This window comes from Triticum urartu, chromosome 5A (assembly GCF_056163025.1).
Source record: "Triticum urartu cultivar PI428250 chromosome 5A, HENAU_Tu73, whole genome shotgun sequence".
In the NCBI taxonomy this organism is placed as follows: domain Eukaryota; kingdom Viridiplantae; phylum Streptophyta; class Magnoliopsida; order Poales; family Poaceae; genus Triticum; species Triticum urartu.
In genome coordinates, this window is record NC_141877.1 from 112132767 (window position 1) to 112204855 (window position 72089).

At 51.0% G+C, this 72089-nt stretch overlaps 2 protein-coding genes across 2 annotated transcripts; both read right to left on the reverse strand.

The window, feature by feature from the left end:
• Positions 1-1202: 1202 nt before the first annotated feature.
• Positions 1203-45853, reverse strand: LOC147970497 (uncharacterized). The gene is made up of 4 exons (XM_087523464.1): positions 45390-45853; positions 45141-45225; positions 44680-44989; positions 1203-1281 (listed from the first exon to the last, which is right to left on the reverse strand). The coding sequence occupies exons 1-4, from the start codon at positions 45636-45638 to the stop codon at positions 1203-1205; spliced, it is 723 nt and encodes a 240-aa protein (XP_087379590.1). The 5' UTR covers positions 45639-45853.
• Positions 45854-61293: 15440 nt separating this feature from the next.
• Positions 61294-62454, reverse strand: LOC147970498 (uncharacterized). The gene is given in 2 exon segments (XM_087523465.1): positions 61294-62292; positions 62422-62454. Coding segments are annotated over 2 exon segments (1032 nt in total).
• Positions 62455-72089: the final 9635 nt, after the last annotated feature.

Genomic DNA, 72089 nt, shown 5'->3' on the forward strand with positions numbered 1-72089 from the left:
CATCGCCATCCTCTGGGATGCCAATGCTCTGGACATCCGCATGCATGCCATATGCGCGTACTCCATCACCGCAAAAGTAGTCCTCTCCTCTGGCGACCGCTCCTCATCGTTTTGGCTCACCATGGTCTATGGACCCATAGACGATGCAAGGCGGGAAGATTTCCTGTCTGAGCTAACCAAAGTAGCCCCTCCAATGGCTGAACCATGGATCATCAACGGCGATTTCAACACAATTTACGAGGCGAGAGACAAAAACAACCTAAACCTCAACAGACAAATCATGGACAGGTTTAGAGTAGCAATTGACAGGGCAGGGCTACGTGAGATAAAGTGCAAGAACAGGAAGTACAGATGGACAAACGAGCGCCAAAACCCGACAATGGTCAGTATCGACAAGGTTTTCTGCAACTGTCGGTTCTATATCCGACGTATCTCGTAGCAGGGGTCCTCAGCTAGGCGTCTTGGAGCGATGGAACATGGACACATGATTTTACCCAGGTTCAGGCTCTCAATGCTGGACTGCATTCGAGGTATCCTTTGTAGCCAAGCACCAACTCCGGACTATATCCGAGCTCCAACGCCGGACTATATCCGAGCTCCAACACCGGAGAGTATCCGAGCTCCAACGCCGGGCTATATCCGAGGTGTCATAGATCACCTTGGCTCAAAAAAGTCAAAGGAGTTTAGCCGAGCTTAATGCCAGAAATGCTCTGGCGCCCGAGCTTTATGCCGGACTACATAAAGGTGGTGCACCACCCCGACTACGGGCCGATTTTTTCTCAATATTTTCGATTGGTGCCATTTATTCTCTATCGGGATATATAGCTAGTAGCCCTCAAGGTGCGTATCGGTCTAAAACCCGAGATGCACCTAAAAGATGACATAAGACCGCTAATCCCAGTAGCCCCTGAGACTTAGGTTGATTCGCAAAATCGGCCCGAGGATCAACTCCTAGCTCGGCAGAATACTTCGGGACACAAAAAGCGGTGTGAAAAGTCCTCGAGACTCAGGTTGGGTGCGGCCAACCAACCTGATGATCATAATCTCCCCGAAAACTATATTGCACTTTAAATTTTCTGCATTGGATTGTCAGTGCAGTAGCCCCTGAAAATTAGGTTGGGCAAAATAGCCGACCCTAGGATCGTACCTCCTCGGGAACAAGGTCAACTGTCATGTATGTTTTGACAATACCAAGGTGGAGTTCAGCAGGAAAGATGTCGAACTGTAGTTTTAGAAAAGAGTTTCACGCCGAACACCTCAACCAAGAGAATGTCCCGCTTCCTGAAAAATAGGTGAAAGATGTTATCAGCTCAAAAAAGGCCAACAAACATGCGTAAAAAACTTTACATCTAGATTGAATCAAGCTGTTTTGGTGCCAATATGAAATTGGTCTACAAATTGTACTTCTATCGTGCTTTGACATGACACATCTGATCTCTAGACTTCAAGTGGGGTCAGCCTTTGTCTTCAACCTCCCTATCCCGAAGGCGGAGTGTTTCTCAGGCCAGTTTAGCGAACTAAACACGAGCGGCTTTAGAGAGAAACCAAGCTACCCGGCTATTGATCATACACCTGAGTCGATAAAGGAGTGGTAGAAAAAGACTACGTAGCGACTAAGAAGAAAACATCTATTATAAAACGGCTCATACTAATTTAAGAGCCCCCAAGCGACTTGGGTAAAAAAATATGTATAATGATTGTATGTACCAAAGTACTTATATCATATGTGTGTTCACCCAAACTTTAAACGCGTCTTAACCGACTGTTGGCTTCTCCCTCTTCGGTCAAGGGCCGAAAAGTGTTATGCGCTCCACCTGTTGAGAATATTGACGGTGTTTCCGATAACCAGGCAATCAGGCCATTAGGCAGTAACAGACAAAGCGCGCTCAGGGAACTTATGCTACATTACTGACGAAGTGTAAGAAGCATCTTCGAAGAAAATAGTACCCCCACCGATACCTTTCTTCGGTTTCTCATTGTTACTATGGGACTTGCGCAATAGATTTTTCGTACTCATGAGTCTCTACAAAAAAATACACTTCCGTGATGATATGTGTTTGTCACAATAGGTCACGTTTTTTTATGGATGTACATCCATGACGATTTTATGACGGAATCAAGATAGTCATACATGTGCTGTCGTAGAAGTGTTCCATGACATTACCAAAATTATCATCACGGAAGTGTCCACTTCCATGACGATAAATCATGCGTCACAGAAGTGCTTTCGTCAAGGGTGACCGACATGTGGCATCCACCGTAACGGAACGCCGTTAAGCTATCGGGTTCGGTTTTGGATCCGATAACCCATTAACAGCCCCGACCAATGGGGATTTTCCATGTGTAAAATCATCAATGGCTGGAGGAAACATGTGTCGGCTCACCATTGGGACAGATGCCATCCACTCATTGGACCCAAGGCGCCTATGATATGTCGACATGTGGCACATCCCAAGAGATGCCCATTCCTGTGAAAAGACCAGCCCGTTTGACTTGGTCAAAAGGTGGCAAGCCAGCCCACGGGAAGCCTGTTAACGGTCTGTTCTCGTATAGCCCATTTACAGCCCACTAACCCAGGGCCCGTTACAACCTCTCTGAATTAGACCCAGTACCGTCATCTGGGCCGTCCAATATGATTCCAGCCCATTTTAACTTGCGGCTCATGTATGGCCCATGACGTCTTTCGGCCCATATGAGGCCCTTTGTAACTCTTGGCCCATTAACGGCCCATGGTGAAACTGGCCCGTAATGAACAGTGTATCACTTCATACCCATTAAGGGCCCATTATTCCATTGGGCCATTTCTAGCCTAGGTTATATTTCAGCCTTCTCAGGGCCCATTTATTCTTGGGCTCATTTCCAGCATTCGGTTACTTACAGCCCGTTATTGTCATTTTCTGCTTGTGGGCCAAATTCAGCCCGTGGTTACAGTCGGCCCATTTGTGGCCCGTTAATACATTGGGCCATTTTCATGTAAAAAAACCCGTTGGGATGTTTTTATAGAGTTATCAAATATGACCTATTAACGGCCCATTATGGTCCATGAATAATACGGCCCATGATTGGTGAAATGATGAAACGCCCCGTAGAAGGCCCATGGATCGTACGGCCCGTAGAAGGCCCATGGATCGTACGGCCCGTAGAAGCCCCATGGATCCTACGGCTCATATAGAAGGCCCATGGATCGTACGGCCCGTAGAAGGCGCATGGATCATACGGCCTGCAGGAGGCCCATGGTTACAACAGTCTGTGTGTTGCCATGATTATTTTGGCCTACTTTCCAAAAATAGGTTATTGTGGCCACTAGAAAAACACAGAAAAAGAACTGCAGTGACTACAAGCAAACAACCAAACAAGACAATAAGGAAATAAATAAGCAAGCAATTAACGCTAGCCTATTACCGCTATTACACATATTACATCCACTGGGCATCAAAGTTCGCCACCAGTGCAAATATAGGGACTAAAGCAGCATATTACATACACTGGCCGTCAAAATTGGCCACCAGTGCAAATAAACGCGACAATGAAACAAGAGCATAACTAAAACAACTTCAGAAGAGCTCAAGAAACGTTATCCTGGGTATCCACCATGTTGGCAATAAACTTAGCAAACTTATTAGCTTTGTCCTGTTTGGCGCTAAAATCCTCCAACGCTTGCTGTTGCACCAGAAAGTATGCATCTGAATGCTCCAGGGACTTCCGCAGTCCTTCCACTTCTTGTCACAGCACAGCCGATCGATGTCTTTCAGCTTGTATTTGAGACTCTAGAAACCGAACTGATTCAGACAGTGAGTTTGAATAGCTTGTCCAAGCGGTATTGGCCAGTAACTCAAACACTAAACCAAGACAGGACTTTGGGGTTGTCTCACTGTCTTCGAGATAGTCTTCCTTAGCTGTTTTATCAGCTTTGTTGGAGACCAACAAGGATGTGTCACTATCCTGAACCTTATCTGCATTACTTCCTTTACCATTGCTTAATAAGGCACTCTTCCCCAATATTCTGTCAGCATTGTAAAAGAAGAAACAAGCAGACACATAACAGGTTTAGCATGTACTAGTATATGAAACTCATTTCGGTGAACCAGTTTATTAGTAAGGTGGACAGGATTAAACTACCAAGTCTTGTATTGCCAAGTACTAGTACATAATAAAAGCATCAAACAAACATATATCGATGTCCTATGGTCACTGCATTGTCTTCCCAAATCAAAATAGAGACATGGTTCAAATCATATCAGTTCAAGGCAAAGCAGCAGTGGAAGAATACAAAGCATGGGAAACTACACGGCACAACAAGATTTGAGATGGGTACCACGGGTCTACATGTGCAACAACACTATTGGCTCTGTTGTGATGCTAGGAATGTGCATGATATGAGAAGTCAACTGTATACACAATTGAAATTGATAACAACAGAGCTATTGATAAGAGCAAACCTATTAAAGAAACACACATGGACATACCTGTTGTGCCATTGGAGTTTCGATTGGATCCTTCAATTTAAAAATAAGTTTGTATGAGTAAATACAGTGATACAAGAGCAAAGCAGTATGCACAATAGCAATCATAGTTAAAAAAAGGCAAGCCTAAGCGAGCGCTTAAGCGTGCCTAGGCTCTAGGCGTTGGCAAAACGCATTGCGCATAACTATGCTTAATTTGTGCATAACTGCGCATAAGCATGCGCTTTGGTCAGTAAAGCGCAAGGCGGTGGCAAAACGCACAATTAACACCTAGCGCTTTTTTGAACTATGATAGCAATGGAATCTTAAATTAGAATAGTTGTTCTTCAGGTTTAGGAACTTGTTCTACATGAACAAAGTACAGTAAGACGCAAGAATATAGCACTTAAAAATAGAAAATGAGCTCATAGACCTTACCACATTCTTGGTTCGGGACCAGTACAGAACAAGGCGTTCCCGGTCATCGTCCAGTAGATGTGTCTCAGGAGAACATAAGGGAATTTGATGAGTTTCTTTGCCGGTGAAATACGTTTTCTTTAGGTAATTCTGATATTGCCACCAAGCATTCTTGAAGATAGCAGAGGTATTAGCACATGTTACCTCATCTTGAGTTTCCAAATCGGTCCTTCTCTATAGAGAACGATGGGAAAATTTGTTGTATTATAACCATCATGGAGGTAGGATGTATGGGACAAAGCAAAGTAATTGCCATGAATAACATTACTTACACATAACTCCTGGACAAACACCTGTAATTGGCATTTTCCTTCATCTTCAGTATAATATTTCCAAGATGGGAAGATGCGCACATACGATTTAACAAATCAAATGGGATAGATGCTAAACTATGACTAGCTGGTTGTGCTTCCTCCACAGGAATATGCGTACTAACTGGTGGAGTTGGGGTTCGTCGTGGTAGTACTGGCCCTTTGGGCACTGGAGCTGCCTTACTAAGTGCTCTTGTTTGGGAGCTCTATGGTGGAGATGGTGCTGTGTCAACAAGATCTATGTTACTATCTGCTGGGGTTGGGGTTAGATTGGGTGAAGCTGGTTCTCTGTCCATCATAGTAGGGGTACAATCTGCGAGAGTTTGGGTTATGTGTGGTAGGGCTGGTTCTCGTGCATGTACAACCGGGGTTCTATCTCCACCAAGAGGTAGCACTGTTTTATTTGAAGATCGTGTTTTTAGTCCGCTAGATACTGGCATCACCCGCTCCAATTCAAATGGATGATAAAGAGGAAACATAGTTGAATGTACAGACATTGTATGAGAGACAGATGCAATAGATAGTGTGGAAAAAAGAGGGCATGAAATAGTTGACATGTACTCCCTCCGTTCAGAATTACTTGTCGCAGAAATGGATGTATCTAGATGTATTTTAGTTCTAGATACATCCATATCCGAGACAAGTAATTCCGAATGGAGGGAGTATATTGTTTAACTAAAATGGATAGCATAACATAATTTCATATATATGATGTCTATCTAAACTGGATAGCATAGCATAACATAATTCAAAGATATGATGAATAACTAAACAGGATCGCATGACATAATTCACCTACACATTATCTAAGTAATCAGGATCGCATCATTTAATTCACATATGTGATTTATATGCTAAACACAGGGCATTCAATATGATGTCTGAACTAAGAACACGGTGTTGAATATTGTGTATATGATGTCTAAACTATGCAATGCAAGACACCATATGCATGATACGAGCAGTATAACCGTGCCAAGTTAGAGCATACACCTCGGTGGGGGAATATGACCATTCATCTTTCTCTGAATCCATCTCTGAGGAGCTATCGGGACCCAACAAGCGATCTACTTCGGCGGGTAGCACTGTTTGCTCTGAAGGCCTTGATTTCACTCCAGATTTTTCAATCTCCCACCCAAATGGCTGATTCACAGGAAGAGTAGTTTAATGTACAAACATTGTTGACAAATGGAAATGTAATGAAGAAAAGGATGGGCAAGATATCATTCAAATATATGATGCCTGGTTAAACATGATGGCATTGCACACTTCAGATATATTATGGCTGGCTAAAAGACATGAGACTGCATAATTCCCATATATGATATAGAAACTAAACAGGTGGCATTACAGAACATGTCTAAACTAAGTAGATGACATATATGATGTCAAAGTAGGTACTGCAAGGCAACATATGCATGATATGACTAACATCATCATGCCAAGGTAGAGCAAACACCTTGGGGGTAAATAGGAGTGGTCAGCGGCGTCTGAATCCGCCTCAGAATAGATATCTTCATCTGGATTACAATCTGGAGAGGGGTGGGGAGGGTTTTCCATTGAACCCACCATGGAGCGATGTCTGCATGACATTGTATTGCCGTGCAAAACTCTTCTCTTTTTCTCTACATGTTCAGCATGACTGTGTACAATATCTGACATGCATACGAAAAAATATGGTGAGATTATGTAAGGAGAGCATGCAGAAATTTAGAGTGATGGTAACAACCAGTGGATGGATCCAGAAATAATGATAGCAGGCTGATGGTTGCTTTAATTTAATAAAAAGATAGATGATGATTGCTTTACTATTTGTTTCCTTCCCAAGATGAACAACATAGGCATACCCTAGGTGAACCAGACATTAGACAGAGATACTATTCATTGCTTCTTCGATATGTGCCCCACAACTAATTTAGAACTCAAGTTTGAACATTAATTTGGACCTGACTTGGAGTCCAAGAGGTGAACCGGGCGTCAAGGCTGAAACAGCACAAGACAGACATCATCAATCTCAAGTGAGATTCTAGTAGCATCTCTAATAGATGATGTAAAATATATGTAAAATTTACATCACAAAAAACCACCTGGCTACAACAGATGAGGTAAAAACTGTTGACTCTGAACTTAACTATCGAAAATGAAATTTACTGTGGAATCTGAATGTTACTGTCGAAACTGAACACAATGGTAGCAGAGAGGCACTTGACATGTAGTTTAGGGAGGGCCTACAGTTCATCTTCGACCTGCACCCCCCTGAGCCGCCAGCCACCACCGGCCGAACCGCCAGCCCCAGCGCCGCCTCGCCGCCCCGAAACAACTCCCCACCGCCGGTCCGCCGCCGCCCCGGCCAGCCCTCTAGGCACCCCGCCCCCACCCTGAACCCTAAGATAGATAGCAGGGTACCTCTCCGATGAGCCCCCGTCCCCGCTGTGGGTGGTTTTTTTGTAACTCTGGCGAGGCCCCCACCCCCTGAAAATCGACTGACCCAAAAGTCGTTTTAGTCGACTGAACTGTAGCTAAATCGGAGCAGAGCAGCAACATGAGCGAGGGGGGAGCAGCAGCAGCGCCAGCCAGTGAGCGAGAGCCGGAGTAGCAGCAGCTGGGCGAGCGAGCGATCGAGCAAGAGCCAGAGCAGCAGCAGCAGATTGGGCTGGTATGGACACCGCCGCCGAAGGGGCCTCGCACTGGGGGAGAGCCGCCGTGGAGATGTCGCCCGCGGTGCCAGCTTCAATATAGCCGCTCCATGGGGGTGCCGGATGGAGCACCATCGGTGCCAGGAGGTCGAGTTAAGGAGAAGGTGCCATGCGATGAGTGTACAACCTCTTTGGTGGCGCTGAGTAGGCCTCGGCTTCGTCCGAGGAGTTGGTGAGGATGCTGCGATTCCAGTGGAGCAGGTTCAGGTGGCGCTGTGGGGATGGAGTAGCCGCGATAGACGAGGCCATCGTTGGAGCAGCTCCTTGGAGGTGGAGGACGGGGCGGTTGAACCCACGGGACGATGAGATGGACGACGGATCCTCATCCAGGGAGGTGGACGAGGGACGTCGAGCTATTGCGGTGGACGACGTCGTCGGGGAAGAGGCTCCAGCTGGGCAGTGATGAGGTGGCGGACGGAGGAGGGCGGGGTTTCACGACTGGAGCGGAGAGGCTATGGCGGCCTGGGATTTTGAAAGGCAAAAAGGAGGCGATGGGAGGGTGTGAAACATGACTTAGGGACGCGCTTGTCCCAAATGTAGGGTGTGTTACAAAAGTACCCCCACTGATTTGAACTAGCGGTCCTTTCGGCTCAGGGTTAGAAGGGGGATTTTGTGTGTCGGGATTTGGCAGCTGGAGGCAGTTTTCGCGCGTGTTGTAATTTCTGGATAGCAAGGCGCGGGTTGTGAAGGCGCAAGTTTTGGGAGCATGATATCTAAATTTTTGGGATATAACAAGGCGCAGGTTGAATTTTAGGGACAAGCCTAACGTGTAATATTGTACTTGTACGTACCAAATCAATTCGCACTTCCCTCAACCAAAAAGAAAACGAAAAAAATAGAACTATTCACACCACACAAAGAGAGAGTCTTGCCCCATTTTACTATAAAAATGCTATTCAAAGCTACTCCCTCCTTCCATGTATATAGGGCCTAATGCGTTTTTCGATGCTAACTTTGACCAAATATTAGAGCAATAATATATGACATGCAACTTACACAAAGCACACCATTAAATTTGTCTATGAAAGGTTCTTTCAATGATATAATTTTCACATTGTGCATGTCATCTACTATTAATGTTGTCAATAGTCAAAGGCGGTCTTAAGAAACGCATTACGCCCTATTTTGATGGAAGGAGGAGGGATTATGAATCCATGTTATGTCCAATTAAATTTTTTCGCTTGCTGTATGATGCATGTAACCTACTCATACCAACATTTTAGTGCATTCCAAATGTCTATACTACCGCTGTAATTCGAACTGAATTTGAATTCGTTTCTCTATTTCAATAAGAATCTACAATCATGATTGTTGCCAACTTCAACCATCATTTGTGTATTACCTTAATAACACACCACATGGTTACTATGTGTACTACATGAACTCGAATTCTATTTTTTGAATACACTCAGTACATTTGATGTACTAACTATATATTCATAATCTAAACCATGTTCCATACATACACCGTGTTTATAACACATAGTATAGTGCCCCGCCCCCTACATTATGATAAGTATTTAGACTTGAGCTGCAAAAGCCACACATTATCCCAAATTATCATCAATGTTCTATATATTATACGTAGTACTAGCAAGGTGACCATGCGTTCCACAGAACATCAACATGATCAAGGGGAGGCCTAATTTGCAAATACGGAGAGGAGTGTGGGTATCTTTTTTCAAAATTGCCATAGTTTCCTTCCTATCCGTCAGATATAAATCGGACGGCCTATATTGTAGGATGGCAGGCACACCATCATCAACAACTCCATTTTTTATAAGAGTAGAGATAAAATATATTATATGTAGTATAACATGTTCATAACCACACCATGTGTATCACCGTTATATATATTCACACATGCGTCGGTTTAAAACACTACGATAAATTCTTCAAATATTCGAATTCTCTTTTTATAATGAAGAATGATCTCTATTTGTCTTTTACACCCACACAATCCTCTTATCTTTGTAGCTAGCGCTAACTTTCTCTCGTGCATGCACACGCCCACATCCCTCTCACCCTCCCTCAGCATTCTCTAGCTCCATCACGCAAATTCGTATTTTCACTTTAGGTCGTTCACCCACGGTGTGTGTAGGCCCAGCTCCTTCTTTACGGCACACATCGATCGTCATGCCTCTCTAGCCAGGTGTGCCTAGCACAAACACAAGCTTCCCCTCTTCTCTTATCACCGTCCATGCCTCACTCCCACCACTCTTTTCATCGATCTCGTACTTGCACACTCCTTCCGCCTTGATATAGTATGACTCTCGCACCACCTCCTAGATGCATCCCTCTCTCTCTATCCTTCACCCCGTGCCTCATTTGCTTCTAACACACACATGCATGTATACCGATCGATATCCCAAAATATACCTAGGTCGACTTTAACTATACCCCCCCATCGATCGATGTACCTCACAAGTTATGTCTCTCCTTTCTCTGACAAAGGACGATTGATCTTCCTATGTAGTTACGTCTGCTTACCACAGCCATATCATTCCCCCTCATCATTCGTGCATGCCTCCTGACCCTTCTCTCACACGCACGTGCACAGACAGGCAGCCATCCCCTCTCTTATTGATATTACAGGCGTGCCCTCTGGTTGTCTAGCAAGCCTATCCCACCATTTGTTAGAAGCAACTCTACTACCACCCCCTCCTACACTCTAGCTCTGTCTCTCTCCCAACCTTATTCCTCTCCTACACATATGCTTGGATGCCGATCGATCTCCCTTAATACATGAGGTAGATCGATCTCCCTTAATACATGAGGTAGGCCTCTCTCCTCCTCCACACATATACCAGCCATTGTACCTCTATAGCTAATTAGGCCTCCCCCCACCATACACCGATAGTCGAGCGTTGTAGGTAGGTATCCATGCCACAGAGACAAACTGCACCTGTCCCCTCTCATGTTCTAGTAGGCCATCCGCTCTATATCTTTGACGTGGGCACACACAAATTCGATGGCACTCTTTATCGATCGCGCGCGCACACACACAAACATCATCCCTCTCTTTGATTCTATGGACACCTCAAGCCGATGATACCTCCACTCTCTTCTCGTGGATCGCCCCCTCTATATATATGATATATCCAGGACTCTATTTCACACACATTGCATATGTTACATTTTTTGATTGACCCCCCCCCCCCAAAAAAAAAACTCTCACGAACCCACACACTATATCTCTCTATGTTTGTATCTCTCTCACACAACCCCACGTAGGTGGTGTACGTATACAAGAAGAGAATAGGTGCACCATGCACGTACTCACGCTTCGTGCCCAGCCACACCCGCGCGGGTACACGGTGGAGCTCATTTCTGTACGAAATGGCAGCCCATGTGCTAATTTGAACGCCTGTAGCGGTTGTTTACCTACGGAGGTCGTGTACCACGCGTGCACGAAACAAAGTTCGACTTGATGTGTTGGCGCGTTACTTTTAAATAAAGTTATATCGCTCAATGGCACGTACATAGAATATAAAATGATTTTTATGGAGAAAAGGGTAGTCCGCTCCACTATATACAATGGAGCCTGCATGCCTGGTTTGTCTCTCTTCTGAGTATCTCAAACAAGGCTATGGTGGCCTCTCTCTCTCACTATTGGTCACTGATCCGGCTGCATCCCGTCTGCCGAAGGAAAGGTAGGACGTGCATCATTTCTCCGTTCGCCGGCGGCGACGTAGCACGTCTCGATCTGTGGTACACGCCGTTCTCTCTGACCAAGCTCCGGCGCGGTAGGGCCTATGCCACCTGCTCGCTGCCGCAGTATGGGCAGATTCCGCCTGCCGCCGCTCACCTAGTTACATCCCGATGACCTCCATCTATCCCCTCCGGCCTTGCTCCACTGCCCGTCTTCCCACGTCGCTGCATGTGGATCTTCCATAGTTCTTTTCCCAAAACGTAGCTCGTCCGGCGTACTTTCCATATTGCAATCTCATCCTCACACCGTTTTAGACAAACATAACCGTGTTGTTATCTTCCCTTAGGACAAGGAATATGCTTCTTTTTTGTCGTCGCATGTGTCATCAACTGTTATTGGCCAGTAATTTTTTCCTTTCTACCTCTTTTTTTGCAAACAGGGCTAACCATTTCACCTCGTTCCTATTGCGACCTTTTGGTGAACTGCACAAATCACTTTTTTCTTAAGAGTGTTTTGTGCAGTTGTACTAAAATGTCACACGGGCAACATCTCTACATTTCAGTGTGACTTCACAAAGGGAGATTGGTTTTACTCTATTCTCCTCATCCAACTCCGAGCCTAATCTTCTCCAACTAGTTAGTCTTAAGAGAGACTGCAAAGGTGATCGACTTCTATTTGTGTGTTATTATTTCATCAGTAGTCCTCTATTATCGTAATCACACATAATATCTTCAGAACAGGGATGCTCAGTTCGATTTTAGTGGAACTACACAAAATGACCGGAATGTTGCATGCTCCAGACAGCTACTTTTTTCCCAACATGCCTTGTTGATTTAGAGAGAGCTGGGGGGATGTTGCTGCCAATGAAAGCATGGATCAATTTTAATTTAACACCTTCTCACAACTTTGTCTTCAATTGTGATGTAAATATAAGCTCTGATCTGCTAATAATTGAGATGCATTAGCAAGGAAGTTAGTTTTCTATTATTTCCGAAAGAGCATTGATGGCAAGACACACGAAACAAAAGCTGAAAGCTCATACCATTGTACAATTTCATGTCGCTGGAAAATTATTTGTATAGTACGTCAATTATGTAAACAAATGATGGAAGCTTGATAGCATTGCCAGAAGCCTCTTCGGCATCCGAGTCCATGTGCCATGCATAAAATTATACTCCTTCGTTCCTAAATATTTGTCTTTTTACAAATTTCAAATGGGCATATTTTAGAGTGTAGATTCACTCATTTTGCTTCGTATGTGTACTCCCCCCATTCCTAAATATTTGTCTTTCTAGAGATTTCAACAAGTGACTACATATGGAGAAAAATGAGTGAATCTACGCTCTAAAATATGTCTATATACATCCATATGTAGTAGGCCATTTGAATCTCTAAAAAGACAAATATTTGAGTAGTCACTAGTTGAAATTTCTAGAAAGAAAAATAATCCGGAGTATATTTAAGAACCGAGGGGGTAGTGCACAGCCGCATGGGAGACACAACCCGGTCGTTGCGCCGCATTAATAGTGAGTAATGAGCAGTCAAATAATAAGGTGGTGTTTGGTTCAGAAGTCCTAGGACTTTTTCTAGTCCCAGGGACTAATCAAAAAAGACTATCCAGTAGAGTCTTTTTCTAGTCTCTATAGAAAAAGTCCCTCCTGTTTGGTTTCTAGGGACTTTTTAGGGACTTTTTCTAGTATCTGGGACTAAAAAGTCCCTGAACCAAACACCCCCTGAGCCCCACCTTTCCCACTGTAAGTTGCTCGGAAGGAGCAACCATCAATACGCTCTTCTTTGAATCCGCTGATACTACTCCATCCGTCACTGTCTATAGAGCGCGGTTCAGAAAAAGAAAAAATCTCTGGGACCAAGGCGACTAGCGACCGGCCTGAAAAATAGCATTGGTAGTTATAGCACAGCGTCTATTACTAGAGGAAATAATGCGTACACACATGCATGCAGTGCTTCCACCCCGGGTACACACATGCATGCACTTACTCCACTCCGTAGTACATCGAGAGAAAATTGTGGACTTGATTGCGGTTACCATGCTTGAATTAATTGAGCATTAAACCAAACGCGTCTAAAGTCTCTCTGGAGGTGAAAATGCATTGAGGCAAACGCATCATAATGAAGCGCGCCCTGTAAACTGTGATGGAGGGAGGAGTAGTATGAAGGTGCAAAACCAAGTACGCGTATGGCCAGTCGGTCAACGCACCTCCTCTTGGCATATCACTGACATGTGGGACCGGAGTGTGATCAAACCGATCTCAATTGACGGTAAAATGGCCAACTTGCCGTTCCTTGAGAGAGACGCGGAGCGAGAACACTCAGACGAGCTCGCACGGAGGCCAAGATATATTTGAGCATGGTTGATCGATATCATCATTACATGTTGGGTTGCCGTTTTCCGCCCTTCTCCAGAATAAATGTGTACTTTATCAAAGATTAAAAAAAATAAGAGTACAGACGCTCCACCATGCGGTTCTAGTAGTAGTAGTACTCATACTACTAAACCTTGCGCTTGGCTCTTCGCCACTTCGTGAAGTCGAACAATGATGGTACTCCGCATGCTCGGTACTACAGTGTATACCTCTGGCAATCTGACACCGAATGAACTGATGCATGTCCACCACCTAGGCGAGGGTAGATTGCATTAGTCAAAAGGCGTAAGCGAGCTTCACCTTGTCTTGCAAGCTTCTCCTTGTTCTGCGAGTTGACAGGACACACCAAAAAGTAGTGCTAGTCCATACTCCCTCCTTTCCGGTTAATATGGCTTAATCTTTTTTGTGGGTAAATGAGAGAGCTTTATTCATATATAAGCATTCTTAGGACGATCAGCCAAGACACTGGTCACTAGGAACCGAGGTACCCCGCAAAAAAAGAAGTAGGAAGCGAGGTGTTTCATCAAGCCAGCTCTCGGCCACATTCAAAGTGCAGCAAGCACGGTTCGCACAAAGATGGGCCGCAAGGTTTGTTGACCTGTTTACATGCTGAATAACAAAAAAAGAGGAAATATTACCGAGCGCTCCTATTTTTAACAGGATATGAGCTAGAATTAAGCGAGAATTGTGGCGAGTGTTCCATGCAATCAACTTCCATTATCACATGCGAGAACCCTCGAAGAGAACCAAATGTGTTGAAGATTGCTTTATCACATTTTAAAAATATAATAAGAGTGTAGACGCTCCTCCATCCGGTTCCTACTACTAGTATAGTACATACCTCTATAGACTATAGTAGTAGTACTAGTACTAGTAAACTTTGCGCTTGGCTGTTCGCCTCTTCGGGGAAGTCGAACAATAGTAGTACTAGTATAGTGTATGCTTCTGGCAATTTGACACCGAATTAACTATTGCACATCCACCGCCTGAGCGAGGGAGAGCTTGCATTAGTCAAAAGTTTCTCCTTGTCCTGCGAGCCACCGCGCGCAAGCTTCTCCCGTCCTACAAGCTTCTCCTTGTTCGACAAGTTGACGGGACACAGCAAAGTAATGCTAGTCCATACTGCCTCCTCTTCGGTTAATATGGCTTAATTTCAAACGAGATAAATACACTGTATGTCACTATATATTTGTAAAAATACGGTTAGTGGACTTCATAATATGCTCATTGCGCTCAATATATACATTTTCCGGTGTTTATACGGTCACTAGGTCACCCTGGCTGAGTATGTGTGTGCATGCACATGTAGGTTGAGCACTTGAGCATGACTGTGTGACTGGACATCCATCGCACATCCATCATGTGCTCAGACATGCATGCATTAGGGCGTCGCGCGCATTTTTGTGTCCATGTGTACGTGTGACTGTTGCATACACGTAGGGGGAGTACATGTAGGGGACACTAAAGGAGCAGTCAAATCACACAGTAAGTTAGTCGGAAGAAGAAACCATCATTTCACTCTTCAATGACACCTACGCAATATAAAATGGTTGATATGGAGAGAAAAACAAAACCACTATATATACATTAGCAGGAGCCTAAGCTACAAGCCTGCTTGCTTGGGTTGCTCTGTTCACAAGCATAGAACGACGGTGGCTACACCACTGGTCACATATCCGGCCTGATCCCGCAGCTTGGGGAAGGGAACAATGTTCTGCGTAGACGCGGTCGACATCGGCGAGGGAGAGAATTCACAGTCGGTGCGTCCCAATCCGGGGTCACTGCGGTATGTGCCGATGCCGCGTCCCAACCGCCCTTCTAGCTACAGCCTGACGTCCCAGGTAGTCCATCTTCCTTTTGGAGGCGGCTTGCTCCACTGCCTCAGCTCCCCACGTAGCTCCATCTCCATGTCGATCTTTCTTCACTTCTACCGGCTTCTACTTGTGATGAGTTTATGTCCCATGAACTAGTGCCAGTACTATTATTCTAATCACACTTGTTCAATATCTTTGCCATCAGGGATGCTCAGCTCGATTTTAGTGGAACTGCACAAAAGCATCGTATGATCCAAGGGTGCCAGCCGTCTTTCCTTCGACGGGTTCTACCTGGCCAGGAAATTAAATCCTGTTTAGGGTTTAGGGTTTAAGTCGTAGTGACCCCATCAGTAGTTTTTCTTTCGTACACGCTCTCACAACTTTCCTGAGAAAAAATGGAAACGGAGAGAAACCAATGTTTCGTTTCGGTGGATCGCGCCATCGAGAAAAACCAACGTTTAAATCACGAAAATTATAAACTCACGCGCTTTTACATGGATCTTTTACGGGGTCATTCACAACTAATCTTCTCTCCCCCCTAATTTTAAGTGGGAGTGGGCCCCCTACCTTATTTCTATCCATTGAAAACCTTCCAGCTAAACCACCCCGTGAATCCCGTAAAAACTTGTCCGTGCGTGTAGCATTGCTCTTTAAATCACGTCTGTCACGTTCGTGTCTCACCCTCCTCCACGGCTCGACCCCACACGGTTGCTCGGCATGCCACTCACCGCAAACCAAGTATACGATAACTTTCCCGCCTGCTTGTCAATGGATCACGCCATGGAGTACTAGTACTACTGGAAGAGATTGACGAGTTGGGGGACAACAGCTAGCTGTAGCACAGACTCCCAAGAACTTTTTACATGCATGTTGTGGCCGGCTATTGCGACCTTTGAACGCGGAGCAGTCGCGTGCACCAGGAAGCGGCGCGAGCGATGCTCTCTCGGTTGGGGCACCGCTTCAATGTCGGCGCCAGTGGGAGGTCGCGTCCGCTCTGGCCGGGCATGAACGCGGCACTGACCGTTTCGGGCGGGAAGCACGTGCGGGTGATGAAGAGGGTTCGGGTTGGTCAGGAGCAGGCCATGCTAGCGGTCCGGACACCCGCAAACAAGAGATGTTGTACGTTAATATTGCCGCGTATATAATTAATAATGTAAATAATGTGCCAGTTGGACAAATATGATTGGAGATGGAGATGGAAATGGAATTTTACATAAACACGGATATGCATGTTTATGTCTATCTGTGTGTGCGCGACGACTCTCGCGACCTGGAAGCGGGGGCGTGTTTTTGATCGAGTTCTCTTTCTTGGTACGTTAAAAAATTGTCCGCCAGTTTTCGTTTCTTTTTTCCAGGAACGCATGCATTCTATTTAAAACCACTCCCATGGAGAGATTTTTTTACTCCATTATAGCCTCTTGTTTGATAGAGTTTCTCGTGTCTCGCTCTCTCATCCTCTCCATATCAAAACAAGATGACAGTGTCCACACTATCTCTCTCCTCACCGGTGGTCACAGATCCGGTCGAATCCCGTCCGTTGCGGGAGGTGAGGAGGTGCAGCGTTGACGTTGTCGCCGTCGGCGATGGAGGAAGCCGATGCGCACCGTCCTCTCGGAGCCGGCGCTGGCGCGGACGAAGATCCTTCATGCCCTTGTTCGCTGCCATTGTGTGGGAAGATCCCGCTCGCCCACCAAAGCGACATCTCGCCCACCTGAGGTATAACTTCTTGTATTGGTCCAGCTCCCCAGGTCGCTGCATGTGGGTTTTCTTCTATGCGACTACTCCCCAGGTCCCCATGTATAGTAGCTAGGTTTCGTCGGCTGGTCCAACATCACCTACTATTATAGAGGAAATGCCACTCAAAAAGTTGTCCTGAGTTATGCCTCGGTGGAGGTATACATGTTGTTTCGATAAAAAGTACATGGTGGTTGTGCGGTCATTGTCTGTATGCTCCTATTGCTGCTGCTAATCTAATACTATGACTGGTTAAATGAAGAAATGCTTTTTTCTCGGGTATCCTGGTTTAGTTCCCATCAAGATAATCATGATGCTTCTGTTCGTTGGTGTACTTTTCATAATTCTTATTGAAAATTGAGATGTCGTTGTTAATCTTGTAAAACAAAGTAAAAACACTATATCCCTTTTTATATTTTTGGAAACAGTGATGTGTATCTCCATTCCCGGGCATGTCTTCCTCAATTTTAGTGGAACTGCAAAATTGGATGGCCATTGTTGTTTCGCCTCACTGTCCTCTGCCACATTGTTCTTCCTTCCTCGAGCTTGATTACTGAGAAGAAACAAACCATAGTGAGGATTTGTCAAACTTCATAGTGTCGGCGTTCTAGGAACGGGGGTCCCCAGACTTGCCTGCCTGCGGCCTGCCGCGTGGCTCAAAGGGGGGCCCAGCACGGCCCATCTTCATCAACACAGACGCAAGACCCTCGTGAGGGGCCAAGCCTCGCGGGGCGGACGACACGGAGCTTCCTCAGGCACGGCCTCATCAGGCTGGCTCGCGAGGAGGCGGAGAGATCAAGGCGGGGTGCCTCACGAGGTGCCCGTGACGCAAGCCATGATGACCAAAGGCGCCAGGCGGGTGCCTGCCCGTGCAGTGTCCTCCTTTCATCTTTGGTGCAAAGGGAGAAAGCGCAGCCGCGGAGTACCGAGGCATCAGGCAAAGGTTGCCACTTCGGTGCAACAAGACCAAGACCAGGATGACTGCAAGACGGAGGTCATTGTGGAGCCCAAGACGACGTCACCACCAGAGCTTTGTGCAGGCGAAGACTACTTTTGTCAGGATAGCTGGTACTAGCTGTCCCCCTTCAAATTAGCCCGCCATTGTTGGCTTCCTTCCCGCTCGATATTTGGGAAGAGGACCAGGGCCTCTATAAATAGGACCAGCCCCCCACAGGAGAGGGAGGAGGAGAATCGGCATCAACAATCGGAGAGAGAGAGAGAGAAGGGTGACTGAACTCCTCCCAGCAGTTCATCGCCCCAGCCAAGAACAGACCCTCGCGAGGCTGTTCTTCCTTGTATTGTTCCTCATCATCAGCCCAAGAGGCAATCCACCACACCACACACTGGAGTAGGGTATTACACCACAACGGTGGCCCGAACCAGTATAAACCCTGTGTCTCTTGTGTTGTTCTTCCCATAGCTTAGATCTTAGCGAGGCAAAGGGGTGCAGGTAGGTAGGAGGCGAAATCTCCGCGCGCACCCCAGTGTTCGAACCTCAAGGGTCTGCCGGAACCCGAAATCCGACATTTGGCGCGCCAGGTAGGGGTGCGCCGGAATTTGTCTTCCACCACCCCGTTCTCCTCCGACCATCGCGCCCATGTCTGACGCTCGTCGGGCCCGCGCAGAGCGCCGGGCCGCTCTCGCTTCCCACGTCGCCCAGACGGCTCCTGTTGGTGGGCGTCCTCGCCGTTCCCCGTCACCTGCCGTCAACGCCGCCACCGGCCCGACGGCGGACGAGTAGCAAGCATCGTCTCAGCATCCGTCTGTGCAGCAAGATAGCCGCACCGCTACTCCCTCGCTCACCCCAGCTGGTTCTTCGTCCTGCGCGCTCCGCGCACCCATGGAGGCTCGAGCTGCGCTCCTCGCGGCAAACGAGCTCCTGCGCTACCGTCCCGTCGATGGCGTCTACGAAGAATGGCTCGACCGCGTCGCCGAGCTCGTCCGCGCCGCAGGGGGCTCTTCTGCGCCGTCCGTTCTGCTGCACCGCACCCTGCCCCGCGCGGGCGACGAGGCTCCGGCGGCGCCCCGGCCGCCTCCTCCTCAAGAAGGCACCATGGCTCCAAGGCGCGTGGTCCCTGGGCGGAACCCGCTCCATCAGGTGCCAGCACGGCAAGAGCATAGCTGCCAAGAAGTCCCTCGCCCGCAAGAAGCTGCCCGGGCGCTCCCTGCTCCAGCACGTCGCGACCATGCTCCTGCTCCAGCATGTCAAGATCCCGCGCTGCTCCCAGCTATAGCGCGTGGGGACACGCAAGACCAAGCTCTCCGTCACCCAAGGCCTCCCGTGGCCACAGCAGGCTGCCGTGCCTTCACCACCGAGCTATGCAGTGTCGCGTGGCCCGGCAAGTTCAAGCCAGACCTGCCTCCTCGCTACGACGGCACGGCTGACCCTGCGGAGTTCCTCCAGCTCTACGAGCTGGGCATCGAAGCTGCCAACAGAGACGAGAAGGTCATGGCGAACTGGTTCCCCATGGCGCTCAAGGACGGGGCCCGCACCTGGCTCCTGAACCTGGCTCCAGGCACGATCTCCTCCTGGGACGAGATGCGCACCCGCTTCATCGCCAACTTCCAAGGTACTCGCGACCGGCCACCCGCCGTGAGCGACATGCGCCGCATCAAGCAACAACCCAGGGAGACCCTACAAAAGTACATCCAACGCTTCAACAACGCACGCCTCAAGATTCCCATGGTGACTGAGGAGGCCATCATCTCAGCCTTCTCCGACGGCGTGCACGATGTCAAGATGAAGGAGGAGCTGGCGATGCATGAAGACCTGTGCACTTCCTTGGAGCTGTTCAACTTGGCAACCAAGTGCGCCAGGGCTGAGGAAGGGCATCTCTCCCTCCTTGAGCTGCCTGCCGCAGACCCAGAAGAGAAGAAGCCCAAGGCCAAGGATGTGAAGCGCAAGGGGGCTGCCGTGCTCGCGGTAGAGCCAGACACCAAGCAGGGCAGAGATCGGCCTAAACCTTCCAAGGGCAGTCGGTACTGTGTGTACCACAACCTCCACACCCACAACACCAACGAATGTCAAGAGCCCCGAGCTGTGCGAGAAGGAAGGATCGGTCGTCACCCCGACCGCGGTGACCCGGGCTATGGTCGAGGAGGAGGAAGGAACGCAGGACGCTGGGAAGACCGTGGCCCGCGCCAAGGGTGGCGCGATCAACCTCGCGAGGATCGCTGGCAAGACCCGCCTCGTGAGGGAGACTGGAGGGATCAGCCTCGCGAGGATTGCCCGCAAGGCAACGCAGGCCTCCCTCCGCTGCCGCCGCAGCCAAGGAGAAACGAGGACCGCCACCAGGACGAGGGGGCTGGGGGCTTCCAGGAGCCGCGCGCTATCGCCTGCATCCTAGGCGAGGCTCAAGCCCCAGCCTCTCAACGCATCTTCAAGCAGTTCGCCCGCGAGGTGAATGCAGCCCTACCCAAGCTCGAAGCCGCGCGCCCTCTCAGGTGGTCAGCATGCACCATCACGTTCAGCTTAGCAGATCAGCTCAAGTGTGCGGCTACAGCCAGAGTCCTCCCGATGCTTTCTTCCCCAATCATCAGCAACGTGGTGGTCATCAGGACCCTCATCGATGGCAGGGCAGGGCTCAACGTCCTGTCCGTGGAAACATTCAACAATCTCCAAGTGCCCTACAGCCAGCTTTAGCCAACCAAGCCCTTCTCCGGAATCACCAACGGCTCCACGATCCCGATTGGGCAGGTCCGCTTCCCTGTCACCTTCGGGGCACGCGACAACTATCGCACCGAGCTCATCGACTTCGACGTCGCTCACATTCGCCTGCTGTACAACGCCATCCTTCGGTACCCGGCGCTGGCCAAGTTCATGGCCATAACTCACCATGGCTACAACGTCCTCAAGATGCCAGGAAGTGGCGGAGTCATCACGGTGCCCTGTGAAGAGAAGGACGCGGTGTGTTCCCTGGAACAAGCCTTTCAGGCCGCATCACTGGAAGACCCGGATCGCGGAAGCAGGAGGCTTCCCGAGACCGCCCCCAAGAAGAAGAAGACATTGTCCGGCTCGGCCCCTCAGGAGGCAGGCCCCTCTGGGCCCGTGCCTGCCCAGGGGGAAGCTCCTTCCATCGCATAGGAAAGTGCGCCCGGTGCCCTCCTTGGGCAGGGCTCGGGGGCTCTCCCCTGGAGGGCCACCGACCTGGCTAGGGTCACGAGGGAGGCGCTTGGGCACCACATGGAGGCGTGTTTCGAAGCACGTTTCCCCCAAGAAGGAGTAAGGCAAGGAGAGCCAGACCCTCAGGAGTTCGTCATCAGGGCCATTCAGGAGCTACAGGAGTCAAGAGTCATGAAAGGCGGCCGCCGCCTACCAGCAGTGGCTCCCCATCCAGGAGAGGATGGTGGGCTGCGCGTCTGCATCGACATACCAGGGCTCAACCGAGTCGCCTCTCTGGAGCGCCTCTGGCCCTCGCGAGTGGGGCGCTGCGGAGGTCCACCCCACAACTACGTTCGCATGCCTTACGGCTTGCCGAACGCGGCTGCCACGTACCAGCGCCTCATTAGGGGCACCGTGGAGGCATAAGAGGCCAGGCGTTCCGCAGCCCTGGCGGAGATGGAGATGGTCCGCGAGGAGCCGCCAACACCTCCGGAGCCTCCCGAGGCCCCCGGGCCTAGGGGCTCGTGAGGATCGACTCCCGCAGCCCACCGAGTCTGCTACACCGACACCCCTTCGTCCTCAACGTCATCAGGTGACATCTTTCAAGTTTTCACTTCCAGCTGGGAGCGCCCCCCAGGGCTGCATTATTCCCAGGCCGCGTGGGTCCATCCCTGCAGCGTGTATCCCTTTTATTTCATGTTGTTAGCTTACCTTGTTGGGGGCGCCCCTCGGGATGCATGATCCCCAAGTCCCTCGGGCCAGACCCAGCGACATGTATCTCATTTGCATTTATTTCCGGTTATGCGTTCGACCCACCATGCTTGATTATTTGATGCCGTTCCACGGCACCTCTTCTTCTCCATGCTGACCACTTGCATGTTAAAGGGGGGGGTACCTGAGCATCGCGACTCAGGGCTCTTACTGGCTCTCCAGCCCTCACCCTCTGCCCTTGTCCACGGCATTGCGACCTGGCATACCAGCGACGGCTGAGACCAGCTCGAGGGCCGGGACCCGAGGCCGTAGAGTGCCGACATCTAATCGAATTTGCAGGGACACATCACAAGATAAGGCCCGGTGCCAGGCGCAACCCGCCTAGAGGTAGGGCCCCGTGAGTCCCGCGCTGGCTCACGGGTGCCCAGATACACCTCGCCAGGCCCTACCGTGCCAGCCACGTGTCAGGGCGGGGCTGTACATGCCCCGAGGACTCCTCCTGGAGGGGGCCCCCTCCCACGTACCAGTGGAAGCACCATGCTCCACGCTGGCTGACGACACTGCCGAGGAGCGGCTATGCCCGTACACATGCGGAAGCGCTATGCTCCGCGCTGGTGATAAACAACTGAGGGTGGCCCCCGGGCCGCATCAACCTCAGGGAGCCCAGAGCTCAGTCTCTAGCCTCATCGTAACGCATCCCCTTGGGAGTGCCGCGCGAGGGGGCTGGGCACGGGGGCTGCGCCTGGGTCACACCCCGACGCACGCCGCCCAGCCAGGTCCCCCGGGCCTGGTTCGTCGCGCGCCTCTCCCCGAGCGGAGCCAAGGTACGAAGGCCGTTTGAGCGTAAAGGGGGACTCCTGAGCATCGCGACTCAGGAGCCTAACTGGTCACGTAGCCCCTCACTCCTTAGTTCCGAAAGGCTAACGCTGGGTGAGGTATGCGCGCGGTCGGGCTCTGTAGACATAGAACGGTAGATCCACCCACATCACACCTCTCGACTTGCTGTTCGTGCGCCAAGGGGGACTCCCAGCATCGCGACAGGAGCCTAACTTGTCACGTAGCCCCTCACTCCTTGGCCCCGTCCTGGTTTCCGGTCGGGACTAACGCTGGGTGAGGTATGCGCGGGGCCGGGCTCTGCCGGCGTAGAACATAAGCAAGTAGGAAGGAAAAGCGCAAATTTCAAGGAATTCAAAGGCAAATATTATAGTCCACACTGTTATCTCAATGCCAAATGCAAGTTTAAACGCCTCCCCGAGGCATGATACATGTGCAGGAATTAAAGGCAGGACAGGAGCCACAACGGAGTCACTTGTCGGCGGTGGAGCAGCGCGGAGTGGGTTCGCCTTATGGAGCAGTGGGGTCGGCAACGCCTTGCTTTGGCTTGGTGCCGAAGGCCCGGAACTTCCCCAGCAGAGCCTCCGCACGACCCTTCACGGCCTCAGCAGCGGCAGCGGCACGCTCGCCGCTTACTGGATCCAGCAGGCTGTCAAGGTCGACATCGGGATCGCGAAGTTAGATGTGGGTGAGCACCCGCGTCAGTGCTGCAGAAGACAGGACACGCGCCTCGGCCTCAGCCGTGGGGCCAAGGCCAAGGGCGACATCTTCAAGAGCACGAAGCAGGAAGGGAAGCAGCTTGGCAGGGCCGTCCTCGGCGCCAGCCAGCGGGCTCTCCAGGCCGCTGTCATAAAGCATCCTCAGCGAGGAGCGAGCCTTCGCCTCCATCTCAGTGAAGGCCACGCGGTCCTCGGCAAGAACCAGGGCCTTGTCGTCCAGCTCGACCTTCCTCGCCCCCAACTCCTGCTCCAGCGCGCCTAGGCGGTCGTGGCGCTTCCTGAGCTTGACCTCCCTCTCCTTGACGGCCGCCTCGCGAGCCTTCACGCCTTCTTCCTGCTCTTGGCGAAGGCGGACCTCTTTCGCGAGCTGGTCCCGCAGGCCTTGCAGCTCGTCCTCCAGCGTCTTGCCGCGACCACGGACGTCGACCACCTCCCCCAGGGCTGCGTCACGAGCAGCCTTCGCCTCAAGGACGGCCTGCTTCTCCTCATCGCAAGCCGTCGAGGCCTGGACAAGCGCCGCCCGAATCGAAGCGTCAGAGCGAACCCATCTTGAAGCTAGCTCCAAGCGCCCGGCCACCAAGCGAGGGTCGGCGCCAAGAAGATCCTGCCGCAGCCAGTCTAGCGCAGCAGCAGCACGATCTAGAACGGCAGAAGGAGTCGGAGAGACAGCAGCCGGTGGAGTAGGAGGAGAAGGCGGCAGCGCAGCCACAGCATCCTGAGGCGGAGTTTGCTGCGCCCCAACAGCTGTAGTGGCGGCAGCAGGCAAAGGCACCTCGGGAGTCACTTGGGCCATGGGGGCTGAGCTCGCCCCAGCCAGCTTAGCCTGGCTTCGCGAGAACGACCAGGCAGGAGAAGCCCGCGCGCCGCGGTCACCCTCCTTCGCGGGCAGAGGCGCTGCCACGGATGGAACCTCGGGAGCTCCCTTCGACTTCTTTGCTGCGGGCGCCAGCCTATCCAAGAAATGCGGACGTCAAGCCTCAGAAGCAGAAAAAGAAATAAAGACAAGAATCAAACGCTTACGGGTCGTCGGCAGTGAGCTCGAGCGGCCTCCGGCCAAATTTGAAGCCTAAAAGCCGGCTGGAAGGGTCAACCTCGGGGAGCTTGGAAGCGGAAGGTGCGTCTGCGGTCCGCCTCGGGGCTGGGGCAGACCCGCGGGAGATCAGCCCGGTCCTGTCCTTCTTCGGGATCGGGGGCAAGCTCCCACCGTCCTGCTCGTCGTCATCCTCGTCGTCATCCTCATCGTTATCGCTTGGAGAGAGGCGGAGAACGCGGGACCTGCGCCGGGGGAGGGGAGCCCTCGACTCTCCGTCAGTTGCCTCGGAGTCGGGCCCTCTTTCCCGCTCCCCTCCTTCCTCCTCTTCGCTGGAGTCGTCAGAGGGCACGTCCACCGGTTCCTCGGGAGTTTCCATGGGCATGGGCCCATCCCCGTTGAAGACGGGCATGGACTCCACTACCTGCTCCCAGTTGTCGCGGAGGAACAAGGGCGTAGGAGCGCCCTCCAACCTCGCCACATCGCCCCCGACCAGAGATTGGAGGACCGCAGCCAGATCTCCGTCGGCCAAGGCCGCGGGGCTCGGATGGGACCTCCACATCAGAAGTGAGTACTGCTGAAGCGGAGCCAGTTGGTGCTCCAGGAATTCCCTCAGCAGCGACGCGCCGGTCAGCTTCGCCGCCGCCATGTTGGCCGGCCTCAGATCCGTGTCCATCTTCTCCAACACCAGCTTCACGCGGGGGTCCGCGAGCTCCGCTCGACCCCAATCCCTGGAGCTCGTGGGCTGCTCCGTGGGCAAGATCAGCCGAGGGTGGATGCTCCCAGCATCCGCCAAGACCCACTTGCTCCTGAAGCCCTCAATCCTTTTCCCGGGGTTCGAGATGGCAATGGCGCCACCGTACGCGATGAAGCTCGCTCACGCGGAAGCAGGACCGCGAGAGGTCCGGAGGTAGAAGTAGTGGCGCAGCAAGGCCACTGAGGGCTGCGCCCCTACGTGAGCCTCGCAGTAATAGGCGAAGATTGCCAGGAGAAGGACGGAGTTGGGGTGGAGATGCAAAGCCTGTAGCTTATAATGGCGGAGGACAGAGAAGAAGAACTCGGAGAATGGAGGCACCAAGCCAGCAGCAATGACGCTTACGAAGAATGGATAGAAGGTGCTCCCTTGACCCTCAGGGGTGGCGGAGCCGGCCTTGAACACCTTCGCCCCGTCGATGCCCCGCGCTGCCGCCATCCGGTGCAACCGGGCGAGGCTCACCTCCGACACGTTCTGCGAGTCCAGGGCAGACGATTACCAAGCTACGGCCGGGGGCTGACGAGGCGCCATGGCTTCCTAGGTCTCGTGGTCGGAGTAGATCTGGAAATTTTGGAGGAAGGAAGGAAAGGCGCAAGAAAGGGGATCTGAGAAACAACCGGACAAAGCGAAAAACAAAGCCTAGGCCCACGTCCTTTATCAACTCACGCGGTTGCTAAGGCGCCCACGTCCAATCAACCGCCACGCGGCTCCCAAGGCCACAGGCTGTTAGGGCCCGCGGCGCTTCGCTCTTGCCCTTCCGCCTCCCTGCACAGCCAAGTCCGGGCGCGCCTTGGGCCCGGGGGCTACTGTCGGCGTTCTAGGAATGGGGGTCCCCAGACTTGCCTGCCTGCGGCCTGCGGCGTGGCTCAAAGGGGGGCCCAGCATGGCCCATCTTCATCAACACAGACCCAAGACCCTCGCGAGGGGCCAAGCCTCGCGGGGTGGACGACACAGAGCTTCCTCAGGCACGGCCTCATCAGGCTGGCTCGCGAGGAGGCGGAGAGATCAAGGCGGGGTGCCTCACGAGGTGCCCGTGACGCAAGCCATGACGACCAAACGCGCCAGGCGGGTGCCAGCTCACGCAGTGTCCTCCTTTCCTCTTTGGTGCAAAGGGAGCAAGCGCAGCCGCGAAGTACCGAGGCATCAGTCAAAGGTTGCCATTTTGGTGCAACAATACCAAGACCAGGATGACTGCAAGACGGAGGTCATTGTGGAGCCCAAGACGGCGTCACCACCAGAGCTTTGTGCAGGCGAAGACTACTTTTGTCAGGATAGCTGGTACTAGCTGTCCCCCTTCAAATTAGCCCGCCATTGTTGGCTCCCTTCCCACTCGATATTTGGAAGAGGACCAGGGCCTCTATAAATAGGACCAGCCCCCCACAGGAGAGGGAGGAGGAGAATCGGCATCAACAATCGGAGAGAGAGAGAGAAGGGTGACTGAACTCCTCCTAGCAGTTCATCGCCCCAGCCAAGAACAGACCCTCGCGAGGCTGTTCTTCCTTGTATTGTTCCTCATCATCAGCCCAAGAGGCAATCCACCACACCACACACTGGAGTAGGGTATTACACCACAACGGTGGCCCGAACCAGTATAAACCCTGTGTCTCTTGTGTTGTTGTTCCCATAGCTTAGATCTTAGCGGGGCGGAGGGGTGCAGGTAGGTAGGAGGCGAAATCTCCACGCGCACCCCAGTGTTTGAACCTCAAGGGTCTACCGGAACCCGAAATCCGACACATAGGTGCCTCACCCAAACTTTATGCCAAATGGATGATGCATCACCACGATGACCTATTCGCCTCATGGCTGCGTCGGCTGGTGAAGCTGGTCGACTTTCAATGAAAAACAAGCTGTCTTCCATCAGTGCTCTTTGCTTGTTACCCACAAAGATGATATCCTTCGTCAGTTCACCTTGGTTGCATTGGAGACGCAATCATCTTTCACGTTGGTGCAATTTTATCACACAATTGGCTATGAACCTAATGTTTCCTCGAAGAAGGATCGAGATTGGTACTAAGAGCATAAGTTTTGTATTGATATCTAAGCCTTCTCACAACTTTGTCTCCAGCTCCCCTGTAATTTTATTTGTCTAGCTATTAACTTTGATTAAAAAATGGTGTGGACTAAAAACCCGGATGGACGTAGTAGCCCTCCATTTTTATTTACTCCGCATATTAGATTTGACTGAAGTCAAACTTTGTAAAGTTTGACCAAGTTTAGGCCGAACAGAACAAACCATAATTATTAGAGAGGGCAAAATGTACATACTCTCAAACCTTTCCGATAATTGAAATTAAAATTCTTTATTTGTACACACTCTCACACGTTTCCGATAATTTGGCGCATGTGTGGTTGTTCACTTAAGGGAGGGTAGTGTACCGCATGTGAAAGACATGAAGTGCGACCAGGACGCGTGGATTGTTAGTTCATCGGAAGTACTCCCTCCGTTCCTAAATATTTGTCTTTCAAGTGGTTTGAAATGGACTACCACATATGGATGTATATAGACATTTTTTATAGTGTAGATTCACTCATTTTGCTTTGTATGTAGTCATTTGTTGAAATCTCTAGAAAGACAAATATTTAGGAACAGAGGGAGTAGTAGTTTTGTTCACTGGTACGTTAAATAAAGAGTTTCATTTCATACTTACACAATTTAAAACGATTGTTATGGAGAGAATAAGAAAACCACTCCACTATATATTAGTCGTATACACGAGTACTATATGGACGCAGCTTCATTGACTTTAGTGCACCTGCCTTTGGGTTTATGACAGGTGGGCCCAAAATGTGGCTGGCCCACCTGTCATACAACCAAAAGCAGGTGCAGTTAAGGCACCGGAGCTCAGTTCGTACTATAGTATATATATAAGCTGGAGCCTCAGCGCTTGTTTGCTAGGGTTTGCACTCTACACACTCTCGTTGTACTACATATATATACACGCTGGAGGCTCAGCGTTCCTTTGGTTTTCTATATTCACAGTCTCTCACCCTCTTCACCAGATCTAAGCAAGACTGTGTTGTGGCTTCTGTCTCTCTCACCCCCCTCACAACTGCGAAGGAGGCGTCTGGATCCCGTTGCACCGGGAAGGGGAGGAGGTGCAGCGTTCACTCTACCGCCTTCGGCGAGGGAGGCAATCCACTGTCGGCTGCGATTTTCTCTTTCACCCAACGCCTGTGCGGGAGGGCCACCGACCCCTTCTTCCCCGCTGCCGTACGTAGTGTGGGCAGATCCGACCTCCCGCCGCACGCCTTGCCACATCCCGACGGCCCTAAGGTATAAGTTTCTTTGAAACCGTCATTGGTCTAGCTACATGCGGATCTTTTTTGATTCTGTAGTCGAATCTAGGTCTTGGTTCAAAGAGGAAAGAAGGGTGCGGTGGGGTGGAGCATGAATCTAGGACGTGGTTCAATGAGGAAAGGAGGGAGGGAAAGTAGTATAGACTAGCGATCCAGCCGCTTTGTTGGTCGAAAAGGGAAAAGGGGGCAATCCAATACACACATCTATAAGGTACAGAACTCTTTGTTGAAAAGGGAAAGAAACTAGGGGTCGGGTAGTTTGTGTAGGACTAGATTTGCTGCCCTCACATAGGAAAAAATTTCAAAGAAAACAAATATAGGACCAACGCAGATATGCTGCTTGGCTACATACTCTGCATCACCCATTTATACGTTTGGACGCACATGCTGCTGGCATGTCCCATGTCCCATCCACATGATCATGCAGTGTGTTTTTGAGATGTTGTGCTACTTGTATTGGTACTGTTTTAAATAAATGTTGAATTGAAGCTATTGTATTGCTCTCTTTCCCATTAAGTAGTGAACAAAAATGGTACCAACCCAGACATGATGCTCGTTGCTTTGTTACAACAAACTCTGCATCACCCCCTTTATAAGTAGATGGAAGCACATGGTGTTAGGGATCGGCGGGAGTACCATTTCTGTTAGGGATCGACCGGAGTACTTGTTTAAGAAATGTATTGTTCAGATAATGTCTCTATTATTATATATCAGTTATAGTGTTTTACAAATGGTACCATCCTGCCTTTTAATTCTTTCTACATGTTTAACCAAGGTATTGTTAAGATAATGTCTCTGTTAAAATGAATCAGTCGCACTGTTTTAGGAATGATACTTTTCTGCTTTGTCGTTATTTATACATGTTGAAACAAGGCATTGTTAATACACTGTCTCAGTTAATATGAATGAATCACACTGATTGAGAATTGCTACTCTCCTGCTTTGTTTCCCATTAAGATAAGGTAGATTAGTAGATGTTTTTCTTCTGGGAGTACAAGTCATCAACCGTTATTTCTCAGTAATTGTTTCCTTATACCTATTGTTGCTTACAGGGATATCAAAATTAAAGCTCGGTTTTATTCCGACTTTGATTTTAGTTGAACTGCATAAAAGGAGCCAATGTGTCTAAGGCAAACTGCTGCATTAGTGGGTCCAGTTGGTCTTACCACTTTGCAGAAAGAAGCAGCCACTGTTTGCGCTACATTACGCAAGGAATGATCGAGAAGCTTTACAGAGTATTAGTAGACGCTGGTGACATGACTAGTCTGCAGAGAGCATAGGAAACTTTACAACACGTGGAGTGCACTGGGCAAAAAGTGCCCAACCAAGTACAGGAAGCCAGGACAGGACTCCAAATCTATCAATGTCATTATAAGCAACAATGATGGGGCATCTGGGTACGGTAATCTGTTTACCGTACTTTCAGTTTGTTAGTCCACCGATTGGTGGGTTGACACAGGGGCCAATATTCATGTGTGTGCTGTTGTGTCTTTGTTTTCTTGCAGCATATAAATACGATATCCATAGGGATGCTCAGCTTGATTTTAGTGGAACTGCACAAAATGTCCGGATGGTTTGTGTCCTCCATAATACTTCATCATGCACAATACATTGAATGGTTCTCTAATCATTCGTCGTCACCTTGAGCCACCGGACTATATGTTTGAATGGTGTTGCTAGCGTCAGCCATTAAGAAGGGTAAGAAGAAAGACAAAAGGAGAGATGGCTGATTTACTTGTGGTTAGGAGGAACACTGGGCAAACAAGTGCCCAATCAAGTACCAAGAAGCCAGGACAAGACTCCAAGTCTGTCAATGTCACTCTAAGCAACAATGATGGGGCATCTGGGTATGGTAATCTGTTTACCGTACTTTTAGTTTGTTAGTCCACCGATTGGTGGGTGGACACTAGGGCCAATATTCATGTGTGTGCTAATGTGTCTTTGTTTTCTGGCAGCATGTAAATACGAAATCCATAGGGATGCTCAGCTTGATTTTAGTGGAACCGCACAAAATGTTCAGATGGTTCGTGTCCTCCATAATACTTCATCATGCACAATAAATCGAATGGTTCTCTAATCATTCGTTGTCACCTTGAGCCCCCGGACTATTAGATGACAAACTAATGACAAACCCTGCCTGGTCCACAGTCATAGGCATTACATATTTTGAATGGGAAAAGCTTGTCAAAGTTGACATTAGTTTAATATATTGGAATTGGAAAAGCTTGTCAGTTTTTTCTCATTGATGTTAGCCAGAAGACATGCATTTGATATTTTTGAGTGGGACTCCCTAAACTGTGAGCAACGTCTATCATTTTTTCCTATTCCTGTCTTCAGTTCAGAAGTAAATATTTACTCTGCTGAGATGCATAGTCACATGAATGTTGACTTATGTAAGATATTTTAAGAGTTTGTTCTGAATATTGTCTATATAATGCCAGGCCTTGTGTTTGATTGCAAAGTTGAGCTTGGAATGTTGTGGCACGCGGCATCACGAGCTGTTCACCATGCCTCCTGAGAATAATGCTTCATATTGTTTTGCATGTCGATCTAATGCCAGTGATTTGCTTGTTAAGAAGATCATCCTCTTCTGTTGTTTCCGTGCTTAATAAGTTCATCGTCTTATGTTTCATTCATCCTCTTAAGGCTATTTGCCATGGCTAGAAGCTAGCGCTTGAAGCGCTCTTGTTCGACGGGATCCTCTGGCACGACGAATTCATCATCGTCGAGGCACGGTGAATTATCATCCTCCGCCTCTCCATCTGCCGCTCTCTCTGGAGGGCTGCCTCTCCATCCTCCTGTCCTAGATCGTGCTGGAGGGGATTGTTGCCATCTTCGGCACTACTCGGAGTGTTACTATCTCACGTGCCAGTATCACCACTTTTGCTTTGGCGGGACTTAGAGCGGCGCCGCTGACGTCGGCGCTTGGGTTGCTTCTTGGAGGGGTCATCCTCCGCTGTCTCGTCGCCATTGCCTTCTTTGGGTGTGTCCACATGTATATATCGTATGATGAGGTGGCTATCCAGTGTCCTATAGGCGCTGGTTCCTGTTCGTCTCCTGCATCATCGTCCATACCGTCGATGAATTTGGAGTCGAAGTGGAGCATGACGGTCAAGTCATCGACAGTGGCTATGAAGTGGGTGGTGGGTGGGCGTCGAATTTCTTCGTCGTCCGCATCCCAATCATGCCGGTCATAATCCGGCCAGGACACTCCTGACAAAGAGAGAGACCTTAATGAATTCAGTATGTCGCCGAAGGGCAAGTGCTAAAAGATATCCGCGGGAGTGAACTCCATGATCGGCGCCCAATCGGATTCGATTGGCAGGGGCGCAGATGGTTCAGAGTTCGGAGGATAGTCCGGCAATGTGGAGTCACGGGCCTTGCGAAGGATAAGGTTGGTGTTCGGTTCGATCTCCGTTGAGGCTGCTGCCTCCGTGGCGGGGTCTAACCACCCGCCCTCGGTCGGTGCAGCTGGCTCCAAATTAAAGGTCGGAGCGGATGCGGGTGCGGCCTCGAGGACACTGTTCGGCGGCAGAGCTAAATCATGTCCATCGTGACAGTGCGGCGCACTCGGCAAGGGCTCGAATCTGTCGAAGATCAAGTCTTTGTGGATATCGGACGTGTAGTTTAAGCTTCCAAACCTGACCCGATGGCCAGGGGCATAGCTTTCAATCTGCTCCAGATGGCCAAGTGAATTGGCCCGCAGTCCAAAGCCACCGAATACGAAAATCTGTCCGGGGAGGAAAGTCTCACCCTGGACTGCATCGCTAACTATGATCGAAGGAGCCATCAAGCCTGATGATGACAACACAGAGGAACTCTCAATGAAAGCACTAATGTCGGTGTCAAAACCGGCGGATCTCGGGTAGGGGGTCCCGAACTGTGCGTCTAAGGCGGATGGTAACAGGAGGTAGGGGACACGATGTTTTACCCAGGTTCGGGCCCTCTTGATGGAGGTAAAACCCTATGTCCTGCTTGATTTATTCTTGATGATATGGGTATTACAAGAGTTGATCTACCACGAGATCTGAGAGGCTAAATCCTAGAAGCTAGCCTATGGTATGATTGTTGTCATTGTGTCCTCCGGTTTATATAGACACCGGAGGGGGCTAGGGTTACACAGAGTCGGTTACAATGGGAGGAGATCTACATATCCGTATTGCCAAGCTTGCCTTCCACGTCAAGGAAAGTCCCATCCGGACACGAGACGAAGTCTACAATCTTGTATCTTCATAGTCCAAGAGTCCGGCCAATGGTTATAGTCCGGCTGTCCGGATACCCCCTAATCCAGGACTCCCTCACCAGGGGAAATTTCAGCGACCTCGACCACGCAATGATCTTCCTGCTGGCCAAGAAAGACGGAGCCACTACTGTCAGCGATTTCTGACCCATCAGCCTCATCCACAACATTGCAAAGCTGATCGCCAAAGTGCCGTCCATGCGCCTGGCCACTGTCATTGATCAGATCATCTCGCTAGCTCAGACAACTTTTCAAAAGAAGAAATGCATCCAGGACAGCTATCTGTACGTGCAAAACACTGTCAAGGCACTACACCGCAGGAAGATCCCGTCACTCCTGCTCAAGCTGGACATTGCAAAGGCCTTCGGTAGTGTCTCCTGGGAGTACTTGCTCGAGCTACTACAGCGGCTTGGTTTTAGCGCGCGTTGGAGGGACTAGATCGCCGCTCTCCTGTCAACATCATCGTCGAGATGCTTGCTGAATGGAAACCCTGGCGCGACAATTTTGCATTGCTGCAGCTTGCGTCAAGGCGACCCCTCTCCCCCCTCCTATTCATCATCGCGATAGACCCACTTCACCGGCTTCTAGAGCAAGTGACAAGGGCAGGGATCATGCAGCCCCTTCTGAACGGCGTTGCATGACTACGGGTTAGTTTATATGCCGACGATGCCATCATTTTTGGAAACCCTAGCCGGGAGGAGGTAGATATGCTACTAAAGATTCTCAAACTCTTGTGAGATACCACCGGACCATGCATCAACCAGCAGAAATCCTCCGCGATTCTGATCCGCTGCGATGATGTCGACCTCGACCACGTGCTGCTGAATTTCGGCGGAGGATGAGCTAGCTTCCCTTTTAGATACCTCGTGTCGGTGTACAAAAGTAGGGGCTCTCCTTTTGCACCCCTTTACTTGTGCACGGGCAGTCAGAGCCGCGCCCACGGCCACACTAAGTAGGGCAGGGGAGGGATGTCGGAGCACAAGACGACCAGAGCAACGCCAAGACCAGAGACGCAAAGAGAGCAAGAGGGCGAGGTGGAGTCCCCCGGCAATATTCTTGCCAGGGTGGCTTCCGCAGCCTCGGCAAGATCCTTGCTGGGGCAACTTGCCTGACGCCAGCAGAGTGCGCCACCCTTAAGCCCAAGGGGTTCCCACGCCATATTGGAACCAAGGCTCGGGAGGCACCTCCGTGGTGGCATGCAGATCTTTGTAGAGATCATAGATACACAAGATAAGATGAGAACCAGAAGACGACAACCCTTCGCGAGATCCTTGCCAAGGAGATCCACGAGACCCCCGACAAGGGGCCGCGGTGCCATGGCAAGACCCTTGCTGGGCCCTCGACAAGACCCTTGCTGAGGACGTCTGTGAAGCCGCGGCCAGGCCCGCGTCCGCCAAACCTCCATCACTGCACCCATATAGCTGCCAGCTCGACCAGCTGGGCAGGCATCTGCGTGGCAGCGCGGCCTCTAAACCAACTCACCAAGCACCTGCGTGGTGGCATGCAGATCTTTGTGAAAGCTCCACCACCGCGCCAGCCTAGCAGCCATCCAACGTGGCGTTACAACGCCTCTTCAGCATGGACGCGCGTCAGAGCCAGGCGAGGCGACGACAGCTGGGACGAGCTTCTTTGCCGTCCCCACTAAACAAGAGGGGCACGTCGGCAACGCATTAAATGCGTTTGTCTGACGATGCCAGGGGATAGACTCAGCCCCTGTACACCTTTCCACCTCCTGTGTGCCACTTTGGCAACCCCTTTTTGTCTATAAAAGGAGACCCGGGGCGTACTGGAGGGGGATTCAGATCTTTTGGACTAGAGAGCTACTGCAGCTAGTTTAAGAACGCAAGAACACCTAAATACACATCAAAGCAGGACTAGGGTTTTACGCGTCTCCGCGGCCCGAACATGGGTAAACGATTTGTGTGCTGACCGCCAGACCTGCTCTTCGCACAACCCCGCGCCCCCAACCATAGAAGGGATGCCAGTGACCCCATAGGTGTCGTTTCCCACTGACATCTATAGCGCACTAGGTAGGAGGCGCGCGGTTGTGAGAATCCGGTCTGGATGAAGCAACGGCTTCATCATGGTCGTCACTTCAAGCAAGGAGACGATCGAACAAATGGCGTCCTAGGTGGACGCGGCGAACGCTCACGCAGTGGCAGAAAATCTAAGTCATGCGAAACTATTGAGTAATTCCTTTTTATATATAGTTATCGTCCTCAATGATCTTGCCCTATGTATGGAAAACCTGCACGCGATGGGGCCCTACCACTATTGGCAATGCCCTCGTTCTGTTTCGAGCCCGCTCAACAGTTCGAGCGGCTGTGTCGAGAACGGCAGGGTGACCTTCTGCGATTGGCAACGCTTTTGTTTTGTCTCGAGTCTGCTCGTGTCGGAGTAAATAGCCATGGGTAGCCTGGCCGGCTCCCCCTGGCCCTTCTGAAAAAATTACGAACCCGTCCGGCTCTCAAGAATCCAAGACATGGAGCCGCCTTCCCCTTGCTGGCTGCCACCCAGGCTGGCTTCGGAAGGCGGTCCGACTTTAGCCCTCATGAAGAAAGCCATGGGAGGGCCGACTTCGAGAAGCCGGCCGCGAGAAGGCCGACTCCAAGAAGCCGGCTCCCATAAAGCGGTCGAGACCGTACCCTCAAAGTTTGCACCCACCTAACGGCGGTGCGACGGGGCGTGGCTACAGTGAAGCCTGCCACCCCCGTATCTCGGAGCACGCCTGGCACAGTGCGCCGTACGGAGTAGCCATGACCCGTCTGGCGCGGCACTGTTGCCATGTTGACCCTGATGTCACCCATGATGGGCCGCCAGCGCGGCCCACAGACGGTGGGCCCCTTCGGGCAGAGAGACGCCCGAAGGCGGCCACGCCTCCAACCAGTCGGCCCAAGATAGAGCCGGCTCCCCGCAGCCGGCTTGCCGCCTCCCTCGAAGGAGACACCCCATTAAGGAGACAAGACGCGGTGAGGCTACAGCGATCGCCCGACGGGCGGCAGCATTGTAGCCGCGCCTACCACGACGAAGCCCACGTCACCAAGATGGAGCCACAGTAACCCGCCGCCGACCAGGCCCTGGACAGTGGGGCCTGCCTGTCGACCAAGGGGCCGGCAGCCAGCGGGACCCACCAGTCGGCTGGCCCCAGCAGCCGGCGCGGAAGCCGGCGAGCGCAGTCACAGACGGCTGGGCCCCGCGCCCAGTCGGATTACCATTGTACCCCCGGGGAGTAGGCCTATATAAACCCCCCGGGGCGCCCATGCAAAGGGTTCGACCCCCTGCTAGTCCTAGAAACCCCACAAGGAGAAGAAGCAGGCTAGCCGTGCCCTTCTTTCTCCTCCCACCAAACAGCTCAAGGAGCATTGTGTAGCTACTTGTTCATCTTGTGATCATGCGGAGACCCCGCGGAGCAGCAGTAGGGGTGTTATCTCCACGGAGAGCCCCGAAGCTGGGTAAGATCCACCGGCGTGCATGTCTTCGCCTTATCCCGTTTCCAGGCACCGGCGATGTCTTACTGGCTCCCACAATGATAAGCCACCCGTTGGCATATGTCGCACCTACCACCCGACATTTGGCGCCCACCGTGGGGCGAGGTGCACCGTCGTCCGGAGACCTGTTCTGGACGGGAACCCTTTTCCTCCCCCGCGAGCGTAGCCAGCCCGGCACGCCAGATGGCGCTTGCCACGATGCGCTGCAAGGCGTCACTAGCGTCTGTGCAGCGAGCAGCCTCGCCGATCTCCTCGACAAAACCCTCATCTCCGATGAGCTCGCCTCCGATGCGGGCACCGACCACCTCGCCAACCTTCTCGACCAGCTCCATGTCTCCAGCGAGCCCGCTGTGGACCTGGAGTCGGTTGGCTCCACCGACCCGATGCCTGTCGACTCCGACACGGCCTCGTTCGACACCTTCCCCACCAACGTCATGATCTACAACGACCCGCTTCCCCGAGCCGGTGGCTGCGACGCTGTCACCACTGAAGTGATGGTTGTCGGCCATGGCGGCCCGGCCGACGAGAGCGCCCACGACGCCTCGCACGCGGCGTCCCACGACTTGTTCACCCCCTCCCGGCTAATGCCGACGACAAAGCACTAGAGGCACGCCGCCTCGCCCTCCTCGCAGAGGGCCGGAGGCTGGCTTCCGTAAGACGCCTCACCGAGGCCTACCAGCGCGAAGCTGACCGCGCCGCCTTCGGCACGCCGGCCCCGGGCGGGCCAAGCCGGGCCGGCCTTGTCAAGCAACGCGGCGCCGTCATCGCCGACACGCTGGGAGTCGGCCGCCCGGTCTATGCCACTCCGCTCAATAACTTGCGTGCCGCCCAGGCGGCCGTAGACGAGTTGGACGGCTTGAAGGCCGAAGACCTCCCCCACATGACCCGGCGCATCCAGCAACTGATTGATGTAGCCGCGCAGCGACATGAAGCCGACGCCCACGCGGAAAGCCCTCCCCCGCGCCGAGATCACGGCGCGACGTCCCGGGCACCGACTACGAGCAACACCCGCGCGCGGCGCGAGAAAGAGCCGGCTGCCAGCCGCAGCCGGACCCGAATCTCCATCGAGCGAGACGCGGACGGCCATCCCCGAGCCATGGAATGGCGGGGCAACCCGCCTCCGCCTCCACCCCGTGGAGAGAGATATCCCGCCCCGCCGCCAGTGGCGCACCTGACTCTCAGCGGCCGGCTAGGCCGCCGCGAAGGAGTCGGCGAGAACGACGCCCGCCATCGGATCGACCGCCTGGCGCGATCCCTGGCGTTGGAAGAAGAAGACGATATTGGCCCGCCTTGTTTCGGCCCCCGCATCCGCGACGAGCCCTTCCCCAAAGGGTTCTCACTCCCAAGAGACACGCCCAAGTACAACGGCCCCGTGAAGCCGGAAGATTGGTTGATCGACTACTCCATGGCGGTTAGCACAGCCAACGGCAACCGGCTCGTTGCGTGAAGTACGTGCCCCTCATGCTGCAAGGCACGGCGCAGACCTGGCTCAACAACCTCAAGCCGCGCAGCATCAACAGCTGGCTGGACTTCACAGAAGCCTTCATCCGCAACTTCACCAGCACCTACAAGCGGGCTCCCAAGCCCAGACAGCTCCCCTTGTGCGTACAAGGCCCTGCCGAGTCCACTCGCGACAACCTCACGCGTTGGGCCGAGCTCCGCAACTCTTGCGAAGGGGTGCACGAGGTGCAAGCCATAGAATACTTCAGGGCCGGATGCCAAGAAGGCACCCTCCTCAAACACAAGCTCCTCTGCGACGAGCCGACTACCCTCGACGAGCTTCTGGACATAGAGGACAAGTACGCCACCGCCGACTCCTCGATGAAGACTGAGCTTCGGGTAGACGCGTCCGGGAAAGTACTTAACCCGGCGCCCAAGACGTCGGCTGGGGATTCCGGCCGACGCCCACACTCAAACGACCACAAGCGCAAGGGCCCCGCGCCGCCTCTCGCAAGTCGGCAGGTGGCCACAGTTGAAGACACGCCGCCTGAAGGGCGACCCGCGCCCAAGAAGCCCAAGGGCGGCAGGCTGGCTTGGCAGCCGGCCTTCTCCTACGAGCAAACTCTCGACGCCCCGTGCAAGTTCCACAGCGGCGCGAAGCCGTCCAACCACACAAACTGGAAGTGCCATTGGCTCACCCGAATCTCTAAAGGCGAGGGGCTCGTGGCGCCTCCGCCTGCCGGCCCGCCGCCTCTGGCCCCGCCGCCTCCGGCCGCTCGGCCGCAGTCGGAGCCGTGCACGACGAGTTCCCCGACGAGCAAGCAACCTACATCGTCTTTATGAGCCAGCCCGAAGACCGGCGCAGTAGGCGTCGAGAGCACCAGGAAGTCAGTGTGGTCGCTGCCAACCCCGCCGGACACATGCATTGGTCAGAAAAGCCCATCAGGTGGAGCCGGGCCGACCATCCAGAGGTGATGCCGTCTCCCGGCTCTTATGCGTTGGTCTTGGAAGCCACCCTGGCGACAGACAGACGCGCTGCCCGCTTCTCCCGTGTGTTGATAGACGGCGGGAGCAGCATCAACATCCTGTACCGTGACACCCTGGAGAAGCTAAACGTCAAGACGAAGCTGCTCATGCCTACTCGGACAGTGTTTCATGGCATCGTACTCGGCCTGTCCTGCGCCCCCATTGGCAAGATCAAGATTGATGTACTTTTCGGGGACAAGGAGCATTTCCGCCGGGAGGCGATCTGGTTTGAAGTGGTGGGCCTGGAAAGCCCTTACCATGTATTGCTTGGCCGACCTGCCTTGGCCAAATTCATGGCAGTTCCCCACTATGCATACCTCAAGATGAAAATACCAAGCACCAAAGGCGTCATCACCGTAGCCGGCGATTACAAGAAGTCCTCTGAGTGCGCAGCAGCCAGCAGCCGGCTGGCCGAGTCCCTTGTGATTGCCGAAGAAAAGAAGATGCTGGACCGAGTCGTGGCCATAGCCGGCAAGCAGTCGGCCGTGTCCCCCGACCCCAAGGAGCATGATGCTCAAGGATCTTTCCAGTCGGCCAAGGAGATGAAGAAGATACCTCTTGACCCCGAGCATCCAGAGAGGTTTGTCGTCATCGGGGCAAACCTGAACAGGAAATAGGAAGGCGAGCTCGCCGATTTCCTCCGTGAGAATCGGGACATCTTTGCATGGTCCCCCAAGGACATGCCGGGTGTTCCGAGGAAATTCGCCGAGCACAAACTACACGTTCGAGAAGACGCAAAGCCATTCAAACAACCCCTTCGCCGACTGTCGGAGGAGAAACGCAGGATTGTAGGGGAGGAGATAGCCCGGCTTCTGGCAGCCGGCTTTATTATGGAAGTTTTCTTTCCAGAGTGGCTCGCCAACCCGGTCCTTGTGCTGAAGAAGAACAACAAGTGGCGCATGTGCATAGACTACACAAGCCTCAACAAGGCCTGCCCCAAAGACCCCTTTGCCCTGCCAAGGATTGACCAACTGATAGACTCCACAGTCGGATGCGAGCTTTTGAGCTTCTTGGATGCTTACTCAGGATATCACCAGATAAAGCTGGATCCGGATGACCGCCTGAAGACCGCCTTCATCACGCCATTTGGAGCCTTCTGCTACCTGACTATGACATTCGGCTTGAGAAATGCCGGTGCCACTTTTCAGCGTTGCATGCAGAAGTGCCTCCTCAAGCAGCTCGGCAGAAACGCTCACGTTTATGTGGACGACATCGTGGTGAAGACGGAGAAGCGCGGCACCTTGCTGGGAGACCTCAAGGAAATGTTTGAGAACCTACGCCGGTTCCAAATCAAGCTCAACCCCGAGAAATGCGTGTTCGTAGTGCCAGCCGGCCAGCTCCTAGGCTTCCTGGTCTCCGAACGCGGCATCGAATGCAACCCGGTGAAGATGAAGGCCATCGAGAGAATGGCGATCCCCACCAAGCTTTGAGACATTCAAAAGTTCACCGGGTGCTTGGCCTCCTTGAACCGCTTCACCAGCCGGCTTGGAGAGAAAGCTCTCCCCCTCTACCGCCTCATGAAGAAGAGCACTCACTTCGAGTGGAACGACCAGGCTGACCAAGCTTTTCACGAGCTGAAGAAGATGCTGGCTACGCCGCCCGTTCTAGCGGCGCCGACTGAGAAAGAGCCCATGCTCCTCTACATCGCCGCAACCAGCCGGGTGGTCAGCACCTTCATCGTAGTCCAACGCCTAGAAGAAGGCCGAGCCCAGCCGGTCCAGAGGCCGGTGTATTATTTGAGTGAGGTGCTGTCCGCCTCAAAGCAGAACTACCCGCACTACCAGAAGATGTGTTACGGCGTGTACTTCACCGCCAAGAAGATGAAGCCCTACTTTCAAGAGCATCCCGTCACGGTCGTATGCACCGCCCCGCTGGCCGAGATCATAGGCAGCCGGGACGCATCCGGCCGGGTGGCGAAATGGGCCATCGAGCTGGCCCCCTACACGATCTTCTACCAGCCCCGCACCGCCATCAAGTCCCAAGCACTGGCCGACTTCCTCGTCGACTGGGCCGAGACCCAGTACCTACCGCCGGCTCCCGACTCCAGCCATTAGCGCATGCAGTTCGACGGGTCCAAGATGCGCACCGGCTTGGGAGCCGGCGTCGTCCTTACCTCTCCCAAAGGCGACAAGCTCAGATACACGCTACAGATCCACTTTGCCGCTTCCAACAACGTGGCCGAGTACGAGGCGCTCATACACGGGCTCTGGCTTGCCAAAGAACTTGGCATTCGCTGGATCCTATGTTATGGCGACTCGGACCTGGTGGTCCAGCAATCATCCGGCGACTGGGACGCCAAGGACGCAAATATGGCGAGCTACCGCTTCCTGGTCCAACAACTCAGCGGATACTTTGAAGGATGCGAGTTCCTCCACGTACCGCGAGCCGACAACGAGCCAGCCGATGCCCTGGCTCGAATAGGCTCTACTCAGCAAGCAATACCCACCGGCGTTGCTCTACAACGCCTCCTCAAGCCATCTATCAAGCCGTCTCCAGAGTCCGACTCCATCTTCATGCCGCCTGACCTCGATGCGGCCGGGTCCGGCTCGAGGAACCAAGCAGGCAAACCCGAGACTCCGCAGCCGGCCGGGGACTTCGGCAACCGACTCGGGGACTGCCACACCCGGCTCGGGGACTGCGGTAGCCGGCCCGGGGACTGCACCAGCACAACAGCCGGCGGCCGACTCCAGCATCTCACCACCCAGCCCGCCCCACCCTGGTGGCAGTAGCCACATTGGCAGTAGAAGAAGTCGCGGCTCCGTCATGGGCTCAGTCTATCCTCAACTTCCTAGTAAACCAAGATCTGCCGGCTGGCAAAACAGAAGCAAGACAAGTCCAACGTCGAGCCGGAGCATACACAATCGTCAACAGAGAACTAGTCAAGCGCAGTGTCACTGGAATCCTCCAACGGTGCGTCGAGTAAGATAAGGGCATTGCAATCCTCAGAGACATTCACCAAGGAGAATGCGGCCACCATGCGGCCTCAAGATCACTTGTCGCCAAAGCCTTCCGCCATGGTTTCTTCTGGCCGACTGCTTTGGATGACGCCAAAGAATTAGTTAAACATTGCAAGGGGTGCCAACTCTTCAGCTCCAAGCAACAGATGCCGGCTTCGGCACTCAAGACCATTCCCCTCACTTGGCCCTTCACCGTTTGGGGACTGGACATGGTGGGACCATTCAAGACGGCGCGCGGCGGCATGACGCATTTGCTCGTCGCCGTGGACAAATTCACCAAGTGGATTGAGGCAAAGCCGATCAAGAAGTTGAATGGGCCGACTGCTGTGACGTTCATCGCAGACATAACAACTCGGTACGGCGTGCCACACAGCATCATCACCGACAATGGCACGAATTTTGCCAAAGGAGCCTTGGCACGTTTCTGCGCAGCCCAAGGTATCCGGCTGGACTTAGCATCCGTCGCCCACCCGCAGTCAAACGGCCAGGTCGAGCGAGCCAACGGCCTCATCCTCTCCGGCATCAAGCCCCGACTGGTCGTACCTCTGGAGCGCTCAGCCGGCTGTTGGCTCGATGAGCTGCCGGCTGTCCTCTGGAGTCTGCGCACTACACCAAACAAGTCAACCGGCTTCACCCCTTTATTCCTTGTGTATGGTGCCGAGGCGGTCATCCCAACTGACATCGAGTTCGACTCGCCTCGAGTAACCATGTACACGGAAGCGGAGGCCAAGGAAGCACGAGAAGATGGCGTCGACCTGCTAGAAGAAAGCCGGCTGTTAGCCCTCAGCCGGTCGGCCATCTACGAGCAGGGTTTGCGCCGCTACCACAGCCGGAAGGTCAGGCCAAGATCTTTCCAAGAGGGCGATCTTCTGCTCCGGCTGATCCAGCGAACAGCCGGCCAGCACAAACTCTCGGCCCCTTGGGAAGGCCCCTTCGTCATCAGCAGAGCTCTAGGCAACGACTCCTACTACCTGATCGATGCACAGAAGCCAAAGGCACGCAAGAGAGACGACTCCGGCAAGGAGTCGGAACGACCATGGAACGCCAACCTCCTTCGAAGATTTTACAGTTGAAATGCAGTATGTATCACGCTAACTTTTTTATTAAGTACGAGACAATAGGCCCCCCGAGGAGGGCTCGGGGACTGCCATCCCTTATTTATGAATGAAAAGTATCATGCTTATGACCTTGTCATTTCATTTACTTGTTCCGTCCGGCACCGGGTTCGACTAGTCGGCTCGGGGACTGGCCGACTGGAGTTATATTAGAAGTCCTACCCGCAGTCAGACAAGTAGTGTGCCGGCTCCCAAGCCTTCTCTTGCCAAAAGTCACGGTTCGAAGAACCGGCTGTCCGGCTGGCAAGAGTTAAAGGCAGGAACAGGCGCCCACATGAAAAACGGCTAGGGACTAACAGACTAATATAACAAAAGCCAGTTTTTCTCCCACCACCGACTGGCTACCAGAGTAGCCGGCCGGCCGGTTTCCATTCACTTCACTTCAATCCAAGAAAGCTCAAGTACTTGCCTCCCCAAAGAGGGAAGGCGGCAAAGGAAAAGGCCTAAGGATAAAAAGCATACGCGAATGGAAACCGAACATGCACATAACAATATTTACATAAAAGACCTCCGAGAGGCCAGCATTCAACATAGTTTGGATAGACCCCCAGTGGGTGGAACTGCGAAAACTTAATGAAGATTGTTCAAAAGACAACAAGCAGGAAAGATAAAGACGGCAGGTCAAGTTGGCGGAGCGACCGACGAGCCGGGCTGGTTGGTGGAGACGGTCGTGCCGGCTGAAGGAGCGGCCGGCTGGCGAACTTCGGCTTGGTCACCACCTCCCGCAGAGGGCGCGCTTCCACGCGCCTCGTTGCTGGAGGCACGGTCGGCCTGAGTTCGGCCAGTTATTCCACCAGCCGGCTCGACGTCTTCGCCGTCCTCCTCTTCGTCATCCTCACCCTCGTCGCTGGAGGCAATCTCCTCCGCTGAGTCCTCACCCCCCGCCGGGTTCAGCCCGAACCACTCCTTCGGCTGAGCAACACCGTCATCATCGATTTCGGGTGCGAAAACGCTGATGTCAGTGCACTCGGCGATCGTCGAAGCCCGCTGGGCGATAGCCGGCCTCACCTCCTCCAGCTCCGCGTCGGCCTCCATCTGCCAAGTGCGCAGCTGGTCGAGGCTCAGCCCTGGGTACCAAGCCCGAACGAACTCCAATGCCCGCCCGGCTCCGAGGCGGGCCGCCGACGCCTTCCAAGCCTCAAAGCGACCGACTGCGACCTCCAGCCAGTCAGCAGTCCGGCTTGGGGTGCGGGGGATCGTCTCGCCGGGCTAGAGGGCGTCCAACACTTGCACCCCGGCACGTTGTAGCCGGCGAAGCATCCGATGAGCTGGCTGCAACCGCGCCTGGACAGCCAAGGGCTGCTCCTCAAGCGTCCAGTTCGCATCCGGCGCGATGTTGGCCCCCGCCTGACGGCGCGCCTCGCGATGGGCCTCAATGCTTTGGGCGGCGAAGGCGGAGTAGCCGGGGAAGTAGTCTGCACCAAATAATAAGCAGCAACACAAGTTAAGCCAAAACCCAGGAGGCATGGGGCAGGAGAGGGGCGAGGAAGGCAGCTTACCATCGATCAAGTTCTTGATCCGGCCGAAGCCTTCATCCAGTGCTCGCCGGGTCTCAGCCCAGCTCGCCGCCTCGGTCTCATACTCTGCCTTCAGGGCGGCCTCGCTATCCTGCGCCTCCTGCAGGGCCGCCTTGTGGCTCTTCTCTTGGTCGGCCAGCTTCTTGACCAGGCGATCACGTTCCTGGACCAAGGCAGCGTACTCGGCGTCCTTGGTATGAAAGGTGGCCTTCGCTTCGCCGAGCTCCTTCCTCAAGTCGGCGTTGGCCCCTGAAGACAGAGAAAAAGAAAAACCAATAAGGAAAGAGTCGTCAAGAAAGATCCGACCCGACTGCTCAGCAGTCGGCCCGAATATCAGGGACTACACCCAGTGGGTGCGCTGACGCGCCCCCACAGGAGACAGACAAGATCGAGTACTTACTTCGGCTGTCGGCCAGGTCGTCGGTCCTCCGGCTCAACTCCCGAGCCTGGGAGTTGAAGGCGGCAGCACGGGAGTTGTGATATTCCTGAAAGTTCAGACAAGAAGCAAAGTAAGGTAGCCGTCGAGAAAGATCCGACCCGACTGCGTAGTAGTCGGCCCGAATCTCGGGGACTACACCCAGTGGGTGCGCTGACGCGCCCCCACGGAAGAAATCAAGAAATCAAAAGCGGCCAAGAATGAAGGACTCACCCGGATGGCGGCTCGCGTCGATAGGAACTCCTGGGTGAACTGTTGCAGCAGGGCGGCCTGAGCTTGCAGCCGGCTCCGGACCCCTTGAGCCGCCACATTCAGCTCGCCGGTCCCCCCGCTGGGAGTCCACTCGGACGTGGCAGTGCTGGCCGCCTCCAGATCTTCCGCCGACTGGCCTGCGCCCGCGACTCGGCGCAACTCCGGCGGAGCGGCGCCTCCCCCTGCGCGTCGGCCCGTCACCGGCTGCATCTCAAGGCCGGCTCTGTCCTCCGGCTCACCCCCGGTCGGCCCCTCCGGCGCTGCTGACGATTGGCCGCCTTGGCCCGCTCCCGTTGGCGCTGCTGGCGGCGCTCTCCGCGCAAAGGCCACGGGGTCCTCCCCCTCTCCATCAGCGGCGGGTCTTGGACGATCTCCTCCGCCAAGGGCAAAGGGGTGTCGGGGGCCACGACTCGGAGGGGAATGGCGAGCAGGGGCGGCTGGTTGCGCGAACCCACCGCCTCCGGCTCCGCGGTCGCCGCCTCCGTCTGGGCCTTGGCTGCCGCGTTGGCCTGTTCCCTCGCCGCCTGGGCGGCAGCTTTCTCCGCCGCCTCGTGCTCCTCCCGCGCTTCACGGGCGTTCCGCTCTGTGGCCTCCCTGAGGTCGGCGCGGGGGTCCATGCGGCGGGAGCTTGAAGAACCTCCAGTCGGCCCAACTACGTAGCCGCCCGGACCACGCTCAAGGGAAAGCGGCGCCCTGCCCAGCAAACGGAAGAAATTAAGAACAATGCTCCAACAAGAAGAGAATGATGAAGAGCATGCGACAAGGCAATTGACGACTTACACTGAGACCGCCTGAGGCTGCTTCACCGCCTTGCGGAAGCGGGCCGCTTTCGCAGCCGCCTCGTCTCGCTTGGTCGCCGCGGTGGAGGCTTTGGACTTCTTTGGCTGACTGCCGAAGAGGCCTGAAGCGGCCCGGTGCTTCTGTGCGCCACCACCGGCAGCCGGCGCGATGGACGAGCCCGCGCCCTGATGGTCGGCCGCCGGCTGGCGACGCAAGGCGACTTCGGCTTCAGCATCGTCCGGCCAGTCCTCGAAGCTCGCGGTGAGCCTTGAGCCCCCGGGCCCAGCGTCGTCCCCCACGACAGCGTCTTCCATGGCGGCCGCCCCCAAGTCCGGGTCGTCGACGTCATCTGTCATGCGGTCAGGGGCATACTGGTGTTCTATCCCCGCTGCTCCGGTCGTCGGCGGGAGAAGGGGGTTTTGCTAAGAAGAACCGACTGATCAGAAGCCGGCCATCATAAAGCGGCTACCAACGAAAAGAAGAAAGAAAAGAAAGCTTACCACGGGCGGAGGGTTGGCGCGAGAATACGGCGCCTTGCCGTATCGCTAGTCCTCGGCGAGCTTGCAGTTGGAGATATAGTTTACCATATACGATACCTCCGCGTGAGGCATCTCCCTGGTGCTTAGCCGGCTTGGGTCGAAGCGGCCGCTCATCTGGCACATCATGTGGGGCCGGCTTTGGAGAGGAGATACCCGGCGCTCCACGAAGGCGGCCACCAAGTCGGCCCCGCTTAGGCCTTCCGACTGGATCATCACCCGAAGCAGGGAGACGGCGGCGTTCCCGGCCTGAGACAGCGACCGGGACCAGAAACTCCATGAGGGCTGCCTCCCAGCCGGCGGGCCGGCTACGTAAGCCGGCAGGTTGACGTGGTCCCCTTGCTCGGCGACATTCTTCACGTAGAAGTATGACTTCTGCCAGATCTTCACCGACTGGATCAGGGGGATGGGCGGGAACGGGTTGTTCTCGCCCGCCCTCCTCATGGCGATGAAGGCCCCGCAGGGGGCGGGCACGCCTACGACGATGGTGCCAAGTTTGCTCTGGAAGAACTCCCCCCAGAGCTCCAGCGTGGGGAGCAGCCCCAAGAAACCTTCGCAGAGGGAGACGAAGGCCGACAGTAGCATTACCGCATGGGGCGTAAGGTGATGCGGCTGAAGGTTGTAGAACTCGAGGAAGGAGCGCAGAAATCCGCTTGCCGGAAGGCCGAAGCCGCGCAGGAAGTGCGAACGGAAGACGACCTGCTCGCCCTCCCCCGGCGCCGGCGAGACCTCCGTCTCTGGCGCCAGGCGGACCCGCATGAGGTTGGCGTCGGGCAGGCACCGAGTCTGGCGAAGGAATTCAACGTGATCATCATGGACGTTGGAGCCATCCCACGAGCTTGATAGCGCAATGGGAGCGAGACGATGTGGAGGCGCGGCGGTGCTGAGACGGGAGGCTGCGGCGGCAACGAGAGGAAGAAACGAGGACGAGAAGGAGCGGAGCGAGTGAGAGCATGCGAACCTCTGTCGCTCCCCCTCCTCCCCCTACTTATAGGCTCGCGTGGCGGAGCCGAGGAGGCGCGGCGTGGGGAAACGTGGGGATCGATCATGCCCACTCCCCCATGTCCCGCGCTTATTGTGCCTTAACGGCGAAATAAAACCGCCGCGGGAAGGCGAGCGGCCCATGTGGGCCACGGAAGATCCGCGCTCGGACCAAGGCCTGCGAGTGGCGGGCCCGGGCCTGCGGCGGCGTCCCGTCGCACGCGTGCGCTGGCAGGATCTCACTGCCACGTGGCCACGGGAGGGCCCGCGGTCAGCATGCAGGTCGACCCCTTTCCCACCTGCAAGACGCGGAGCTCTCTGAAGTAGGCATACACCCCGCAAAGCCAGCTCTTCAGGATGGGAAGCTGACCAAGCTTCTCGTCCCTTTGTCCGCCTCGGAGCTCGATCAGCTTCGGCGACTACTGTCGGAGTAAATAGCCATGGGTAGCCTGGCCGACTTCCCCTGACCCTTCTGAAAAAATTACGAACCCGTCCGGCTCTCAAGAATCCAAGACATGGAGCCGCTTTCCCCTTGCTGGCTGCCACCCAGGCCGGCTTTCGGAAGGCGGTCCGACTTTAGCCCTCATGAAGAAAGCCATGGGAGGGCCGACTTCGAGAAGCCGGCCGCGAGAAGGCCGACTCCAAGAAGCCGGCTCCCATAAAGCGGTCGAGACCGTACCCTCAAAGTTTGTACCCACCTAACGGCGGTGCGACGGGGCGTGGCTACAGTGAAGCCTGCCACCCCCGTATCCCGGAGCACGCCTGGCACAGTGCGCCGTACGGAGTAGCCATGACCCGTCCGGCACGGCACTGTTGCCATGTTGACCCTGATGTCACCCATGACGGGCCGCCAGCGCGGCCCACAGACGGTGGGCCCCTTTGGGTAGAGAGACACCCGAAGGCGGCCACGCCTCCAACCAGTCGGCCCAAGACAGAGCCGGCTCCCCGCAGCTGGCTTGCCGCCTCCCTCGAAGGAGAAGCCCCGTTAAGGAGACAAGACGCGGTGAGGCTACAGCGATCGCCCGACGGGTGGCGGCACTGTAGCCGCGCCTACCATGACGAAGCCCACGTCACCAAGATGGAGCCACAGTAACCCGCCGCCGACCAGGCCCTGGACAGTGGGGCCTGCCTGTCAACCAAGGGCTGGCAGCCGGCGGGACCCACCAGTCGGCGGGCCAAAGCAGCCGGCGCGGAAGCCGGCGAGCGCCATCACAGACGGCTGGGCCCCACGCCCAGTCGGATTACCATTGTACCCCCGGGGAGTAGGCCTATATAAACCCCCCGGGGCGCCCATGCAAAGGGTTCGACCCCCTGCTAGTCCTAGACACCCCACAAGGAGAAGAAGCAGGCTAGCCGTGCCCTTCTTCCTCCTCCCACCAAACAGCTCAAGGAGCATTGTGTAGCTACTTGTTCATCTAGTGATCATGCGGAGACCCCGCAGAGAAGCAGTAGGGGTGTTATCTCCACGGAGAGCTCCGAAGCTGGGTAAGATCCGCCGGCATGCATGTCTTCGCCTTATCCTGTTTCTAGGCACCGACGATGTCTTACTGGCTCCCACAATGATAAGCCACCCGTTGGCATATGTCGCACCTACCACCCGACAGCTCGACAGCTCGAGCGGCCGCGTCAAGAGCAGCGAGGTGGTTTGCTCGGCAGCAAGCATGCTCGGCAGCAAGCATGCCCGGCAGGCCATTGAGGATCCGTCCTCAGGACGCCGCCTGGGTTTCAGCGCCGGCAAACCTACCCGATTAACGTAGGGTGGACATACAAAGGGAGAGCGAACAGGAAAATAACATGCATTGTTTCCAAAGTACTGCAGAGTTATATTACATCATTTGTTGCTGCTGTTCTAACTAAAGATAAAAATTGTCTTGGTCATAAACCTGCAGCGAGAATAAGAAATGGGGTGCCTAGTCCCGGCACTGGCCTTGTACCCTCCGAACTCCGTCGATGCGGCCGACGACGGGCTCGATGCACTCCTCGAGCGGCGTGGGGTCCATGTCGTCCGGCAAGCTATCCAGCGAAGCTTCGAAGTCAGTGTCAGGGTTCCAGTACGCTATCTTGGTGAGGACCTTGGTCATGCCACCCCAGCAAAGCCTCCGGGACTCTTCGGCTAGAGAGGCTGCCCTGTTGGAGTGGAACAGCTCCTGGGCCCCGAGAACACCCTCGAAGTACATATTCAGCCTGGTATTAGGACTCACGTTTGGCTCCAGGACGTACCTCACGTTTGGCATCCCCATGGTAGCCAGCTGTGTGGTGATCCTGCCGGTGACATCGGCGAGGCGGCTGATCCAGAGCTTCTCGCCTGCCACGAACTCTCCGTAGCTGGCGGCGTCGTTCTTCCGCAGCTGCCTCTCCTCCTCCAGATTCTTGGTTAGGGTCCCCTCCCGGGCCCTGCCCTCCGAGAGCATCCCTTCAAGGCTCTCCAGCTTCAGCTTCAGGTCCTTGATGGACTCGTTGGCCGTGGAGAGTAGCTCGGCCTTCTCGAGGACTGCGGCCTGCGCGTCAGCCAAAGTGCCCTTGGCCGCATCCCTCTCCCCCGTCAGCTCCTGGACCTGCCTCTTCAGCCCATCACGCTTCGCCTCCAGCTCGTTCACCTTGCTGGCATGGACCTGGGCCTGAGCATTGCGGGCCTCCTCGTGCCTCTGCTCCAGTTCCCGGGTCCGCTGCACGACGAGCTCCTGGACCTCCTCGTCCTTGACGTGGAGTGTCGCGGTGAGCTTCTCCTCGTGAGCGACAAGATCCTCCTCCTGGGAGTTCAGCTCGGCCTGGTGCTAGAGCTGAGCGGCCTCCTTCTTGGAGGCCTGCCGACTCGCCGTCTCCTGGGCCTTGTCGATGTTGGTCTGCTTCATGACAAGCTCTAGCTTGTTCTCGGCCAGGGCGGCCTTGAATTCCTCATAGGCCTGGCAGAACCAAGCATGCGCCTCGGTGATGTGCTCTTCGAGGTCCGCCTCCGCCTTGTCCACCGCTGCCATCCTGGACTTGGCCTTGTCTAGGCGGGCACGGTGACGTGCCTGGAGCTTGTGGAAGCTGGTACTCATGCCCTGGAGGAGCCGCTCTTCCTGGGAACAGTCGTCGCTGACGCTCAGTCCGTCGACGACCTCAAGCCCGGCGGCGCCAAGCACCTCGTCGTCAAACACCTCCCCCTCGGCGGGCGCCATGGTGCTCGCCGTCCATGGGAGGTGGACGAACAAGTCGTCGCCCACCTTCAGGTGTTTTCCCGAGCCAGAAGCCACGGAGGAGGAAGGCTGGTCGCCTACCACCTCCTCCTCCTTGGCAGCGGCCATGCTGGTCTCCCCAGCGGGCACCTTGCTTGCCTCCTCAGCAGCGGCCTCACCGGGTTCCCCGGCAGGCCCCTCAGCGGCATCCTCGGCAGCATCCTTGGCGGCCTCCTCAGCGGAGATCTTGTCGGTCTCGGCCGCGGCCTCTCTGGCGACATCTCTGATGATAGTGTCCACGTCCTCCCGGTCCGCCGAGGAAGGATCTAGGTACCGAGAAGGAGAATGAGGCAAAGCCAAGATCAAAAACTTGAAAGAAGAAAAATGAGTAGGGACGGGAGGCAAACAACTTACCTGCGCCAAGCTGGGATGAAGTGGCCCTCTCCCCAGCGGCATTCAGTGCCGGGACGGAGCCGCCGGCGCCCGGGTTCACCTCCTCCTCCTCCTCCGTGTGCATGGGCTCGGTGCTTGGCGCCCTTGCCGGGGACCCCCCTCGGGGTGGCATGGTCGATGGGGGCGGCGCATTGGGGGTGGCCCTCAGTGCCTCCTCCTGCTGCCGTTCTCCTCCTGCAACCACGACAAGATCAGCACCAGGAAATCGTGCCCCAGCACACATAAAATTGGAGCGAGTGATGAACGCACGCTGGGGGCTCTGCCGGGGGCTGCTCTCCACCACCACCAGCGGCGTACTCGAGGTGCTTGCTGGCGGCTGGCTGCCCGCCGAAGCCTTGACCCTCTTCGCCACCCTCTGGGCCAGCGTCTCCCTATCCATGCGAAGATGAAGACAAGTTAAGAAGAGTGGCACGGTCCGAGGGGACGGAGATGACAAAAGACAAGGCACTTACTCATCCTACGCCTCTTCTTCCGTGGCCTTCCTCTTCCCCCTCGAGCTAAGAGATACGAGGTCGAAGAAGACCTCCATGTCGTCACCTGTGGGAGGAGGGGAAGCAGGTGGAGTTGGGGGACGCTTGGACGAAGATGGGGCCGCTGTTTTCTTCTTCGCCACCGCCACCTTCACTGCCTTCCCCGCCGTTGCGGCCCTCGTCTGGCGCATGGGCGCCTCCAAAGGTTGTTGCTGTTGTGCGGCCCTGCTAGGCTAGACCGGTTCACCAGAGACGGCCCGCCACAGGCATGCCCTCTCCCCATGAGCGGGGGCTTGACAGCCTCAGCCTCCTCCTCAGACGACTCGTCGGCATCGTCTTCGATGAGAGGGCCCCGGTGCCAGCTCTGCTGGCCTCCCCAGCGGATTCCGCCCACTAGGAGAGCTCCTTCTCCTCCGTGGCCGTTGCGGCCTCATCCTCCACGCCGCCGGCCTCCTTGGCGAGCTCCGCCTCCGCCGCCTTGACGACGATGTAGTCCAGCTCGGCCTGGGTAGTGTCCTGGATGAGCCGCGGCTACTCGTGGACGTACTTCTCCACCAAGGTGTCGAAGAACTCCTGCACCCGATCCTCCTCCAGCTCGGCCCAATTCGGGTCAAGGCCGTGCGCATTGAAGTCTAGCATCATGGCGATGATGTCGGTTTGGCGAGAATTGTTGCTCAGCGGGACTACCCCGCCAGCAACCCGAACAAAGGCCCCTTGGCAACCATCCCGACCTTCGCGGCCTTGCTGGCCCTTTCGGCCCTACCGTCGCGGCTCACTTCGAGCTGGAAGAGCTGCTGGCAAAAGTGGGCGTGCTCCATCACCGTGAAGTTGCGGTTCAGGCCAGAGCGTAGCCGCATGATGTCGGCCGCGTTGCTGAAAAGCCAAGCCGGCCTCCCCTTGTTGTGTAGAGGAGCGATGCAACGGCGGATGAAATCCACCCCAATCATCTCCAGGGTTAGCCCGGCAGTGGCGAGGCGGTGGATACCATGAGCCTCCCATCCTGGGTGTCAATATCGCCCCAGTCATCTCTGTGGACTGGCGGCGTCTGGCAAACTTGGCAAAACTCCTGAGGGTCCTCCTCCTCAATCCAGCACCACTGGCTCCGCCATTCCTCCCACCTCTCCTTCTGTGCACCCTTTGGATACGTCCCCTTCTCCAGGGGCCTTGGGATACAAGTGACACAACCAGAGATAGCGCCTCCCTGCTGGATCCGAGGATAAAAGTAGTGGCGGAAGAGCGCCGTGCTGGGAAGCACTCCTGTGAAGCCCTCGCAGAGATGGGCAAAAAGAGCCATGCTCGCCACGGCATTTGGAGTGAAATCCAGAAGATGGAAGCCGTAGGTGTGCATGATGTCATTGAAGAAATCAGAGAAAGGGGGGTAGAGGCCACATGAAAAGTAGTCGACGAAGAATGGGTACCGATTCGGGGCAGCCTTGGCGCAACCAGCGGGGATGACGCACGTGTCCGGATGCCCCATCATCTCTCCCCCTGTCTTGCACCCCCACAGGGGCCTGAAGTTGTCCCGGAGGTGGACCGCATCGACCTTGAGGGGAAGTAGGCGAGTTGCATCTCCCGCACCACCGACTCGCTCTCCGACGGCTCCTTCCCCCTAGCGTCCTTGGACACTCCTTTGCTCTTGCTGGTCTTGGGTGCCATGGCGGCTACGAGAAGTGGAGGAGAAAGGGTAGCGAAAACGCGGCGGCGGCGAGCGAGAGCAAAGGCTTGAGGAAGAAGGAGGGGACGGCGGTTCCGAGATTGGAGAAGACACAGAAGGTAAATGGGCAGCGCGCCCGCGGTTGTTCCCTTTTACGGGGAAGGCGTCGATCGCCTCTCTTTGCCACGATGTGACGCATGTGTACGGAAACCCCCCACGCACGACCCCCATGTCACGCATGTCCCTCCACGTCGCGCGTTCAACGCGGGTCGTGGGGAAGCGCATCGGACGGGAAATTACTGCGGTAAAAATCCGCCCACCTACCCGCGCACCGTTGTGGGTCTAGCCCAACAACGCGTTGCGCTTATGTGTGGCCCAGGCCCAGGGGCTCCTGTCGGTGTACAAAAGTAGGGGCTCTCCTTTTGCACCCCTTTACTTGTGCACAAGCAGTCAGAGCCGCGCCCACGACCACACTAAGCAGGGCATGGGAGGGATGCCGGAGCACAAGACGACCAGAGCAATGCCAAGACCAGAGACGCAAAGAGACCAAGAGGGTGAGGTGGACTCCCCCAGCAAGATTCTTGCCGGGGTGGCTTCCGCGGCCTTGGCAAGATCCTTGCCGGGGCAACTTGCCTGACGCCAGTAGAGCGCGCCACCCTTGAGCCCAAGGGGTTCCCATGCCATATTGGAACCAAGGCTCGGGAGGCACCTCGTGGTGGCATGCAGATCTTTGTAGAGATCATAGATACACAAGAGAAGATGAGAACCAGAAGATGACGATCCTTGGCGAGATCCTTGCCAAGGAGATCCACGAGACCCCCGGCAAGACCCTTGCCGGGGACGACCGCGGTGCCATGGCAAGACCCTTGCCGGGCCCTCGACAAGACCCTTGCCGAGGACGTCTGCGAGGCCGCGGCCAGGCCCGCGTCCGCCAAGCCTCCACCACCGCTCCCATACAGCTGCCACCTCGACCAGCTGGGCGGGCATCTGCGTGGCAGCGCGCGGCTTCTACACCAACTCAGCAAGCACCTGCGTGGTGGCATGCAGATCTTCGTGAAGGCTCCACCACGATGCCAGCCCAGCAGCCAGCCAATGTGGCATTACAACGCCTCGTCAGCTTGGGCGCGCGTAGGAGCCAGGCGAGGCGACGACATCTGGGACGAGCTTCTTTGCCGTCCCCAAGAAGGCAAGAGGGGCACGTCGGCAGCGCATTAAATACATTTGTCCTACGATGCCAGGGGATAGACTCAGCCCCTGTACACCTTTCCACCTCATGTGTGCCATTGTGGCAACCCATTTTTGTCTATAAAAGGAGGCCCGGGGCATACTGGAGGGGGATTCGGATCTTTTGGGCTAGAGAGCTACTGCAACTAGTTCAAGAACGCAAGAACACCTAAATACACATCAAAGCAGGACTAGTGTTTTACGTGTCTCCGTGGCCCGAACCTAGGGAAACGATTTGTGTGTTGACCGCCAGACCCGCTCTTCGCACAACCCCGCGCCCGCCAACCGTATAAGGGATCCCAGTGACCCAATAGGTGTCGTTTCCCACCAACACCTCAGCCTCCCCGTCACAATGGCTAGAACCAGGTTAGTCCACCTACAGCTCATGCTAGATTGAATCCGAGCACGGCTCGGGGGCTGGAAAGCAAGGTCATCCCTCTCACCGGACGCCGACTGCTGGTCCGTTGCGACCTTTCGGCCATGCCCACCTTCACCCTGACTATCCTGTGGGTGCCCAAAAAGCTCTTCAAGGAGATCGACAAAGCTTGTCATCGCTTCTTATGGGCACATGATGAGGTGTCGGGAGGAAAGTGCAAGGTCGTCTGGAACTTAGTCACCCAGCCGGAAGAAGATGCCGGCCTTGGCATCCACGATCTGACGCAGTTTGCGCGGTCCCCCCGACTCAGATGGCTCTGGTGGAGCTAGCAACGGCCAGCAAGACCCTGCATGGGCACCGGCACGCCTTGTGATGATGGTGATCCCGCCCTTTTCGCCGCGTCCACGACCGTCACCATAGGAGACGACACCACGGCCTCCTCCTGGCACTACAATTGGCTCGGAGGGCGTCCCCTGTGCTCCACCTACCCCCTCCTATACAGCCACTACTCCAAGAAGAACATGCCAGTGTAGGAAGCAATGCAAGGGGATAGATGGCTGCTGAACTTGAGGCACGGCGATCGTGCCGCAAGCGGTCGCTCTGGCCCACGAGCTCCGGGCCACGGCTTCGGTGCTCCAGCGGCACATTAGGGACAGCGTCGCGTGGAATCTGACCAACTGGGGGCAGTACACCACCAGTTCGGCATACAAAGCGCAGAAGGAGGGAGGCAGCGACAGTGGTTTCAAGACGAACATCTGGAATGTGTGGGCGCTAGGCAAGAACAAGATGTTCCTATGGTTCCTCCACCTGGACAGGCTATGATGCAATGACAGATTGCAGCGACGCGGCTGGCCAAACGGGTACTTCTGCCCACTCTGCATGCACAACCTCGAGAGCTCGGTGCACCTTGTCTGGGACTGCCCGACAGACGGGCAGGTGTGGATAACGGTGGCAACATGGGTGGGATGCGCAACCCTGCACCCAAACACATGGATCTCGGGACGGACAACCACGGCCAATGTCAAAATGATCGTTGTTGCTGCCGCCGTGGCTACCAGGAAAGGCGTCAAGTCCATGATCGTGCTCATCTCTGTTGGCAAATCTGGATGGAGAGGAACTGCTGCACCTTCAAGGGGAAGCAGCCGAGCCCGGCCAACATCATCAGCTGCTGCTGCTCGAACATGGAACAATGGCGGATCGCGGGCACAAAATGCTTAGAGCACCCCTTCGGGAACATACCATGATATATCACCATGTTTTGAATTCTTGTTTCTAGCTCCTTTTTTTCTTTCGCCCACCGATCACTTGATCAAACTCCTGTCGCTCTCTTCTGCTAAGCTAATGAAACCCAACAATGCTGGACAGTTCAAAAAAAAGAAATTAGAAAACAAGCAAACTATGCATTGAAAACAGAATCTGGCAAAAACAGAATAGTCTGTAGTAATCTGTACTCTAACCATACATCTTCTACTCCAAAAATTCTGAAAAATAAGAAAAACTTGGGAAATTTGTCTATTAATCTTCTGCAAAAAGAATCAGCATTTTAGCACGCTTCTGTTAAAAATGAGAATTTTTTTCCTGAGCATACAAGTTTCTGTTTTTCAGCAAGATCAAATCAACTATCATCGTAAGCCATCCCGAAGGTCTTACTTGGCACTTTATTGAAACAAAAGCTATATAACATGATTACTACAGTAGCCTAATCATGTGAACACACAAAAACAGTAGGGGTAAATGTTGGGTTGTCTCCCAACAAGCGCTTTTTAATGCCATTTTAGCTAGGCATGATGATTTCAAAGGTGCTCACATAAAAGATAAGGATTGAAACATGAAAAGGAGCATCATGAAGCATATGACTAGCACATTTAAGCCTAACCCACTTCCTATGCATAGGGATTTTGTGAGCAAACAATTCATGGAAGCAAGAACCAACTAGCATAGGAAGGCAAAACAAATGCAACTTCAAAACTTTCAACACATAGAGAGGAACTTGATATTATTGAGATACATAGAAGCATGTGTTCCTCTATCATAATAATTTCCAGTAGCACCATGAATGAATTCAACAAAATAACTATCACATAAAGCAATCTTTTCATGATGCATATGCATAGAAATTTTATTACTCTCCACATAAGCAAAATTATTCTCATGTATAGCAATGGGAGCAAACACAACAAAATAACTATCATGGGATTGAAAATAAGAATCATGATGACAAGTTTCATGCTTATAATTATTCTCTATAACATATATGTCATCACCATAATCATCATAGATAGCAACTTTGTTGTCACAATCAATCGAAACCTTTTCCAAAATAGTGGATTCATCACTAAATAAAGTCATGACCTCTCCAAATCTACTTTCATCAATATAATCATCATAAATAGGAAGCATGCTATCATTATAACAAATTTGCACATCAAATCTTGGGGGACTAAAAATATCATATTTATCAAACAGAGCATCCCCAAGCTTATGGCTTTCATACCATTAGCAGCATGGATATTCAAAGAATTCATACTAACAATATTGCAATCATGCTCATCATTTATACCAAACATTCTACTGAATTCTTCTTCTATCAATTGACCACAATTTTCTTTAACATCATTTTGACGAAAGATATTATAAAGATGATCAATAATATGATGCAACCTCAATTCCATTTTATTAGTTTTATTTTATCAACCAAACAAGTGATAAAACAAGAAACTAAAACATTCAATTGCAAGATCTAAAGATATACCTTCAAACACTCACCTCCCCGGCAACGGCTCCAGAAAAGAGCTTGATGTCTACTACGCAACTTTATTCTTGTAGACACGTGTTGGGCCTCCAAGCGTAGAGTTTTGTAGGATGAAGATGGTCTCTCTCAAACAACCCTGCAATCAAATACAAGAAATCTCTTGTGTCCCCAACACACCCAATACAATGGCAATTTGTATTGGTGCACTAGTTTGACGAAGAGATGATGATAAAAGTGTAATCTGGATGGTAGAAATATATTTTTATAATCTGAATAAATAAAAACATCAAGGTAGCAAATAGTAAACGGGCACAAAAACGGTATTGCAATGCTGCAAAATGAAGCCTAGGGTCCGTACTTTCGCTAGTGCAATCTCTCAACAGTGCTAATATAATTGGATCATACAACCATCCCTCAACGTGCAACGAAGAATCACTCCAAAGTACTTATCTAGCGAAGCACATAAGACGGAATTGTTTGTAGGGTACGAAACCACCTCAAAGCTATTCTTTCTGACCAATCTATCCTAGAGTTCATACTAAAATAACACAAAGCTATTCTTTCTGATCGATCTAACCAAGAGTTCGTACTAAAATAACACCAAAGCAAATTCAGATTCATAATATTCAATCCAACACAAAGAACTTCAAAGAGTGCCCCAAGATTTCTATCGGAGAAACAAAGACAAGAACATGCATCGACCCCTATGCATAGATTACCCCAATGTCACCTTGGGAAACCGCGAGTTGAGTGCCAAAACATATATCAAGTGAATCAATAGGATACCCATTATCACCACGAGTATTCAATTGCAAGACATATATCAAGTGTTCTCAAATCCATAAAAGTATTGATTCCGATAACAACGAAATCTCAAAGGGAAAAACTCAATTCACCACAACAAGATAGAGAGGGGAAAACAACAAGATAGAGAGCGGAACTTCTGATCTAGGTTAACCCCAAGGGTTTTTGGAATATTCTAGAATTTATAGGGTGAAGAGGGGGTGCGGGAAGCCACCGAGGTGGGCACAACCCACTTGAGCGCGCCTGGGCCCCCAGGCGCGCCCAACTGGGTTGTGCCCCCCTCGGGGCACCCCCTAGGTGATGCTCTGGCCCATTGGTGGTCTTCTGGTCCATAAAAAATCCATGAAAAGTTTCTTGGTGTTTGGACTCCGTTTGATATTGATTTTCTGCAATGTAAAAAAACAAGCAAAATACAGCAAATGGCACTGGGCACTGGGTCAATAGGTTAGTCCCAAAAATGATATAAAGTTGCTATAAAATGATTGTAAAACATCCAAGAATGATAATATAACGGGATGAATACTTCATAAATTATAGATACATTGGAGACGTATCAACAAGTGTACCAGCTATGTCTTCAACTTCATCATCTGGTCTGACAAACAATAGGTCAGTTGAAGCTAAACACTGAGGGAGCCTAGGAGTTTGTCTTCAGATACGAAGAACAACCAGTAAATCCAGGTAGTCATAATCCTTCTTGATGCCTTTGGCAGCCAGCTGCTTGCGAGAATAATGTTGCCATAGGAGAGTCCAAGAGCACTTCTTTGCCTCCTTCTCATGCAAAAGGGTTTGGCGAGCATAGTTATGAATCAGATTCAACTTAGTCATCAACTCCAGCTTTTCTTTTTGATCCAGCTTGATGTTGCTTTCCAATGCTTGCTGTGTGCGAATGCAGATTTCATACAGAGATGGATTTTCAATACGAGGGATATCAACCTTGGCTTTCTTAACCTTCGGAGCAGTTTCAAATGCAGACGCAGCGCCAGCAACATCAATAGGAGCCTTTCCCTTGCCAGTATCCTTCACTATACAGAGAGTGTCACGCGTACTGGTGGCATGAAATTTTTTGGACCATAGGGGTAGAAGAATTTTCACCAATGAGCTGCTCAATTGCACGCATGAACCATGGGGCATATAGCTTCAATGATTGGGGACTGTCAGCAGCACAAGCCAAATTTCGAATGAATATATCCGGAACATCAAACTGAATTCCTTGATAGATGGCCAAAAGAGCATTTTCCACAATGCCATTGATAGAATCTGGTCTATTGGTTGGCGTGAGAGAATTGCATAGCACATAAAACATCACTTTGTTTTTGGCCAACTTCTTAGCATCTACATCAATGCATTCATCTTCAACCAAGTTGGGTTCCATCAGCATGTGAAGTTTTTCTTCGGACACTTCCTAGTAATGCAGCTTGCATTCATGATTCTTTTAAAACTCACATGGAGGAAGATTTAGGCTAGCTAAAAACTGATCTGCCAAGCACTTGATCTTTTCCCTTCCGGTCATCCATTCGAGGATCCATGTTAAGCTATCTCCAAGCTCTCCTAAGATGTACAAAGTGGCATAGAATTTATGGATTACCTCTCGATTCCATCCATGATTGAAGTGAATAAATCCCTTTAAGAATGCAAGCTCCAAATGCTCGATGGCATGGTGGAAGCAGGGTATCTATTCAAGCTTAGCAAAGTTCAATATCCTATGATTTAAAATCCAATTCTTGTCGAACAAAATTCGGGCATAATACACAACTTGTTCTTCAGTCCAAATCCTCGGTGACCGTGAAGTCCTTTCTCCTTTGTACAAGCTTGTCCCAAAGAATGCTAGATTCAAAAGTTGAAGCTACTCATTGAATGCATGACCATTTGAGCAAAATTCAGTAGGGAACAGGGGAAATGATTCCTGGGGATTTTTCAGTACTTCTTCACCGCTCATTTCCATGGGCCGAACATCATCAGATGCTGGCAAATCTTCACCGATTGGCTTGAGTGGAGCAAGAGGCCTTTTCAACTTTTCTAGCACAGATGGCATAGGAGCACTACTCTTGCCTTCATTTTCTTTCGCCGAAACTCCTTCAGCGTTTTTCTAACTTTCAAGCACTAGGGCCTTTTCTTTCGGTGCATTTTCAACAGACGGAGGCACAACAGGTGGTAGAACTTGTTCATGATCCATGGGCTCTTCAAATTTCTTTTCTTCCTGTTCTGGCAGTGAAGCAACAAAAGCAGGAGCAGGATCAACCTCCATCTGGGTAGGGGCACCAGATGACGTGACCAGGGTGGTATTTCCTTAGGAAGCATTTTGCTCCCCCTCAATCTTGTCATCCTCCTTGTTGGCTCTGGAGGGATCAACTTCCATTTCTTTTAGAGGCGATGAAACTGCCTTCTCAACCTCTATCTCTTCATTAATTTTCTCTTCTGGGGCTTGTTGCTCGGGCTGGACATTTCCTTCATAAGGGTTGTTCAGAAAGATGTCAATAACATCAGTCTCTTGAGCATCAGAGGTAGGAATGATAACCACCACAGGTTCAGCTTGTTGCATGGGATCATCCTCGTGAGGAGGGGGTGGTGGTATCTGCTACAGAGGAGCAATTGATTTGACAGGAGCATTAGTTGCAGCATTCTGAATACGGCGATCTGAGATTGCCTTCAGTTTGCTGGCTCTTTCCTTTACCTTCTAACAATTTTCTTCTTTTATTCTTTGTTGAGCAAGATCTGCTTGACATTTGTTCTCATCATTCCTTCGGTCACACAGTTGAGGAACATCTATCTTCAGCCATGAATGCCACTCAATCTTATTATTCCTCATAACAGTGAGAGTTTTTGTGAGCTCAAGAATTTCCTTTTTCAGGCTTTTCCTTTCAGATTCAGTGCGAGCATCTCTCCTCATTTGCTCGAGGGTTTTCTTTTCCTCGACAACTTGGTTCAGTTCGTTGGTAATCTCTCCTAGCTCAGCAAAGTGTTTTGTTACCAGCTTGGTAACATCATCAGTAAGACCCAAACTGCTCATATCATCAGATTTTTCCTCGTAGGCAGCACTTTCAATGACATGAATCATAAGATCGAAGTCATATTTCTGTTCTTCTGTGGAAGCAGGAACAATTTTCTTGGTTTTCTTTGCAGGAACTACAGCTTTCTCTTCGGGAAACAGCTTTCTCTTTGCAGGCAAGGTAGGAGAACTCGATGGTTTATCTGAGACTGGAGCACGTGCAATCCTTGGTGACATTCTCAACAGAGGTGAAACTTTCGCTGGTGAGGGAATTTGATATGGCTTGTCAAGAATAGCTCGTTGATCATACATTGGTATTTCTTCGGAGGCATCTTCATCGGAGGACTCATCTAATGAGGCAGAAGCTGCTTTCTTGGATTTTCTGGCAACAGATTTCTTTCTGGAGTCTCAAGGGGAAACTTACTTCTTTGCCTTTCTTTCCTTTTGGGCAGAGGCCCGGTCCTTCTTCTCTTGAATGTCTCGCTGGGTCAACTCTACGTTTCTTTGTTGCACTTGATTTTTCTTCGGGGCCTTTGCTTCGCGCTTGGCTTTGGCCTTGGCTCTCATTTCCACTTCTTTAGGAAAATCAGCAGTTGTTTTCAGTGAGTCTGAATGAGCATTTTCAGGAGGAGGTGGCCAGGCTTTTTCATCATATGGACCGAGGCAACCTTCAGCGATGCACTCATTCTAGGGTGGATTGAATGCGGACTAGATGTGATATTTCCTTTGGACATTTTCATAATTGAACAACTTCTTTGCCCAATGATAGTGAATCCTATGAAGCCTATTATTTCTCTTGGTCATGGTTTCAACTACGGGTGGAGCTTTATAAGTCTCAGGATCCAACATCTCAGCACTAGTGTTCCTTTCTCTACCACGACCACCCTTTTTGGGATTTCCATCAGAAAATAAATTCTTCGAATCGGTGATCTGTTCATCCTCGGGCTAACTATGAGCCGAGAGAATACCATCTTACATTTCTTCCGATTATGATTCATACTTCTTCTTCGAAACTTTTGGTGTCTTCGAAGATTTTGCTACCACAGTCAGTCTCTTTTGTTCGACCAGGATGCGGCTTGAAGCTACATCGGTATTTCCCCAAAGAGGAAGGGATGATGTAGCACATCGATGGTGGGTATTTCACTCAGTGATGAAACCAAGGTTATCGAACCAGTAGGAGAAGCAAGCAACAACACGTAAACAACACCTGCACACAAATAACAAATACTCGCAACCCGACGTATTAAAGGGGTTGTCAATCCCTTTCGGGTAATGGCGCCAGAAATTGGAAAACAGACATGAATAAATTGTAGTAGATTGATAGATCAAACGCCAAATAAAATAAATAAGAATAAATTACAGAAAGGTATTTTTGTATTGTTGTTTTAATAGATCTAAAAATAAAAGGCAAATAAAATAGATCGCAAAGGCAAATAATATGAGAAAGAGACCCGGGGGCCGTAGGTTTCACTAGTGGCTTCTCTCGAGAAAAATAGCAAATGGTGGGTAAACAAATTACTGTTGGGCAATTGATATAACTACAAATAATCATGACGATATCCAGGCAATGATCATTATATAGGCATCAGTCCAAGATTAGTAGACCAACTCCTTCCTGCATCTACTACTATTACTCCACACATCGAACGCTATCCAGCATGCATCTAGTGTATTAAGTTTATGGAGAAACGGAGTAATGCAATAAGAATGATGACATGATGTAGACAAGATCTATTTATGTAGAAATATACCGCCATCATTTTATCCTTAGTAGCAACGATATATATGTGTCGGTTCCCCTTCTGTCACTGGGATCAAGCACCGTAAGATCGAACCCACTACAAAGAACCTCTTCCCATTGCAAGATAAATAGATCAAGTTGGCCAAACAAAACCCAAATATCAGAGAAGAAATACGAGGCTATAAGCAATCATGCATATAAGAGATCAAAGAAACTCAAATAACTTTCATGGATAAAAAGAAATAGATCTGATCATAAACTCAAAGTTCATCGGATCCCCACAAACACACTTCAAAAGAGTTACATCACATGGATCTCCAAGAGACCATTGTATTGAGAATCAAACGAGAGAGAGGAACCCATCTAGCTACTAACTACGGACCCGAAGGTCTACAAAGAACTACTCACGCATCATTAGAGAGGCACCAACGGAAGTGGTGAACCCCTCCGTGATGGTATCTAGATTGGATCTGGTGGTTCTGGAATCTGCGGCGTCTGTAATTCATTTTCATTGATTCCCCTAGGGTTTTGGAATATTGGGGTATTTATAGAGTAAAGAGGTGGTCCGGGGGGCACACGAGGTGGGCACAACCAACCAGGGCGCGCCTGGTCCTCCAAGCACGCCCTGGTGGGTTGTGCTCCCCTCGGAGCAGCCCCAGGTCCTTCTTCGGTCCATTGGTTGTCTTCTGGTCCAAAAAATCCACAAAAAGTTTCGCTGCATTTGGACTCCGTTTGGTATTGATTATCTGCGATGTAAATAACATGCAAAAAATAGCAACTGACACTTGGCACTATGTCAATAGGTTAGTACCAAAAAATGATATAAAATGATTATAAAACATCCAAGATTGATAATATAACAGTATGGAACAATAAAAAATTATAGATATGTTGGAGACGTATCAGCATCCCCATGCTTATTTCTTGCTCGTACTTGAGTAGGTAAATGATAAAGACAGATTTCTTGATGTGGAATGCTACCTAACATGTCATATCATATTCTTTTTCTTTATAGCATGGACATTTGGACTTTTATAGTCTCGTTTGGCATGATAACTTAAATACTCAGGCATATCAACAAGCAACCATGTCTTTCAAAATATCAACGCTAAAATAAGCTATCCCTAGCCCATCATGTTCAATCATTGATCCCTTCAAGAAACGCACTCGCATATTAACTACACCCAATGCTCAAGTACGATCATAGTGCCTCCAAGTTTGTGCTTTTATAAGAAAAGATGGAGACTCAAATTCAAAAATAAAAATTGCATAAAGTAAAAGAAAGGCCCATCGCGGAGGGAAGTAGGGATTTGTAGAGGTGCCAGAGGTCAAAGAGAAAATTGAGAGATAAAAACATTTTGAGATGCATACTTTTCCCACCAACAAAAACTCCATGCTAGATATATCATAGGCGGTTCCCAAATAGAAAATAATTTTTATTCCTTTTTCCACCATACTTTCACTTTCCATGGCTAACCGTATCCACGGGTGCCTTCCATATCAACAGTTTCCAAGGAATTTATTACTTGACAACATAAAGTAAATTCATTTTTCATTTCGGGACTGGGCATCCCTAATACCTTTGCCTTACTCTCGTGCAATGACAAGTGAATAAACACTCATAGTGAGAATAACACATCTAGCATGGAAAATATTAGCCACCCCTCACCGCCTCGCGGGCGGTACGAGCACAGAAAAGAGAAAATAAATTTGAATATTAGACATGGCACATACAAATTTGCTTAGAACGGCAAAAGAATACCGCATATAGGTAGGTATAGTGGACTCATGTGGCAAAACTAGTTTAAAGGATTTTGGATGCACAAGTAGTGATCATACTTAGTGCAAAATGAAGGCTAGCAAAAGATTGAGAAGCGACCAACCAATAAACGAATAATATCATAAGCAAGCATTAAGCATAATTAACACCGAATAATGCACCACAAGTAGGATATAATTTCATTGCATGACTATTGACTTTCGTGCTTGCATAGGGAATCACAAACCTTAACAACAATATTCTTACCAAATCATAATTACTCATCAAGATGACTCACATATCACATCAATATCTAAAAATTATTACTAAGAATCAAGTTTATTTTCTCCAATGATCTTCATGAAAGTTTTTATTATATCCTTCTTGGATATCTATCACTTTGGGACTAATTTTCATGTGTTGCTTTTGATAAGCTCAAACAAATATAAGTGAAGATCATGAGCATAATATTTCTTTCTCTCAAATTAATTTAAGTTAAGAAAGAGAGCATTTCTTCAAAAATACTAAAGCACGCCATGCTAAAAAAGATATAAGTGAAGCACTAGGGCAAATCCATAGCTCATAAAAAATTTAAGTGAAGCATAGAGAGCAATTCTAACAAGTCATGGAATATTTTTGGCTCTCTCAAATAGGTGTTTCCAGCAAGGGATGAAGACTTAAAACACAGAATGAAACAAGCAAAGACTCATATCATACAAGACACTCCAAGCAAAACACATAGTATGTGACGAATAAAAATATAGCTTCGAGTAAAATACCGATGGTCGTTAGAAGAAAGAGGGGATGCCACTCGGGGGCATCCCTAAGCTTAGTTGCTTGCTCTCTTTGGATAATAGCTTGGGATGCCGGGGCATCCCCAAGCTTAGGCTCTTCTTGCAACTTATTCCTTCATCCATCGTAAGATAACCCAAAACTTGAAAACTTCAATCACACAAAACTCAACAAAACCTTCGTGAGATCCATTAGTATAAGAAAGAAAATCAAATGTACCGTAGCAAACCAATTCATATTTTATTATTGCATAGCACAGATGCCCGTGCATTGCAACGGAAGACAAAAACCCCACTTTACTAATGCAATGGCTCACATCACGAGACATGATGATATCAACAAACTCCTTAAAATCCTCCACATTGTCACATGAGAAACACCATAATATGAGTAGTGTTGTACAAATATCACCCATCTTTCTATGATATAACAAAGAAAAGTGTGGACTTTGAGTCGCAGACAGTAGGGACTCCGAGTCCGATTCCTTGTACTTTGGTGACGGGTGCTAGTGAGTTGATCAGAAAAATAAGAGTAAAGATGTTTTTTGTTCTCAGGAAAATATAGCACATGACCAACAAAAATGAACACCTTTTTATTGTAATTTACACATATTTTTTGCGTGTATTATACGTAATATTTTTCTCTTGATTTAAAATATGTCGGTACGTCCAATATTAGTATTACAACATCATATCTTAATTAGTTCTTGACGTCAACAATTCTGATATAAAGAAGTATTTCAACCGTGGCTTATGCACCTAAACAAAACACCTACCAATTCAGTTACAAACGAAGCGGTTGAACAAATTTAGACACAAAAGAAGAAATTCATCAGTCTCGACCATGTAGGTAAATTATGATATTTTTGCACCTGACCGTCTGATCTGGGAGACTGGTCCACATGTGATGATGATCCGATTGTATGGTCCTGTCTTGTCCGCTGTGGGTAATGTTATGCAAGCCGTGTGTTCGTACATCCCGTTAATTTTTTGAATAACTCCCCCACAATTTTTTTAATAACTCAAAATCTTGATCGGCCACGATCTAAGTTTTTTCTAGTGCAAAGACATCTAATTTTGTATATGCTCATGTTATTTTTTATATGTGCTCAAGTCTCAACTTGTGTGTTCCATAAAAAAATTGTACGTATGTTTTTTATATATTTCTAACTCATAATGGAGTGTGGCGTACACATGCTTTTTGTTCCAAATATGGTTTCTCTTGAGTCCTCAATCATCATGGCCAATCCCTTTCTTTTCTGCCTCATCTTCCTCGCACGCACATGGAAGCTTCCTTATCTCATCATTTAATTCCTCATTCCTTCTTTGTTTTTTAATCACATCTGAAATCCCTCGTTCTTTCTATATTATCTCAATCTCCCTCTTTCTTTCCTTATATTCTTTCAATGCATCTTTCCTTCCTTATTATGAGACGATTTACTCCTTAATGATTCCTGAGATGCCTCCTTGATATCCACAAGAAAATCGAGACATATATAAATTAGAAAAATTAGATCTAAGGGAGCGAGGTGGGACTATTTAATAGATTAATCAATATCGTATTCACATATGTCGCGATCCAGGTTAGTCCAAAATTATTTTGCATTGGCCACCTGGGACTATTTGACAGGTGTGGAACCTTTTATTCGAACACAAACGCATCCCAGATGAGCTGGCAACGGCTTGTCACGTTTGGTGTGGAAGTTGTGAGTTCGATCCCACTTGTTTTAATAGCAGTTTTTTCTGCCTTCTTTTATACAGAAGTTGGGCTGGCTGATAGCAGTTTTTTTCTGCCTTCTTTTATACAGAAGTTGGGCCGCCTGACTTGGGCCTTAAAGACGTTTGATGAAAAAATTGCTGGGTCGTCTGAGTTAGACATAGCGAAAGCGCTACAGATGAAAAAACATGGATCATTGACGGCGGACGAAAATCATCTTAATGACCGACGAAAATTAAAGGGAAGAAGCAATAGTACCACCTCGGATATAGAAAATAATATAGGTGAAAAAAACTGAAAGCATAAATTTACGGGAAGGAAGCGTATTGTGACGGTGAAACCACATAGTCAATCTGTGCCTTATTATTAGGGATAGATTATATCTAATGTATTCCAACTTTCTATGGCAAAAACTCATCAAAGAGAACCATAGAATCATCAAAACAAGTACACAACACAAAGAAAACAGAATCTGTCAAAAACAGAACAGTCTGTAGCAATCTGGATATTTCGGATACTTCTGTAACTCCAAAAACTCTGAAAACTTAGGACGACCTGGGAAATTTGTATATTAATCTTCTGAAAAAAGAATTGGTATTTTATCACCCACTGGTTAGAAACTAGAATTGTTTTCGTGAGCGCAATTTTTTTTTGTTTTTTAGCAAGATCAAACAACTATCACCCAAGAAGATCCTAAAGGCTTTACTTGGCACAAGCACTAATTAAAACACAAAATACACAATCATAATTTTAGCATAATTGTGCTAACACTCAAAAACATAAAGCAAAACGTAAAAATTAATTGTATTCATTGGGTTGCCTCCCAACAAGCGCTATAGTTTTGCGCCCTTAGCTAGGAATAAAGCAAGGATCTAAGTTTTGTCATCTTTGGTTCGAGATCCATAAGATGCCCTCATGATTGATTCATATGGTGGCCTAATTATTGTTCTAGGGAAGTGTTCCATACCCTTCCTCAAAGGAAATTGGAACTTAATATTGCCTTCTTTCATATCAATCACGTCACCGATAGTGCGTAAAAACGGTCTACCGAGAATAATTGGACAAGACAGATTGCAATCAATATCAAGAACAATGAAATCTATGGGCACATAATTCCTATTTGCAAGAATAAGAACATCATTAATTCTTCCCATAGGCTTTTTAATAGTAAAATTCACCAAGTGCAAATTTAAGGAGCATTCTTCAATATCGGTAAGACCAAGCACATCACATAGAGATTTCGGAATTGTAGAAACACTAGCACCCAAGTAACACAAAGAAAAACAAACATAATTTTTAATATTGACTTTGATAGTAGGGTCCCATTCATCATGCCATTTTCTAGGAATTGAAACTTCTAATCCCAACTATTCTTTTAAAGCTTTCATCATAGCATCAACAATATGTTTAGTAGCTTTATTTTGTTCATAAGAATGGGGTGAATTTATCATGGATTGCAACAAAGAAATACAATCAATCACAGAGCAACTATCATAATTAAAGTTTTGTAATCCAAAAGAGTGGGCACATCAATAGTTAAAGTTTTGACCTCTTCAAACCCACTTTTATCAATTTTCTCAACTAGATTTTCACCCTCCGAATTATCGGGATGCATTATAACTAAAGTTGACTATTCTCCAGTCCCTTTTTCATCAATCTTAACTATACTAAACAAGGAATCAATAGAAGAAACACCAATCATTTTAAGATCATCATTTTTATCTTCTAACGAGATTGGTTTAGCGGCCATTTGATTTACTAGGGTAGCTTGTGCATCGGATATTTTTCCTAGCAAACTTTCAGCAAAAGCTTATTTAGATTGGAGATTACAAACTTCTCTACTAATATGTCCAGTTGTTTTGTTATAGCATCAGGCACAACGGAGTGTTCTTTAAGTTCTTCCGTAAAATACTTATTATGCTCAAATTGTGTAGTAATATATTCCTTAGTACTTTTCTCAATTTCAAGCAAGATATTGGGGTAAGGAACATCATAATACTTTCTTTGATGCATCATGACTACGCAAATAAGAACGCACGCAAAAACAGATCCGTCAAGAAAACGGCGAACGAAAAAGAGGGCGAATAAAAAGGCAAATTTTTGTGAAGTGGGTGAGAGGAAAACTGTAACATCTCAAATTTTCAATTTGGAATGTTATACATAGGTCATTCATCCATATCATATTTTACCGCATTTCGTTTCGCGAATCCTTGAAATTCTAAGCAACTCAAGGACCCACACAGAGAGTTGGGAATTTCGTTATTTTCATATTTGAGTTTTCTCAAATTTTGAAAAGAGGATCATTTGGTTTTAATTATTTTTCCTCTTCGAAAAATATTTCTAATTAAAATATATGAGAGGAGATAATATGGCTTCTCCAAAATAAATGAAATATTAGAAGGAAAATATTAAAATCAAATAAGTAATTTTATTTAGATTTTTGTGGCTATTTTATTTGAATTAGAAAATTTTGCATTTTTCAAAATTGCATTTTAGGGCCAAGAAAATGTTCACTTTGTTCTAAATATTCTATTTAGACGGTGATATTCTGTTTTGGTATTTTTAGATTTTTATTTTATTTTCTAGGATTTTTTCGGTGAAATATTTTTTTTTAAGTTTCCCGACCGACTGGGCCGAAGCCTAGCCGAGCAGGCCGGCCCGCCTAGCGCCGCCGCCTCTCCTCCCGTGGGCGAGACGGACTCGCCCGTGTCCGCCTGCGCGCCCCCGAACCCCCTATAAGTACCCCGCCGCCGCCGCCCCTCTCTGCCACCCACCACCCGACGCCGCCGCAATCCGCCGCCGCCTCCCGTCCCGCGCCGCCGTCGTCCGACGCCGCCGCCGTCGCCCCTGGACGTCGTGCCGCCCCGCTGGAGCCTCTCCGGAGGTAGCCGACGCCACCGTCGCCGTTCGTTTTTTTTCTTTTCGGTTAACCTTTCGTTTTTTTAGAAACCCTAGACTCATTTTTTTAGTTTCGGTTCGTTCGTTTTTTTTCGTGGTTTAGTTATATATCGGGCGTTCGTCCGTACGTTCATTTTAACAAAAGTTGTTCATCAATTAGCCGCAGACAATGATCGTTCGTTCGTTAGCCTATTCGTCTCGTTTTTTCCAGGGTTTTTTCTGCGATTATTTTCTATCGCGATTCCTGTGCTAATCTTCGGTTTAGTTTATCTTTTCGCTCGTTTATCCAAATCGGGTGAAACAAGCGCCTAGATCTTTGTCTCAAAACCCTCTTTCTGTTTATCCAACCTGAACAAGATTTTGGTACTATAAAATTTGACTTTAGTTCATATTAGTAATCGGATCTTGTTTCTTTCGTAGTTTGAGTTCCGTTGCTCCGTTTGATTTGATTCATTTTGCAAACTGGAGTTCTTCAGTTGAACTTTCTGGTTAGATCTTCTTATTTGAGTTTTACCCATGCTTCTTTGCTTGATTGCTTATGTATGCTATTGTTTGTTTGCAATAGAATTCCAGGAGTGCGAAGTGTGCTACTACGAGTCTTTAGGATTTGCAGATCATCAGTAAGGCAAGTAACACATTGATCATACTCTTTCATACCCAGTTTTTTATGCATTAGTTTCAACCCTCAAACATTGCATTTAGTAGGATTGATAACATGTGGGTTTGGGAAGTAGATGATGAGGTAGAACCTATTGCCCTGTTTATTATCAAACCCTTGGGAGTTACTTCTACGTTATGCTTATATTTCCATGCTACGCTCGTAGACGTGGTTTGGGTTTGAGAGTATCCATGACAAATGTGAGTTTGTTAATTAATGTTCAACTTAAGGTGGCAATTTTAATACACATCTAGGTGGATTGCTTGTGGGCGCCTGGGGTTATACCAGTGTTGTCCTAGGAGATCCCGGGGTTATACCGTGCGATCCTCCTATGGTCCGCGACCCAGGCTCAAAGGGATCATAAGATTATTCATGCTTGAAACTTCTATGTGCAGCCACATGCTATTATGGGCTCTAGCATAGTGGAGTAAGTTGCATGACCTCTTCCACTGGTAGACTAGCAGATGTAGGGGATGTAGGTTGGTACGGTCTACCCGGGGTTAGAGTTAATGCTTCTGAAAGACCGTGTCTCGGTCATCCGTTTCTCAAACACCATGTAGTGCGAGAAATCCAACGGAGGAGATCGAGTCTTGTGGGGAAAAGTGTGCAAGCCTCTGAAGAGTGTACAAACTAATCATGGTTAGCCATGTCCCCGGTTATGGACATCTTGAGTATCTGGTTCTTGAATTATCATATGGATCTCATCACTTTAAATTAATTTGTTGGGTTGATAATTACTTTTAATGGGGATTGAGATGGGGGTACCATTCTCAATGTTTTTTCAACTACCATGATAGTTAAATAAAATATATTTTTTTTGTAGGGAAAAATTGGCTTTTCGCAAAAACATTGTAACCATAGAGCCTCCACCATCCATATATGCATGTAGTGATAGCATTTATCTGTTCTTTGCTCTACTG

Coding starts and splice junctions, on each gene's coding strand:
- LOC147970497 (XM_087523464.1), bottom strand. CDS start 45,638: ATGCAGCCGGTGACGGGCCGACGCGCAGGGGGAGGCGCCGCTCCGCCG. Junction 45,226..45,389: donor CGACGCGAGCCGCCATCCGG/GTGAGTCCTTCA, acceptor CTGAACTTTCAG/GAATATCACAACTCCCGTGC. Junction 44,990..45,140: donor CGACCTGGCCGACAGCCGAA/GTAAGTACTCGA, acceptor CTCTGTCTTCAG/GGGCCAACGCCGACTTGAGG.